This window comes from Homalodisca vitripennis, chromosome 2 (assembly GCF_021130785.1).
Source record: "Homalodisca vitripennis isolate AUS2020 chromosome 2, UT_GWSS_2.1, whole genome shotgun sequence".
NCBI classification, from domain to species: Eukaryota; Metazoa; Arthropoda; class Insecta; order Hemiptera; family Cicadellidae; genus Homalodisca; species Homalodisca vitripennis.
In genome coordinates, this window is record NC_060208.1 from 80308647 (window position 1) to 80369805 (window position 61159).

The following is a 61159-nucleotide window of genomic DNA, read 5'->3' on the forward strand; positions in this document are numbered from 1 at the left end:
TTTCTACTTTTAGGTTTTGACAGTTTGTATAAAATCAAAACATAACAGTAGATTTTACTGATATTAATATTTCACTAAAGTTTATTTTACATTTATTGAAATATATTTTGAACGGTAAATATTACTTTAAATGAAAATTCTAAGTTACTTGGAAAAATCTTACCCACTCTATAAATATAATAAGTGAAAAGTAACTTACGAGATTACGAAACGCTCCTTGTCATAAATGAACCAAAACTATTGTACCATTCAAAATAATATTCAATATAATAAGTGAAAAAACCAAGGAGATTACGAAGGACGCTCCTTGTCATAAATGAACCAAAACTATTGTACCATTCAAAATAATATTCAATACAGTAAGTGAAAAGTAACTTACGAGATTACGAAGTACGCTCATTGTCATAAATGAACCAAAACTATTGTACCATTCAAAATAATATTCAATACACTAAGTGAAAAGTAACTTACGAGATTACGAAGTACGTTCCTTGTCATAAATGAACCAAAACTATTGTACCATTCAAAATAATATTCAATACAATAAGTGAAAAGTAACTTACGAGATTACGAAGTACGCTCATTGTCATAAATGAACCAAAACTATTGTACCATTCAAAATAATATTCAATACAATAAGTGAAAAGTAACTTACGAGATTACGAAGTACGTTCCTTGTCATAAATGCACCTAAACTATTGTACCATTCAAAATAATATTCAATACAATAAGTGAAAAGTAACTTACGAGATTACGAAGTACGCTCATTGTCATAAATGAACCAAAACTATTGTACCATTCAAAATAATATTCAATACAATAAGTGAAAAGTAACTTACGAGATTACGAAGTACGCTCCTTGTCATAAATGAACCAAAACTATTGTACCATTCAATATGATATTCAATTGGTTATAATATTGTTGAAAAGCTATATTTGTTCCAAGTATATATACTTAATCAGTGTTTACAAAACCAGTTTCGACAAACGTTCCAGCAACGATATATTATTATGGTGTTTGAGGAATCTTGGGGTCACGATCGGCAAATATGCTGAGTTCTGGCCTCGAACCAATTTGCACAGTGTAAGCAAAGCTTACTTGAAATCTACAGAGTAGTTTTCTTAAGAAATAATTCGACTGTCGCCTACACCATTTCTGTTGAGATCGATTTTGAAAGATATCGTAAAGGTTGAAAAAAATTATAGTATAATTTTGTTCGGGTTACCTACATTTCTTGGCTTGATACACATAAAAACGACCTTCACAAACATAAAAATAGTTATATCACCGTCAGAACGCTAGATAAAGAGACTGAAATTCACCAATTCAAGAGTCTGCAGGTGGCTAGCTGATTCTGATTTAACATTAATTTACCTGTCTAATGTAATATACATATGATCTGAAACAGAAAGTAATAGTTACGTCACTGCGATGTTATACGAGTAAACGTATCATTGTGTGAACAAAAGCATAATATAACCTTATGAATCACATGAGGTTACATCCATTCTGCATATACGTTAGTGTAAGATTTTTAACGCATTTAGTTTGTATCATGTTTATTTGTTACTTCTGAAGTGCATCAAACTTTTAATAATAACGTATACAATTTGATGGATATTATAGTAAAGTAGTAGTTGTATTATAACGTTTTCTTTTATTGTTCATAATTTGCATCATAATAATAGCCATAGACTTGTTAATTAATCGTAAAAATTCTTCGTTTTTTTCTGAAAGCAACTGTTAAGAATTAAAAGACATTTGTATTCACATCAAATTTATCACAAATAATGACAAATCGGATTTATCTACAAGGTATAAATATTGGATTAATTTAAAGATTGGCGCTATGCCTATGTACCCTAAACAATTCAACATGTGACATACATAACACGTATATGATAGTCTAGTCTATCAGTGACTAAACTATATTTTTAAAAATCTTAATTTTTTATACCTACCAACAACATACAACTAAATCGTTAGTTGCAATAGTCCACACAAAAAAGAAATAATCCCTCCAGAAACATGGCACATTACATATACTGCAAAATAAATTAACTTTTCAGAAAGTAGGTATCACAAAATAAAAAGTGAAAACAAATTTATTTTTTTATATTTAAGTTATGCTCAGGAGAATACACCAAGGAATATGCTCTGTAAATTAATTGGTGATATATGACGCTATGTGTACTGTACCTAAAACTAATTTCCTTCCATAGTCGAGTGCTCCGTGAAATCTCTGTGATCCGGAGTTTAGAGAATATCCCAGAATTATTATATCCGGCACAGACCGCCCTTGTGCTAACAAAGAGCTCTGGAGTTTAGAGAATATCCCAGGATTATTATATCCGGAAAATACCACCCTTGTGCTAACAAGGAGTTCTGGACTTTAGAGAATATCCCACAATTATTATATCCGGAAAAGACCGCAATTGTGCTAACAAGGAACTCTGGAGTTTAGAGAATATCCCAGGATTATTATATCCGGAAAAGACCGCCCTTGTGCTAACAAAGAGCTCTGGAGTTTAGAGAATATCCTCGATTATTGTATCCGGAAAAGACCGCAATTGTGCTAACAAGGAACTCTGGAGTTTAGAGAATATCCCAGAATTATTATATCTGGATAAGACCACCCTTGTGCTAACAAGGAACTCTGGAGTTTAGAGAATATCCCAGTATATCTGGATAAGACCACCCTTGTGCTAACAAGGAGCTCTGGAGTTTAGAGAATATCCCAGGATTATTATATCCGGAAAAGACCACCCTTGTGCTAACAAGAAGCTCTGGAGTTTAGAGAATATCCCAGGATTATTATATCCGGAAAAGACCACACTTGTGTTAACAAGAAGCTCTGGAGTTTAGAGAATATCCCAGGATTATTATATCCGGAAAAGACCACACTTGTGTTAACAAGAAGCTCTGGAGTTTAGAGAATATCCCAGGATTATTATATCCGGAAAAGACCACCCTTGTGTTAACAAGGAGACCCCTTGTGTTGTATCCCGTTAGTTTGCGTACACTAGGCTGGTTGGTACAACATAGTTCATTAAAGACAGCAAAAAATCATGTATTCTAACGTGTAATTTCGTCAGTAAAGATGTTCTTTCATTCAATGAGGGAGCGTGGAAAGAGTTCAAATTCATCTACGTAAATGCAGTCGAAACATCAATATACGTTTGTTGATGCTGGCCATTTTCATGAATTATTTTTATACTGATATACATTATTTTTATTTATATGTATGTTGTTGCGGGACCACGCTGATTACCCGATCGACAAGGGACCCTAGGGATCTGGCCGATTACCAGATAGGGTCTTGACACCTAAAGAGTAGGAACTGTCAGGGACAACTGTTTCAACTTGGATTTATTGTTAATTCGCTGATATAGTTTTAAAATTAATAGCTCTTTTACAAATTCACAAATAAAAGTTCTCTACTGGTATCAAACAGAAATTCTCTAAGTATCAAACTATAAAATAGGTAGAGAAAGAGAGAGAGAGAGAGAGAGAGAGAGAGAGGAGGGAGGAGAGAGGGAGAGAGAGAGAGAGAGAGAGAGAGGGAGAGAGAGAGAGAGGAGAGAGAGAGAGAGAGAGAGAGAGAGAGAGAGAGAGAGAGAGAGAGAGAGAGAGAGAGAGAGAGAGAGAGAGAGAGGAGAGAGAGAGAGAGAGAGAGAGAGAGAGAGGAGAGAGAGAGAGAGAGAGAGAGAGAGAGAGAGAGAGAGAGAGAGAGAGAGAGAGAGAGAAGAGAGAGAGAGAGAGAGGAGAGAGAGAGAGAGAGAGAGAGAGAGAGAGAGAGAGAGAGGAGAGAGAGAGAGAGAGAGAGAGAGAGAGAGAGAGAGAGAGAGAGAGAGAGGAGAGAGAGAGAGAGAGAGAGAGAGAGAGAGAGAGAGAGAGAGAGAGGAGAGAGAGAGAGGAGAAGAGAGAGAGAGAGAGAGAGAGAGAGAGAGAGAGAGAGAGAGAGAGAGAGAGAGAGAGAGAGAGAGAGAAGAGAGAGAGAGAGAGAGAGAGAGAGAGAGAGAAGAGAGAGAGAGAGAGAGAGAGAGGAGAGAGAGAGAGAGAGAGAGAGAGAGAGAGAGAGAGAGAGAGGAGAGAGAGAGAGAGAGAGAGAGAGAGAGAGGAGAGAGAGAGAGAGAGAGAGAGAGGAGAGAGAGAGAGAGAGAGAGAGAGAGAGAGAGAGAGAGAGAGAGAGAGAGAGAGAGAGAGAGAACTGTCACGTGTACCGTAGTCTGCAAAGACTGGTCGTGTGTTGCAGTCTGCACAGACACATCAGATCCTCTGAGGGGTTTTATGCTTGGGTCAATCATTACCCATCATTACAATGTCTACATTACTTCATCTAATGTGACCAAAGTTCCTAGATCCATCTAGAAGCTTCTGGGGAACTACTCTTTAATGATCGGCAAACAATAAGTGGTTGCCGCATGTACTAGTAGTTCATGATAATGGCTAGATCAATACAATTAGATGAGTTACGCTTCAGCTCCCATGCATTTCTTTCACTTTGAATGTAGGTCTAACTCTAAAATAAAATATTAATATACTAAATAAAACAAGAATATAATAACTAAATATTACTAATACACAACCATTTTATGAATAAAGTGTGATATATATGGACTATTTTAAAAATGTGTTATTTTTATAAGCCTTAATTGTTATAACCACATTACTCTTGTTTTAAGAAATTAATGCGCATATCACTCACTGTATACAGATAATTTAGATTTAAACTAAGTGCAAACAGTAATTTTGTAAATTAATGAAACCAGAAGAACACGTTAGTTTTTACTGTAATAAAATGAAACGATTAATTACAGCCCTAAAGCAAAATAGTACAATAAGTTGAAAACTGAAATTTAGTGTGGCATGAACTTCGGATGTCCGGTTGCTTCACAGATTTAATCATCCTCGTTAAATATCACTTGGTCTTGAATAAATGTAAACTAGTACTATGTGTTAGCCTGGCACGCCACATCTTCTTGAATCATTCTAAATCCTCGTATGGATCCAAATTGTTACCACAAAACGGTTTAATTAAAAAAAAAACTTTCCGTGTGAGAGCCTGGAACCATATCATCTTTACGGATATTCTACATCATGCAAACATCTCTTCCTGGTATTCTCCTTATGATTTTATAGATATGTCATTACTTTAAACAATAGTCCCCTGTCTTTGTTAAAGTCTATTTGTATACTCGTACAATATTTTTCTCTCGTCACTTGAATTGCGGAGGAAACGGTAATGACGGCATCTTGGCATATTTTTGTTTATATTCGCCTGAGTCATCATTTACCACCCCGCAGCTGTGACGAAACAATACAACTCCGTCATCTTTGTTTATCAACAGCTGATTCTGATAACGCACTACACTCCTCCCCCACCCCAACACATATTTCCCAGCGCCTCCTGAGTTACACCGACTGCCTGACAGCGGCAGCCAGGGCTCACTCACTCTCCTACTACTCGACACAGGTCTTTCATCGTGTTACAGATCGGTGATGTCCTCTGCTCTTGTGCTGAGTGTATTTAGTAAGATTTGCCATCAAGAGAAAAACTTGGAGGTTGTAAGTATAGTATAATACTTTTTCAAAATCCGGAAAATTTTAATTGGTTATATAATTCCGACATTTTTACTCAGCATTTTTTAAGTATGGAAATACAGGACATATCCTTTCAATATTAATTACATACATTAAATTAAAGAAGGTCTTCCTTCTTTTGTCAGGCAAAGTTAGAACTGAGGTGTACTCTCTTTTATCATTTGCTAGTTATTCTTCAATTTCAACTACATCCATACAGACACAATTTTGTGTGATTCGCTGTCTTGTCTCAAAGAGGAGGTTTTTAAAATATACTCATGAAAGCCAACATTTATATTTTGGTTCATTACAGTGCTATCTCTTATAATTTAAAGTGGAGAAAGTACTAAAAGGTAGGCTACACAAATTAAATAACCTCAGTATTTGTTGGACAGAGTGAAATAGTTTGGTCTTTGTCATTGATCAATATTTCAGATCAAAACTGTTAAACATATTTTGTAGTATAATTATTAAAACTTCAACAATGTCATAATATCTAAATCAACTAATGGATAAGCCATAAATAAATGTGAACTGTATGCTACTTATTTTGCCTACATGGGATTGTATCTAGATTAAGAGATCACCATTTGGCTGCCAAGCAATTTAGATGTGGGAATAGCCAAGTGAGCTCTAGAGTGTGTCACCAACTGACATAGAGCCATTTACCTTATGGTTACTTACAGTAGTAGGCTACTGGGAGGCAAAATGTGATTTTACAGTATTGTTTTAAAATTATATGTATTATATTTTTTTATTTTAAAATTAAGATAATGCTCTAATTTTTGTTGTTTTGTAGGTTATAATGTGCACAAATATCTTATTTATAAGAGAATAAATATTTATATATTTACAAAAATAAATATGTTTTCTCAAATTTTAAAGTTATTCAAAATTACAAAACCTTGTCAAAATTACATTTTAATAAAAACATTAAACAATATTCAAATTCAGCCTCTTACTTAGTGCATCTTAAACAAAATTTTATTTGATTATGCATACAAATAAACATTGTACTCGTATATAAATATAGGTGATATATAATGAACTAAATTAAAATGTAAACCTGGATTACCAAATTTATATGTTTTCAAGATATGCCTTGAACAAATGACACAGCTATTTTGTAGCATAATTAGTAATAATTAATTAATTATTCATATCAGTATATAGATGTATTACACAAAATACTAAATTAAAACTAAGCAAAAAGCAAATATGAGTTAATTTTAGCAAAATACAGATAAAATAGACCATTACTTTCAGACATGAGAATACTTCCAGAAATAATTATAGTGCTGTTAATTATGGTCACTATTATAAATATATTATTACTAAAAAACTCACTAGAAACAATTCATATTAATAAAATGGGTTCATTCTTAACTGTGAATCACTATAAATACAATCTTGTAAGTTTGAAAGGAAGAAAAATACATTTAATTCCATCCTAAAAAAATAAATCAATAAAATTCATATATATGTGTAGAAAAGATCCTCACATGGGTCAAAACCTTGTAGCGAGAAACGAGTGTGACAGTCCATGACCAGTTTATTAATTTATTTATTGATGTAACTTCTATTAATGTAAATTTATTAATTATTTGTTTGTTCCTGTTAGTTTTAAAATTAGCATTTGTGTTGTGGAGCACAGTTTAGGTGCAGATGGATATAATGCCAACGATTTTAAATTGTACAACAGAATAAATAATTATTTGTTTCGTTAGCTTATCAAATAGAGTGCAGTTTATAAAAATGTAATGCAAGTTTTGCGTACACTATGAAAAATTCACAAAGAATCTATTAGAACAAACAGAAAAGCTGATCTAATTGACCAAATGGTTAATTATTTCAAATTCTTATTTACTTTAAAATTTAAAAAAAAAATTGTAATTATCAAATTATTTTTTTTTAATTACAAAATTGATATAGTAATGATTGTAATTAACTTTTTGAAATTAAAATGCTAAATAAAATGACAAATGCATCTCTACAAAATGTTTTGTTTAAAATAATTTTAAAATTAGAATTTTAACTCAGGAGAAAATATAAGTGAAACTTTAAAAAAATCATGTGTAGACTAATTTAAACTGAATTCTAATTTTAGATCTAATTCATAAATTTCATATGAAACCTCTTAATTATTAACATTTTTACAATTTAAAATAGAATAAAAGGTATAAAGAACTATTTAGTTGTTCTAAAATTATGTTTTTTAGAAGGGGAGATCATTTCTTGTTTAATATGCATTACAACATTTAGATTGCAATTGCTTTGTCAATAGCCCATTATATTTTAAAAATTAGTATTAAATACATCTTTCATAAACTTTTTGATCATAAGTTTTTTGATACCATCAAAATGATCTAAAACCACCTTTAGAATATTTCTGACCATCTAAGCTGTCATTATCACCATAAATTTTACCAATGTAGGAGCTAATTAAAATTTTTGAATTGAATGCCCCTGTCACCGACTTTTTATGGATCTCTTTAGTTGGACATGGACTCCGGATTCCAAGAGTCACGTCTATGGCAGTCTTATATTTCAAATGCTGCACTAAGCAAAGGTGAAATGGAACTAAATCAACCCTCTCACCATAGTTTATGTGAGAGCTTTTTAGTTTTTAAACAAATCCGGCCATATAGGTTGTTAACTATTGTTATTGATTGATCAGCTGTCCTTGTGCTTAATGTTTTACAGAAACAAAATTTGTTTTATGATAATTGATTAAAATAGGATTAAAAATATAAAATTATATTTTTAATATATATATATTTTTTTTAAACATTCGGTAAACTAGATTTTGGTGTTAAAAGAGTTAATCATCTACAAATAAGCTTATATAATTCAATCTGTTTCGATGTTTTTTTCAATGCAGCAATTTTTCTGAAAATATTGGATTGGATTAAAGGATATTTATGAACCATTTTTAAATTAAAGAGGGCCATATCCCGGTAGTTCCACTACAATTTTGTTAGGATTGCTTTAGTATATAAACAGTAAATCATTTTGGGATTCACTTAATATATAAGACCTTATGTTAATAAAAGACAAGGTAGATTGCATGGATTTAGTTTCCTTTAAATAACTCAGCAGAATAATGTTTTGTGTGTTTGGCTTATGAATGACATCCCTATTGGAGGCAATGTGATATCTGTCCTGGAGTAATAGGACAGGCAGGGATGGGTCTATTTACCCTGCATGTGGTTCTGTTTAGGGAGGGTGTCAAATCTAAAGAAATATTAACGTATAAACACTTTCAAAATTGACTTTATTTTACAGTTACATCTGTAAAAAGAAATCAAAATTGTTCTATAGTATCACTAATCTAACTGATTGCGAAAACCTCCTGCTTTATAGGTATTACTTTTCCATTGAGAATTGAAAATTAGACTCGCTGTGCTCTCTTTCCACCTACACCCTGTCCACGATTTTAAAGTTGAGTGAATCCAAAATCCGACAAATACAATCTAGCTACCTGTTGCTGTGTAATTGTAAGGGCTCTAGGATTTCGGGCAGAACCCCTCCTCCCTCAATTTACTTGAGAAAAATTTAAAGAACTAAATAAGGTCTCATTAGATTGATTTAGGCATGATAAGTTTATATTAGTTACTTCCATCCCACCCTTCAAGACCACATAGAACTGTGTTCCTATTAGTAGCAATGCTGTGCAGCATGATGGCCATGCATGTCTTGATATATCATGATACTTAAAAACTTAACTTATCTAATATTTTTTTAGAATTTTCATTATTAAATTTCTTTTCATAACAACAATGTAACTTGCAAATGTCATGGAAATTTGTAGAATTAAAATTCAGTTTAACACTTTTACTGTATCATGAAATTACAATCACTTACAGTATCATCCGGTCTCACAGACCTGAGGGAGGTTTTTTGCTGTTTTTGGGCTATTCTTGTTTTTTAGTTCAGATATAAACACAAAATATATTTACAACTATTCCCTGTTGATAACAAAACTACAATTAATATTTTTTAATTTTTATAATTGCAAAAAATTATAAAATTTAATAATTTGGGGAATTTAGGATGGAAAATAATATTCTAGAATACTGGTATAGTATAAAGCTGTATTTACAAGTACCAGAAATACACATACATTTTTACCAAAGCAATTAAAACTTAAAAAGGCATAAGTACATACAAAAAAAGAATCCACAGATTTTAGATATTCTGAACACATGAAATTCACAACTTTCTGCTGCACTCCAAACAGATGGGTGTCCGCATTTGATACATTTGTAATTGGTTTTTCTTTCCTTAGCAGCTGGGCACTTGGAACATGTCTTCTGTTTTTCCAGTTTGTCACTAGGAACACATTCATTAGGATTTGCAACTTCTGTTCATGTGAGGCTTTATAAGTTTTAAGGTCAGACGTTTTATGAATTCAAATCTTGTAATGAGTGGATTGTTACCTAAGGCTCTTGCTCTAAGGATGTTGAGGTGTTCTGCGCTGCTTAGGTGGCTCCTTTCTGCACCATACGCTACCATATTTCCCCCCAAAAAAGTCATCTTCAGATTCCTGAACCAAATAATTTTCGACACTATAGTGGATGTCATCTTCATCTTCCAGTTGGGGTTCATCAACAGCAAAACTATCATCATTTTCACTTTGATTTAGTTCGTTATCAGACACTACATAGTTTGGATCTTCATCCGAATCGTCAACAGGTTCATTGTCACTATCATCCCCTTCAACGTTATGTAGGAGTTGTAAATGTCGCTCGTTAAATCTTCCTTAGTTCACTCTTAAAATTTCTGAGTCACTAGTTATACAAATAAGTTATAATATAATAACTATATAATATAACATAAAGTTACCGTATAATACCGGTATAATATTAATATAACAAGTTATACAAACAAGTTATAATAAAACATAAAACTAATATATACAAACACGTAATAACTATTCACACTTTAACCGTATCACCCGGTATGACAGACCGGTAGAATAGTTACAGTAACCGTATCGTCCGGTACAGTAGACCGTAGCGCTCACAAAGTAACTGGACTGATTCAAGGTCAAACGCCCTAGACAAACTAAAACCAATCAAAAACGGCTAAGGAGAGACCGGTTGACAGCTACTGAGCGTGGAGGGGGCAACCGAACACCAGTAGTGCCAATTTCAGAAACATGAAATTCCCCTCCGGTCTCACAGACCGGTGATACGGTAAAAGTGTTAAATCAGAAATTATTTATTGCCTATAATGTTTGATATTACCGATAGGATGTTCAAGCTTTGGAAGTATTCTCAGGAATAACTGTCATTGATAAACAATTAAGGAAAGTATGTTCGTCAAATTATCCATCACTAAATAGTACATAGGGACAATGCTTCATAGCTTCATGAATTATTTTGTTCAGTACCTACATATTATGGTTGGAGATGCTGTTATGTTTCTGTATAGTTTTGGGGTACTATAAAAATTGTTATCATTAATATCATCATATTTTAAAAAAAATCATTGTCAGCCCACCTCTTTAACATAGCATATGAATTAATGGACTAGCTTTCCATACTCAAATCCTAAATACCCCTCTGTGTATTTCCATACGCTATCAATTCCCCTCCCTCACTTTCCACTCATAACAAATATTACTGAGTAAGCTCGTAAGAAGTTTGAAAAGTGGTCATTACAGAATTGATATGATATTACAAAAACTAAAAAAAGACATACTGTATGTAAGATGAAGGTGTGGTCTGAAAGGTAGGAAGTATGGGTTGATGGAGTGGATTTTGACCACCAATATAAGGTATTGTGCAGTTGAAGTTTTTATGTAGGGGTACCCCTGGAGAGAGAATGGCACAGAGATTGGATTTTTTCAAATAATATTAAATTACCTGAGAGATGCTGTGAGAAATTTCCTTGTTTACCTCAAAATCCCAGGTGACGCTTCACTAGCAGAATTTTGACATATACAGAATAACAAAACAGAAAAAGTTGATGAGAATGTAGTTTTCTTACAATGAACATCACTTAGCTATTGGACGCTAGGGAACATTTTGCTGTCCTTGCTGTGGTTCCGAATGATGTACCTAATGTAGGCATTGTGGAATTGTAGCAAAACAAGATAGAGTGCAGAGATCATAGTTTTTAATTAAATGTAGTTTACAACAGAGATAAAAGCAAACTTTCTCTGTTTATGCCAGGGCTCCAGATGATGTTTCTCTTTGTGTCCTAGCTTTGCTCTGGATGGAATAGATTGCTTTTAAAGTGTAGTTCACCTCCAATGACCATGACATATCTCAAAAACAATAGACGACATTTCGCTGTAATGCTGAGGTTCTGAATGATGTCTCTACTGCAGGTAATGTGGAGTCTATCGTAGAGTGGTGATATATAATAGAATTACAATAAAATAGAATGTAGAGAGTTAAAACTCACATATACTGTAGGTAATAGGATTTTTTCTGCCATTTGGCATCGTTCAATGGTAACAAGAAACCATTAACATAACTCACATAATGTACTTTGTGAATAAAGATTTTTTCAATTTAATTCAATGTGCTTAATAAAACAGAACTGGAAGTCTAGGAGATGGGAAAAGAAAACAACATCACAGTACCTGGAGCTGTAGGAAATGTTTGACTCAGCAGAGCCATGATAATGGCAAATGAGGAAATGGGATGGGCCTTTGTATTATGACTAAAAAACTATAATATGACTCCACATTGGTTGATTACTCTTGGCCACTAGCCATTGTTCTTTCCATCCCCTGACCTCAGTGTTTGCCATCAGTTTGGTGGCCCACTTCACTTCTGGTGAAAAAAAATCATCCCTGTAGTGCTAATTTTAACCTTTTCTATGTATAATACGTACATATGTATTGACCTACTTACACAAATTAAAATTAAGTGAATGTTTTTGAGATAGTGTGCATAGAACTGGATTACATGTTTGTTGTTGTTCTTTAACTTATATGTGTCACAAGGCGGCTCTGGTATGATTTGTTTATTTTAACCTCGAGTGTAGAGTTATGTATTAGGTTAGTTATTTGCTTGAGTAAGATATAAAATGTTTGAACTGATATTGTATTGTAAGTGATTTCTTGGATCACTGAACAATGTTAAATTTTCGAATAAATCTTTTACCTATACAATCAATTAAACAATCCTTACATATTTTAAACATAATTTTAATTAGAGATAATATTACAAATTTCCCTGTTAATGTCAGAGTTCCACATGATATTCCTATAAAAGTCTTACAAAACATTACATAGAGCAACAAGATGAGACGAGTAATGTAGGTGTAGGTTTTCTTACAGTGAATGTCACAAACATCAAGAATGCTAATAAAAAGTATGTTTATATTACTCCAAAACTATACAGAAATATGACAGCATCTTCAACCATAATATGTACTGAACAAAGTTCTGGAAGCTATGAACTGTATACTCTGTAGCAATGGATAATGTAATGAACATATTTCATGCTAAAGTTCAGAGTTATGTTCCTAATGAGTATTATGTGAAATAATAATAATAATAATAATAATAAATTAGTTTATTTGTCGTAAAACATGTTACATGCATTGACAAAGTCTAATTCAGCTACAGACTAAGTAGCATTGTCTCTAAATAATATTTAATAAGTATAATACATAAATATTATATATATAACAATATAAGACATTAATTGTCTAGTTGATAATTATACTAGTTATATTATGAGTTTATCTTAAAACAATCATTAAAAGTCTATTTTGTTAATAGAAAAAAACTCATCAATATTATATAAAGGGTTTTTTAATAGCCATTCATAAAGTTTATTTTTATAAATTTTAAGAGGGTATTTTTCTATCAAATGTATAAAATCCTGGAGCTGTGAGAGAGAATAGAGTGCAGAGATTGGGATTCATGAACTTAACATGGGAGCCAGTTAACAGTGTTATCTAGGAATTTTGTATTAAGATCCTGTAGGAAAACACCAGCTTCTAAAGACACATTTGCTAAAAAAGAAAGAGGTCTGACCAAGAGTTCACCATTGGCTTTTAATATTTTAGTAGATATTCCATTTCTGCCCAATGAGTTACTAGGTTGAAGCGATTTTATGACTTTTAATACTTCATCTTCATCAGTGAGTGTCAAGTACAAAGAGGAAACTGCATTCTGAAGTGTTCCGCAAGTACCTCCAGAGGAGGGCTTCGATGAGTTAAGTCGTATGCCAACTTTCATGTTACGATGGTACAAACCTTTGAATAATATACAGTATTATTACAGGAATAATAGTGAACACAGGATTAGCATAATTTATAGCTAATTCAAACTGAAGTCATACAATGTTTGGTAAGTTCTTTGGATAGTCTCAAACAATAGAAAGTTTCAGGATAGCAGCCATTTACAATTGTACAAAATTTCGGTTCTGGGATATTTTACAACACAAATTAGAATTGAGACAATATTTTTAAGCAATTTAAAGCTACTGTAATTCTTAATATTCTTTCCATAAATGCGGTCATTCAAAATTGTAAAAGTATAGAAGAAAATTCAAACTTTATAATAATTTGAGGTAACAGCACATGTGAAATATATCTTTCTTCCAACTAAACCAGAAGGGATATTTTATCTCTTCACGTAGTTTAAAAAATTGTATTATGGCTGTCGTTATAACAATTCTCAATATATTCAATTAATATGGTAAAATAATTCATAGTTATTACTTAATCATCTTGAAACATACAAAGATTAAAATAAGCATATAAATTATTTGTTTCAAACTGACTATTGACTATGGTCGATGGAAGATTTGAAAGGATAATAGGTTTTGATGCTTTTAACTTTTTATTTGTCTAGACATTAATTTAAACTTAATGTTCTATAGAATGCATGTTCATAACATTACATTTTGTCATGATTTTGTATAATGTAGATAGCAACTATTTTGAAACTTTCTATTGGTCGAAGGACTTTTAATGGTCGAGAACTTATACGAGTAATGAATTGTAACTTATCTGTGTATATTGTCCTAGTACAAATTTTAGTTTGAATCTGATAGATATTATGACATTTCACCACTATTTCCACAATATTACTCAATCAATCAATCATATTGCTTTTAAACAATTTTACATTGCACTTGAAAACGTCAATAAATAAAGTTTACTATTCTAAGATTCCTTCATTGTACGCATACATACATTAAATTACTTTCTCTCTCTCATTCATACATGCCTTCAATATTGGTAATAAGTTAGGAAAATTAGTGGTCGAAGCGGCTTAACATGAACTTATCTACAGAGTAAAACACTTCAGACACTAAAAGGTCCTTTAATCGAGCTTTAAACAGGGTTGTGCTTTTGACATTTTTTATGCTCTCGGGGAGATTAAGTGTAATAAAACTTGTCAATTATTACATAATATTAATGTGTATTAATAAAGTGGAATATTGTGTCTGTCTTGGTAAATAATTGAATTAAAACTGTTAATTAATCTGACTCCAGCTTTTGAAGGAAGTTGTTCAAGTGCCAGTATTCTATGATGTTGCATCCTAGATGTAATTACTGTATATTATTCAACATTGCACAGTTTTAATTCAATTATTTACCAAGACAGACACAATATTCCACTTTATTAATACACATTAATGTTATGTAATAATTGACAAGTTTTATTACACTTAACACTTTTCGATAACTCTTACGTTTTTTAAGTTGACGGCCATTCACAATTTGGAAAATGAATGGTTATTTCTAAGTTTTTATTCATGTTTTATTTTTAAAGTTCTAAAATGATTTCTAGCAACATTTTGCTATCTCACATTGTTTTGCCAAACGAAGTTTTTGTTTACAAAAGTGTTACACTTGTACGTTCAACCTCATAAAATTAATATATAACAAGACAAGTGTATATTTATTGATACATAAATACACTTCAGAATTTTATGAATGCAGCAATAACAATTAATTAATGTATTGAGTATGAAAATATTTGTTATGAATTTCTAAAAGAATGCATGCAAAACATAAAATAGTATCCTACTTTAGAAACTACTGGATCTAGGGTTCAGGAGGAAATGGGCCAGTGGGCTGCTTATTGCAAGAAATGGTAGAAAACGGGAAATAATGTTGGTCATGGGATCTAGCAGTCAGAGTTTGCGATTTTGACACAAGCACAACTTTAAATTATTTATGTTTTATACTTTAGTAACATTGAAGTAACTTTTGTACTATTATATTCATTAATGAATAGTATTATGAATTCACTATTTAGTTGATAATACTGCAATCAGTATTCATATAACACTCATGGATAATTTTTAAATACAGAATCAGCATTTTAGTATAGCTGTACTATTGTATAACAATAAAATCAGCAATTTAGTATAGCTGTACTAATATAAAACAATCTTATGTTGTCACTCTGTATGTTTGTGTGTGTGTTTCACTCAAAATAAAAACTGCTGAACCGATTGAACTAAAATTTTACATGGACATTCTTAAGGTCCCTGGTTAACACACAGGCCTATTCCTATTTTGAAAATCCCTCCGTGCTACGCCCCTCTGGTCTTGAAAACTCCTTTAACACTCCATTATCCATTATATTTATGGATTTGGCTTAATCAGCAAATAGTAAATATGTTTTTAATCACCTGTCAAAGCCAACAATAATATGTATAATAATTTACGCAAATTTAATCACGTGAAAATAAAAATGATAGTAAATGTTTGCTGTTATTCATTTGTAAATTTGTAAAAGTCAGTTACACTTACTTGGATGTTACGTGCAGAAGCTTTTCTTTGTCTGAGTTTGTTTTTATTGAGATTTTAATCAACTAGAGTAAGATGCCATTATTTATTACATAATAAGTCAAGTGTGTTCACTAAAAAACTAAGGACCTTGACTTCAGACACCCTTTCCTCTCCACACTGGCCTACAATAGTTCAATTGTTACTGAAATCATTGGAGCTAAAATGCGGGAAATTCCAGGGGGACTTGAATGAAATTTGGCACATAGGTGATCTTAAATGCATTGCAGTAAAAATATGTTATTAACTGAAAGATCCTATTAAGTATAGTCATCTGTTCTGTGATAACATTATGTTTTGACAGAATAAAATATATATATATATATATATATATATATGTATATATATATATATATATATATATATATATATATATATATATATATATATATACTTTTTTAGGATAGGACAGCAAAAAGAAACACAATTTTAAACTAGAACACACAATTGCAACTTTTAATATCACACAAAAGTATAAAATATAATATGAAGGTAACACATAAAGTAGGGATTACACATTCAGTAAATTCAATTTTGGTTCACTGATTTAGATATCGTAGAAACAGTAAACAATTTACTTAAAATAAGATAAAATAGGAACAGAACAAAATCAACCCAAAATTTGAATACATATTATAAAACAGTACAATATTAACCTAAAAGAAAAAGTTGAACATGTTTGTTTTCTTAGCTTTGATGTATAAAATAAGATGAAGTTTGTTAGTATCACTAAAATTTGATAACAGCTGGTCTGATTTGGCTAATTTTAAATATTTGTAGAAGCTCAAGGAAGGCTTAAAAGAGAAAAACATTGGAAAGGTTTCTTGAAATATTTAATAAATCTGGAGAGTACTTATAATAGGGGAGTTGACCTCCAAATTTTTAATTTTTTCGATTTTTTTGTCTTGTCATATTTGAGTAGCTTAACTCTTCTGGTTTATGGCAATATATAACACTATATATGTTTTATTTAGTTTAGGCCATGAAAAAATGTGTTAACACATGCTTGCATAATGTTATAAATAAATTTACTGTCGCGCCGCCCAGCTCTGAGCTACAGAACGTTTTACAGTACTTATAGTTTTGATTATTTTAGCTATGGTCTTTGTATTTAGAGGTATTTGGAAATACTGCCAGAAGTTGTGATGATGCAAATAAAACACCATTTCACAGATCTATCGAATCCGTTGCTCTTAGGAAAGTGTTTGTTCGAGTTGATACTCTGAAATTCGATGTTTATGAAGCAGTGTCCAGCTACAACAAGGGAAATGTGTCCAAGTGTCTTGTGTTTAAAGTGGTAGGCCTATAACCGGGCCAGAATTGCGTCACGGTACTAAAGAAAAGTGACGCGGTATGAATTCAAAAAGCTGAAAAAGCCGTCAACGAAATAGCAAAGAAATGCCGAAAAGACACTACATTGAAAAGGATGCTATTAGAGGAAGGTGAGGAAGAAGGTGAAGACCCTAACAACCCATCCTATGCTCCAGGACAGTACTAAAATGTAAAATTTCTACAAACTTCAATTACATTTATTTTCATTAGCGATTTTGAAAATTATGTGTTTTTTTCCCTTCAGGTACATTTTTTTCGGAAAGTATAATAGATAGAGGCCTGAAACTTTTTACACATACTTTTGAATATACATTGAGTATTTAGATGAGAGATTATTAACAAAGTACTATTAAAACCCTATTTAAAAAAATAAAAAAACTGAAACTTTTAAAAGTTATGAAAGCTTTTTTTTTAAAAAAATCATAAAACGGTTGCCAAGCAATTTAGAACAAAACAAGCGCATACAAGTGTGTACTAAATACCGTGAAATAAGTATACAAAGTTTCAGCCTTGTATCTCTGCAGGGTTTTGTGTAAAGTGTACCTAAGTTAACATTGAGAAGTATAGGAGAGTGACTCCCCTGTTATAATACACGTAATCCAAATGTAACAGACCATAAACAGTTGTTGACACTTTCAGCTGAAGTCCACCAAAGTGGAAAAAAACATTGGTTTACATCTAAATTTTAGAAAATACTAAATAATTACACAGTGCTTGATCATTAGTGTTAAGCGGATTGCAAAGACAAGGTTACTATCTCATTTTTATTTTAGATTACACCAGTGACGAATAACCATCTAACGCATTGAAAATAATATTTAAATAGTGTTCTAAAACCCACCTTGATGAACCAATATTTGGATGTTCTACACATAAGGTTATCGAATCTGATTGTCTCCCTTAATAATTTTATTGCATTTAAAGGAAAAACAAAGGGATGGCACACTCCTCCCTTCATATCAGAAGCAGAATACAAGCGATGAACAGATGCATTGTGAATTAAGCTCTAAGCTTATGTATGCACATATTTTCTTGATCGGGGTGAAAATCAATATTTATGGCATTTAACCAAAATTTATTATATCATAAGTTTGTTAACTGAAAAGCTAAGGACTTAAAAATAGTTCAATTTTTAATGAAATCATTAGAGCTTTTCTCTGAAATGCTGAAAATATCATGAAATATTGGAGAGAAAGTTGGGAAATTTCAGAGGCACTTGAATGAAATTTGGTACATAGGTTTATTTTGAATGCTATTATTCGTTTGTAAAAGTTAGTTACACTTTTCAAATTTCATGTTACGTGCAGAAGCTTTTCTTTTTCTGGTTTGTTTTTATTGGGATTTTTAATTTATTACAGTAAAATGCCATAATGTATCACATAATAAGTGTGTTAACTGAAAAGCAAAGGACTTTGTCTTTAGTGTACTATTAGATTTAGGATTTCTCCACACAGGCTTAAAAAGATTAATTATTGTTACTGGTCATTAGAGCTACGTAATAGATATTTTGAAATATTGGAGAGAAATTTGATAAATTTCAGATGTACTTATAAAAAAACAGTTTTTTTTTTAAAAAACATCTTTAAATTTAAATCTAAAATGGATCAGGAAATTGGAATATCTTTCAATGACTATAATTTATCTCAGGATTGTGTAGAATGCCATTTAAAAAGAATAAGCTTATGATGTCCCTGTTTTTCAAAGTGAAATTGCTTGTGAAGCCGCGGGTAACTGGCAATCTTTTATAAATATAATGTTACAAATATTATTTGCTTATTTATAAAATTAATGTTTTCTAATAGGATCAGCACCATAATCAGAAATCTTTATTTAGTGTCTTGAAGACACGAATTGGTGTTAATATACACACTACATAAAATCCATACATTTTAGTTACATTCATCTATTTACAACCATGTGAAAGTAAAAATTGTTGCAATTAATAGGAATAAAAACTATGAACGTTGAAGTAACATGTTTAAAATCTTCATTAGTTAAAATAGATTGTTTAAAAGCACTGCAGCAAGTCGTTTCCAAGGGTATTTAACGTCACATCAATTTAAATACATACTTCTATGATTTTTCCAAAAATCACTTTTCATTCTCATTGATTATCTTGGTTTCTTCATAACAAGAAGCTTTTATATCTTTTTTAATCTATATCATGTGTAGCCAGATGAATTATAGCTAAAGAATAGCTTGTATTATAATTAATAGTTTTATTTAACGTTGAGTTTCTGTTAGATGTCTAAGTGAATTGAAATTTTTCACTTAATTCTGTTAATGAATGTTAAACTTTGATATTACATTTTAATTTGTTTTTGACAAAAATGTATTTTTTCAGATTTTGTTTATGCTGTTGAAGAAGTAAAAGAAAATGGCTTAAGCAAGATGTGCAATTACACACCATACAACAATAACGATACTAAACTAGTTGCTTTTTAAAACACACACTGAAGTAAAAAGTAACTTTTACTTCAACAAAAAGTTAAAGAAGAACTAACAAAATGAGTGATCATGAAAAAACAGACAGAAATTTTGGTTCATTGTACAAATCAGAATCAAGAAGAGCGATGCAAAATAATTGCCAAAGTGAGCATTTTAGGTTATGGTCTAACTTTAACAAAACTCGTAGTGGCTCAACTAACACTGGCCCCAAATTATTCAAAGATAAAAATCGTAATCATAAATCAGCGGAGGCTTATGATTCAAGGGTCAATAAGGGTAGAAAACCCAATGTTCAAGAACTAACAAAAATTTTACTTGCCATGGCAAACAAAACATATTGGGGCACTATAACAGATGTAACATATAATTTAATAAATTTTAAACCAGAAGATACTTTGGGTGTTATGGATTTATTTGATGGGCTTAAAAGACTTTGTACCAGAAAAACCCCATTTAGAAATGATATTTTACAATCAGTTGTCAACCAAAAGTTTTTAATATCAGTTCAAACTTTCATGTTAGAAAATATAAAAGATTGCACAAAGACAGAAAAGGGGTGTGAACAAATTAGAAAATTTTTTGAAGATTTCATTCAATTATCCAAATTTGCTGCTGAAGTTTTACCTAGTAGATTTCTGGTTTACCTTAAATGTGCATTAACTTTAACAAGAACTGTTATGGAAAATTTAGAAGAAAAAGTAATGATGAAAAGTGTAAGTTCAGATATTGATAAGCTGTTTATACTGATTGATGAGAAATCTAGAAGAGAAAAATCTACAAATCAAGATGTTTCTGCTGATGAATACAATGAGTTAAAATTGATAAGTATCCTTCCCACAAGAAGGGATCTGTTTGAAGAACCTCCAGAACTTAAGAAAAATATTATAGAAGGTGCTTATGCTGGTGTGGATCATTACATAACAGTTCAGTTCAAACTTTTACGTGAAGATTTTATTGCTCCACTTCGAGATGGTATTACAGAATATTTAACTTTGAGTGACAAGTTTCAACGTAAACAGTCTGGTGTTTACTTTTATCACAATGTAAAAATATTACATGCTTCTATAAGTAGTGGTAAACTAGGTCACGTGATACAACTAGATCAAAAGGTTAACTGGAGAGTGGTTTCTCAATTTTTTATTTTTGGATCATTGCTGTTGTTTACAACAAACAACTTCAACTCCTTTTTCTTAGGGACTGTAATTGAAGTTGATAACAAGAATAAGACTATTATTGTGAAGCTCAATGAAATGCATAATGATGTGTGCAATGATATATATGCAGAAGAGTTTACAGTTGCTGCTTCTAAAGTGTTTTTTGAGCCCTATTTCCATGTTCTGACCTCCCTTAAAAAAATGATAATGGAAGAATTCCCAATGGAAAAATACATTGTTCAAGTCGATCCACTTCCTAAAATACCCATTTATATTGCTGAGCAAAATAAAGCTACTTATCAAATTTTTGATGAACAAGTGAGTATTTTGGAACCTTCTTGGCCAAAAATGTTGAGCTCATTTAATCCATCCCAATATCGTGCATTCCAAGCAGCACTAACTAGTGAATTCGTGGCTATACAAGGACCTCCAGGAACAGGGAAAACCTTCCTTGGCCTTCAAATAGTCACAGCTCTTCTTGACAATGTAAATATCGATTCGCCAATTCTGGTTGTCTGCTTCAAAAATCATGCTTTAGATCAGTTCCTGGAGGGTATCTTGGAGAAAACTAAAGAAATCATTAGGATTGGAGGACGGAGCCAGAGCGAAAAACTTGAGGATTATAACTTAAAAAAACGTCGTGCTCGTTATGGATATAGAGAATTTGCACAGATCCTAGAAAATCTAGCCAAAAACTATTTTTCTAAACAGAATGACATTAAGAGTCTTAAAACAGATGGGATTGTTGCAGTTGAAACTCTCTTGCCATATATTTCATGTACTACAACCAAATGGCAGATGATGAAAACCAATATTGTAGACTGGCTAATGGAGGGACTGTATGTTAAAACTGATGAACCTGGTAATTTGTCTTCACAACAAGGAGTTTTCCAAGGAAAAGATAACAGTAATGAGAAAAGAAGCGAAATCCAAACATATTCTGAGAATGGCATCAATGATATAAATTGGCACATGGAGGAAAACAGGAGAAGGTTAGATGTGATGTATATAGATGATTACTCTAATGAGTACCATGATATTACTAAAATAATCAATGAACATCATGATGGAATGACATCACAACAACCAAACACTTCTAAAGGAATAATTTCCGTGTTTGCACAGAGTATTTATGATTTGCAGACTCAGTCTGAAATATACAAAAACAGAATAAAAATAATAAGTGAATGCATTGCTGGATTTGGAGGAGAGGATTTAATATATAAAGAAGAGCAAACAATGATAATGGAAGCATATAGGGACAACATGGATGATTTGAAAGCAAGAATTCAATATTTGAAAAGAATGCTTCCTAGAAACACCAGAATGACTGAAGAACAAAAAGTGGAGTTGTATAAGATAAGTCAGCTCAGCGTGTGGTCACTGACTCCACAACAGAGATGGATGTTGTACCACTCCTGGGTAGATAGTGTAATTCAAGGTATCAAGAATGAGATGCGCCAGTTAGAGGAGTCAATACAACATCTAGAGCAACAATTGGATGAAAAAAGAAATGAAGTAGACCTGGAAGTTCTAAAAGAAGCCAAAGTCGTTGGATTGACTACTACAGCAGCAGCTAAACTGAGACCTATGTTGAACAAACTTGGAGCAAAAATTGGTAAGTATTTCAGCAAATGTTTATTAAAAAAGTATTAGTTTAAGAACAAAAATAACAATATTGCTTGTTGGTCTGGACATTTCGACAAATGCCTAAAATCAAAGGATGGATACCTTAGACCAACATGGTAGTAACTATTTATACAGTTTTGGGCACACTTATTTTTGATATATATGTTGCATCAATCTACAACGTTTTGGTGTGATCATATTGTCAAATTGATTCTTTCATTATGTCATTCATTCTCTTGTGGTCATAAAACATCACATTAATTCTTACACATAATAACACGTATATTTTTAGAAGGGAAATTAAATACTTCATACAACACTGAGTTTTAATCCTAAAATTTAAGCTGCCGGTTTTGATAACTTCTTGGCTAGAAACAGGGGTCCTTTATTATTAGGGTGTACAGTCAATATGTAGACTGCAGTGACTCACTCAGACCATCACAGTGTTGTACCATGTAATAAGATGCATCCACCATATTGTTTTAAACAGGGTAGGATAGCAATGACCAGGCTATGGAAAAGAGGGGCAGATAAAAAAATTTTAAAATTCCTGAATTTTAATGATGGTAAAGTGGTGTTTTATTAGTGTGTAGTCTGACAGCACCATCCACCACTCCACTTCTACAAGCACCGCAATCGTTCCAATAAAGTATTCTTATGAATAACTTTCTCCACAACGTATTAGGTTGGTTTCATCTTACTTTTTGTAATGATTTTCAGGTCAGAATCGTCACCATGTCTTACATTGTTTGTACATACCTTAACTTATGTTTCAAGATTTAGATTTTACACCTGAAGAAAATAGCGGATACCGCAGATATGAGTTCTTGTATTTCTGTTATTGTAATATTCTATTGCTTGTTATTACCACAAGACTCTTAAAAATACTCGTACCAAAATAAATAAATAAATGTATTTATTTTCTCATTCTTTTCGAAAGGTGCCTTCTTTAGTGTTTTTATCTCATTGATTGTTGATCACATAATTATTTTTATGTATCTGACTGTTGGTTTTAAGTGGATCAAAACAAGAAATATGATTGGGATAGATTGACAATTTTTTTCAACCTCTCAATACTCAATGACAAAAATTTATTGATTGTTGTTGTTGTTTCTGTCTAGGAGTTTTAAGTATAATGATGTGCATTAATTTAGGTGGACATTTTGAGCACCTCCTATATTAATAAACCAAATAACAAAATGGTTCATTAATATAAGATGTACAGTACAAGTAACATGCAATAACAGTACAAGTAGGTTAGTTACAAGCATGTGCTGAAACATTGAGAACGTTTCCAGGAATGAGCAGCTAACTGTGAATTGGAGATAAAGATGGGGAAGTGAATAAAACACAATAAGAGTGTCCATAGAACTTCTTCTGTGTTCAGTCTGATCTTTTGTGCAACACATTTAACTGTTTGTAAAAACTTGTTTGAAAATAATCATAACAATGAAAATATTTTCTAGGATATAAATAATAATATTCATACCCCATATTTTGCACAATTCTACAATGATGAATGTATATCCTTTGGCCTTTTGCTAGAGGATAAACAAGCCAGAGTTATGTGTCGTTTTGATATTATTTTAACACAGATGTAATTAATAACAATTTCATATCTTAAATGCTTGGTTTTTTACACAAAAACTAGTAAGTTCAAAGTTTATTTTCGGTCATTTGTACAATTTTAATTACACCAAATTGAGACATTAATTAAGGTTTTAGGGTCATAGTGTAATTTAAAAAAAACAAAGTAATTTTACATAAAATATTTAAAATCAGTCCGTGTTCTTTTAGACATTAACGGACTTAGGTAAAAACTATAGGCTAAATAGGTTAATTGTAAGTGTATCCAAAATATAGGATAGTAATTTTAGTCTCTTATCTGCCATAACCGTTGGTTTAACTTTTCTAATTAAATGTAAACAAAATACATAGAATGTATACAACTGTGGTGTATAAATTCCTATGTTTTGTATAAAAAATTTCCTACATAAAAAAATGGAATTGTGATAAGGTAATTTGTAACAGTGGTGATCGAGGAGGCAGCTGAAGTGTTGGAGTCACACATTGTAACATCTCTCAGCAGTCACTGTCAACATGTAATTCTTATTGGTGAGTCATGCCTTATACAGCCTTAATTGTAGATTCTTTATAAGGGGAAGTTAAATAAGTTGTGCAATAATTTTTTCAATAGATTATTAGAAAGCTGTTGCAATTTCATAAATACTTTATTTTATTTAAAAAAAACTTACTACATACATTCTTGTTATAAGTAATTATTTATGATGACTTAGTTCTGACTTGAAGCAGGTTGCAAAGTGACCTCCATCTTCATAAATACAGTATGCACACTCCCCCTGTATAAGTAATTTATGTCTCTTGCTGATGTGTTATGGGAAGTGTTGTGTAAAATCAAATTTCACATTCAACCAATGTTGTTGGCTTGTTGACTTCAGGTGATCATAAGCAGTTAAGGCCAAATCCTGCCGTCTATGAACTCTGCAAGAAGTTCAACTTTGACATCTCACTTTTTGAGCGGATGGTGAAAAATGGACTAAATTGCTACCAGTTGGATGTCCAGCACCGCATGCGGCCTGAGTTCGCCTCACTGATCGTCCCTGCTGTGTATTCTGATCTTACGAACCATTCGTCCACGGAAGGTCGCCCAAACATTCTAGGCGTCTGCCATAACTTATTCTTCATGGATCATAACCACCCTGAAGAACAGGTATGAAGTCGACTTTGAACTTTACTTCAGTCATTTTATTTAGTATCATCCCTGTCATTACTATAATGGAAGCTAAATCACATTGATACTAAAGTATTAACTCTTTATAATCCATTTATTTGTACAGATATTCTTTTTCTGAAATATTTAAAGTATTGCAATCACGTCAGATGGGATAATACACAAGATAGATCAAAATATTTAAGTTTTTAAGTTGCAATGTTCCGTGTCTTATTTCAATGAACTCGTTGAGTGTGTAAAGAATTATTGATCAGCTAAGCTGTAAGAGAGAACCAAGAGCTGTCTTCGGTTGTGTAGCTTTAACCATGTAGGAGGTTTCTCTTTATATTGGGAGAGATGATGAGCTGGTAGGTAGTAATGTGTGTTGTATCTGGTATTGTTGCCATGGAGGTGTCTATTCTGCATAAGTGGTTGTATATCAGTCAAAAATACAATTTTTATGTAAAGGTTTACTATTGTCCTAAGTAAATGTGTCACTGTCTTGTAGCTTTTTCAAAGACTCACCTGATGAGATAATAAGAATACTTCTTCATGTACATTACATTATATTTCCTAGGCTGGGTGTCTCTGATGTTGAAACAATGCAATGAGTTCCTTTCAAGCTTCTTCGTTGCCAAATTTTTTTGGATCTCTTCAGACGAACATGGCTCCAGATTCTAGGAGTTGAGTCTGTAATAGTGTCAGATTTCAGATGCTGCACTGAGAGGAAGTTGAACTGAGCTAAACTCAACTTTCACATTGAATCAACCCTTCCCACCAGAGAAAATTTTGTTGCTCCACCGTGCTTAGAGATCGTGTTTAAAACATCATAGTGCATTTAATTTGTGCACCTGATGAGATAGTGAGATTGCCTCTTCACCTAAATTACACTACATTTTGTTGTCTGGGTGTCTATTATGTCCATTCATGATAATTATTAATATTAAATAAAGAAATGTAAAGAATACCTTTAAAACAAAACTGTAACTCTTATTTGTTGAATGTTATATATCACCGTATAACAATCTTTTGATAAATATAACATATTTTTCAGTAGAGTATTATAAACTTATTTACACCACTTCTCCCACACTAGACACTTTGTTGTCACCAAAAACTGTTTATTTTTACAAGTCCGTTTTAATGACTGGATGTTTTACTCGTTGTGAGTGGTGTAGTTCAGTTGGTTCATCACCTGTGGTGCCTGGTTTGTTTCTAGTAGTCGAATTTTGTGTCTTCTGAGATCTTGATTTGTACTTAGTGTCTCTTCTATAGCTTCTTAAGTAGTGCAAGTTTGTTAATTAAAACACATCAATACAATTTCCTTAGTTTCTATGTTTTTAAGAATATATTGAAGGTGTGGAGAAGTTTGATAATTCCTTGTAGGAGTAATAGCTGAGTCTAAGTTTCTTTTCTGATATTCCACATCACATTTTCGCAATTGATTTATGTGTAATTTTTATAATGTAACCTCTTTCAACCTCGACAATATGATGGAGTTCTCCCAGGTTTTCCATGACTATGCAATAGACCCAAGAACCTAACAGAGAATAATTTAGTGCCTGCAGCCGTTCTCGCACGCGTAATGAATTTGCTAAGTAGGTTTGAAAAGCTTTGTTTCTATCAGAAGTTTGTGGTCTCAGTAAGTCCAGTCTTTATCGAATATTAGGCTCATAAAATTGTTCCATTGAATTGTTCCATGAAAATTTCCTTCTTCTTGGAGCAACCATGCTATTTATATTGCCCAACCTCAAGATGACAAAACTTGTGAACCCTCACTCGCAGCTAGTGACAGTGGTGTAAAGGAAGAGTGTTCTCATTCCTCGGTGACCATAAATTCTCAAGGTCATCATCGCTCAAACTTAAATATTGCTCTACAGTCCTGGGCACTTTCTTGGTTAAAATTGTCTCCTCTAAAGGTACCACTCAAATGTTCCACGCCGTCTTGGACCTAATTATGGAGCATTCTGCTCAACTGCTAGGCACAACCTGGTCTAAGTCTAATAGTACACTAACTGGACTTAGTCAAAATGTTGCGAACAATAGAGAGCAAACTCTCCACCTTGAGACACTATCAGGGTTCCTGATCACACGTCACCATCCTATGCTTATATTAGACAATCTGACTGATGACCTCCCGCAAGTTCTGTCTCGGCAGAAATGTTGGAGCCCACTAAACACTAAATTCTTGCTGACCCAACATTCCACCTGCCAGGACACATTGATGTCCTCTGCGGTACAGTAGAGTGTCAATAATCCGGATTAATTGAGACCCGACCCCATCCGGATTTTTGAAATGTTCCCATTTTCGAAATGAACCAAAAAAGAGGTAATGACAAAGTAATAATGAAAAGTTATGAGCAATCATTCATAAATCATGTTTTTGTTTATGTGGAGCGGGTAATTAAAACTATTCATTACGTTATAAATGTTTAACTTATAGTAAAAATACATTAGCCATTTCCTGTAAAGTATATATAGGCTATATAAAACTAAAATACTGTATCTATGTATAACTGTGATTAATAAATTACTTAAATTACAAAATATATGAAGATTTTTTAAAATCTGTATATATATAAACAAAATATTTTTCAGCCAGAATTGAATCCGGATTATGGATGGTCCGGATTTTTGACATCAGAATTTTTGACACTCTACTGTACTTTGTTCCCTAAAGTGCTCATCCATGAACATTACTCTAGGTCAACACATGCCTTTTGTAATGGGGCCTTATTTTTGTAATGCTGTGATGGGTTCGGCACCATGTGCATGTGCCGAATAGGTGCTATTCGTCAACTCCGCACTCTTAAACATCTGCTGTGTGGAAAATTAGTTTGTAAGATATCAGAAACCATATAAGAACAAACATTATTGTAATTTGTAACATAGGAGTTTAAAACACTCTTTGGTTTTGGTATACAATGCATAGTAACTGAGATACAACCATTCTCTTTCGAAACTTTGAACGATTTAATTTTTTTTCATTTTGGCAATAGGCAAATTTCTATGAAATGTACTTAAAAGTCCTGTTTTCTCAAGAAAAAAAAACTAAATAAAGATTATTGTTCTATTGAGGTAGTTTCTAAATTTCTTAGAATAACTCTAAATTATGAGTCCACTGTTTAGTTGCCTTATCAAGAGCATCTTTACCCTGAGGAGGTATCCTTGGAAAGATTTGAGGATGGTCCACTCAATTTTGGTTTATGGTCTTCTCATGTGTAATAAATCTCCACACACCAATTTAGTATTTAAAGTTCAGAGAATGTCTATGTGATGAATCAAAGCTTGGTGCTGACATCAAAGCCCATTGTGAGCTTTTGTTTAAATAACTTTATATAATGTTACTTTTTCACTTTTCATTTATAGAAACCTGACATTTTGTAAAAGAATTGAAGAAATACACGGATTGGTCATAAAGTGTGATATGCAGTCATTGCATGAGAAATAAACCTTAAATTGGCATCCATTGTTGTGGACTTACTAAATCCAGCAACACTCCTTCAATCTTTACATTAAGATTATGAACAAGTTGCCAATAACTCTTAAAAATTTAAATAGTAATAAGTTTGAGAGGGCTATTTCTAACATCTATAGTACTTGTGTGTTCTCAGTTTACAAGACTTTAGTTTCTAACTGGATAGAAAGAGACTTATTTTAACATTGTGAAATAGTATAAGTTCAATTTAACATACTTATTCATACGTATTCTGGAATATGTTTGAGTTGTAAATAAAATCTTTAATCTTTTTTCTAATTCCGGGCAGAAAGTTTAATATTAATTTAAATTTTGCATGGAAAACAACATATGATACTTTAAAATTGTGAATTTTAATTATAGTACTACCAAACTGTATGTAAACGAATTACAGTAATGCAAAAAAATATAAAATGTTAACAATTAATTCAGTAACTAGCCAACAATAAAAAAAAACTCTTGTTCTAAAACCATTTTTGACTAGTCAAAGGTATTAAAAATGTTATGTTGCATGATTATTAATAATAATTTGAAATTTCTCCATCAATTTTTTATTTCCTAGAAAAATACACATCAAATGCTATCTTTTGAAATGTTGCTGATTGTGCTGCTGTCTGACTTGTGTCACACTATTTTTAGTAAGAAAATCAGCGTTGTTATTGTGTAGTGATATTGTTTACATACCAACATTGCAAAGAAATTATATTCTTAGGACTGTAGTCAACTTAACTTCCTCAATTATTTAGAGAATGGGGTGTTTCAGATAAATGAAGTAAGCAGAATGAACAAGTTTGAGGCTGACTTTGTGGTGAAGTTTGCCAAGTATCTTCTTCAGCAGGGATACCAACCTGAGGAAATAACAATCTTGGCCACATATGCAGGACAAGTCAGACAGATCATGAAGGTTTGTAAAAACATGGATGTTTGTAGTTTCGGTTGTTTATTCATTGCTAAACAATGATCCTGATTACAAACAAACAAGTGGTACAGGGGAAAATGATCATAGTCAAAGAAAGTAATTTTGGAGATGTAGGATTTTTAAAACTTTCAGTAGATGTACAATGACTTTGGTAAAAGATTATAATAAAATTGTATGTATTCATGTAAATTAAATGTTTAAGGGCAAGGCAGTTTTAGCTTCAGAGTAGAGCTTCACAGAAAAAATCATAACAATGTTATTTCTGGTTGAAAATTAAAATTGTTTTATTCTGTTCACTACTAATTGATCTTTAAGAAAATATATTTTACCACTATAAAAAAATTTAACACGTGTTTTGTATTTTGTATTTTGAATTTTTTTTAAAGTTATATAAGAATCATAATAAATACTAAACTTTATGTTACGTTATGTTCATGCATATATTCACAAATTACATTTAGTTCATAGTCTATATACCAATTTTGAAGTGTCTATCTTTATTAAATGTTGAGATGTGGCTGATATTTTAAAAGTTAACGTTTAAAGGCAAGGCATATGGTCTTACATTACAGTTTTGGTTTAAAAGAATTACATTTTTATCAGCTGTACATGGTATGTCTTACAAGGGTTAACAGAGAAATCACTACTTAAAACAGTTGTAGACACAGGTGGAGAAAGTTGAAAACCATCTATTGAAGTTGTCACAAGGGATATATCACATTCATGAGGCGTTAAGAGTCCAGTAATTATATCTACTGTATTTATTTCTTCGACTACAGAATTGGTTGGGCGATTTCAGTTGTAATGTTGTGGTACAGACTTGTTTTTACATAAAGAGATTTTGCTCAGGATATTTGTTATCATACAAGACAGTTTCTTTTTGCCTTGGTAATTTAAATGCTGACCACGATAAGTGAAATAATCTGTCTTAAGGTTTTCCAAGTAATAATGCTTACATTGTTCATTCTTACTTTGATTTTTCTTATATAATTGTTTGTTATAATCTATTTTATTATGCGTTGGGTCAGTAGAATTTGCATCATATCTATTTGGAATTGTTGTTATGTGTACAGTTCTCTCTTTACTTAGATACTGCGTCTTTTTCTAAATTTGAGTAATTTTCTTTTGTTTATTCTTTCAGTATATTATTAGTTCCAGCAATTATGACCAGAGGACGGTGAAGAGCTCTTTCAGCTTTCTGTGAACTTGGTGGGATGTAGCCCCTGGCATAACCAGACTACTCACTCTTATCTTTCCCTCACTACCACCAGTGCAGTCAGGAAGGCCCCTTCTGTGGCTGTCTGAATAGAATTCAGGATGCATTATTCCTTTACCAACTTAAGTCTTTTTACTTCTTGATGCCGGTTTAGTTATTAATGTTTTTCTTGTGTTTCTTTTCATCACACAGTTTTTTATGTAAGTAATTTCTATCTCGTTATTGTTGGTAATGCCATGCTCTGTGCTGTTTAAAATTTTGTACTTGTTAGTCTTTGGTAATATATTTTGATTCCATTGTAGACATGCAAATTGAAAGTTTATTGGAAGTATTTTGCTTACTTTGCATTGTCCATCACTACAACGCTGTTGGCCGTTAGGTTTGGTACTAACTTTTCATGAACCCAGTTCGAAAAGTGATTCAAGTTCATATCATCATGATATTCTGTCATTTTTAATTTGGGCTTTACAAAATCTTCTTCTCCTCCACCATGAGCAACGAGAATCCTATCTCCCTTCCAACCTCCTCTGGACTGTTCCAGCATTTCTAGTTGCATGATAGCATTGATGTAAGTTGCACTGATATAAACAATACATTTTCCTTCTTCTCGGAACTTTTTCATACGCTCAGGTATTTAATATGCCAGGTAACAATTTCAGACCTCTCGATCAGTATTTTGCGATTGACATTTTTTCCAACAAAATCCAAGATCATATATAGTTTTTCTTAAAATTCATCCCTTCCCCTATGTGTGAGAAATCTTTGCCTAGGTCGCTTTCAAAGCGGCTCTAAATCTATAGTTGGAGTTTTACTGGATGGTGGTTGAATAAGCAACAAGTCTGAAGTGTTATTTTTTTTTAATTTTAGGGGAGAATCTATAATATTTAGTAAACTTTTATTGTATTGGGGTTTCTGCTTGATTTTCCAATTTCTTAGTGCTAGAATATAAGCATAATATTTGTTTTTTTTTCTCCTGTGAAATCTTATGTTTTTGTTCTGCATAGCTTGACAATTCGCCCAATCTCTAGAAAATTCTTTAGAACCATAACAAGTTATGTAGAAAATAAAAGAATTTCCTTTTTTCTCTACATTTTCAATCAATCATTAGTTAAGAGCAGTCAGAGATAAATGCCCACTCACTAATAGCTAGCTACTATACATGCACTGGGATTGACATGTCAAATGATGACAGCAAGTGTTAATTAAACAGCAAACATACTCACTGTTCATTCATAGATCGCATAAACCTGCCACGAGAAGACTGTAATTTAATGATATAGAATTAAATTATATATACACCATTCTAGCTTTTGTTAAAATATTTTTTGTATAAAAGTGATTTTTGATTTTTCAGATAAAAGATAGGTTACCTGGAAAATTAAGGATTTCCACTGTAGACGACTTTCAAGGAGAAGAAAACAAGATCATCATCCTGTCACTAGTTCGTAGCAATAATCACAAAAGTATTGGTTTCCTGAAGATTGAGAACCGAGTTTGTGTTGCCCTCTCACGGGCCAGGGACGGGCTCTTCATCATCGGTAACATGGAGTTGCTTGCAGAAAGCAGTCACATTTGGCCCAAAGTGCGGGACAGACTACTTGAACACAAAGCTTTAGGTTAGTAAAACGCTGTCATTAAAGTTATAGGCCATTTTTGTGTTGCTGTGGCATTGTTTGAGCAAGGAGCAAATATGCAACCCTATATCATTGCTGGCATTCTTTTCAAAAATATTTAATAAAATCAGAAACTAAAACTTGTAGATATTTGTTTTAAACATTTTAAAACCTTTTATTTATTTTTTTACATTTTTGCATTTTTATAAGTTTTTTTACATTTTTTTAAATATTTATTTACTTGGTTGTATTAATATATTGCAGACAACAAACAGGCATTGTATAATTAATTACTCTTTTGTCTCATGCACTACTAGAAGGCTGTACAGAAGTACAATTAGGACATCTATAGATACTAAATATTTATTCACAAAATCTGAAGTTTAATAAAAATATCAATCACTAAAATGGGGTGGGTGTTGAGGAGTGATGAGTTTTACTTTTGTAAAATATTTTTGTAACAGACTATATTCCTTAAATTCCCGTGGGCAAATATACTGCTGGTAAATTTCGTAATTTCAAAAAGGAAAAACTCTTTGGACTTTAAAAATATTTTATGAAATTGTTATGAGTAATGATTGACCGCGGTAGACCATGTGCTTCACATTTTCCTGTTTGGACAAAAGTTTGTCACGACAGGTTTGTGGCTCTGGAGTTTGGCTTGCTTGTGCGAATTTTAAAGTTGAAATTTAAAATAAATTTGTTTTTTTGTTAAGGTTGAAAATTGTTAACGCTCTTGCTACCACTTTGTAACCTGCGGTTACAAATAGTAATGCCGATATGTAATTTTATACAACAATTCGCGTCGACATCGTGTCCCTTCAGGACTGGAAGACTTAATGCTGGCCAAATACTTATTTATTAGTTCGAAAAATAGTTAATTCTACTCCAGAGCTGTTTCCCTAAACTAAATTCCTAATTCAAATCACACCCAGCTTTAATGAGGACCTACGAATAATTGAGAATAATAATCATCGTGTAACTAATTTAGTGCTGGCTGATTCCTGCCGATTCCACATGGCCTGCTAATTTTGAACTGAATAATTGTCAACTACATTGTTAAAACTAATTTTTCCCTCCTAACACCTCACCCCCGGGACTCTACCCCTAATTAAAGTGAATTAGAACATGGTATTAATAAGTTACTACAATCTTAAACGAAGGTACTCATCCGTCCGCGACCTGCATGCCTCAAGAGCTTGTCCCCGACTCCTGACTTTATCGCTATAACCCCCGCCCTTCCTACTTATGACGTCATTTGTACCTTGTCCCTTTTGGACTCACCGTGGCTCCGCCACAAACTTTAACTACAATTTTAGTCAACATCAATTTGGTTTTGTGAGTAGTATATTTATGGCAAACTCTGTACGAGAGTTCTTCCTACTTGTGTAATGTTCTGAATCCTACTGTTTTGCATTTGCACTCCAAATTGTTTAATATATAAAAATGTACACTAGATTGTGGCAGGGAAGGGCATAAAGCTCAGCTCGGTTTAGAAACTTTCAAAGCTTTCAAAGTTACTCGTTATTAAAACAAAATAATGGGAGTGAGAATTTATGTTTATATTTGACCATAACATTTGTAAATTATATTTAAAATGGCAGTTAGTTGAAGACAAGATTTCATTTATAATGTTCAACTCAGTTGAAGGTTTTGTACTTCACACTTTCTTCAAGTACCATCCCAGTCAGTGTAAGAAACTAAACTTGACAACTAGAAAATAAATGATTGAAACCTATTCATTTAGGTTTTTCAACTAAAATAACACATAATAATCTGCCTTCTAGTATTCAATCAGAGCCACATTTAAATACATTTAAAGTCCTTCTGAAGCAGTATTTAATAAAAAGAGCCCTCTATAGCCTGTAAGAGTTTTTTGAGCCATGTATAATACTTGCTTAACTTTCTTTAACTTAATTAGTCACATTTAATATAGTTACATTAGCAAAAAAAAAACTTTGATATTTTGATACACTTAACATATAAATAAATAAGACAATATTAACTAAATAAAAAGCTAACTAACAATTTAAAAATAAATTATCTACAGTTAATACATTATTACCATAGATTAAGACTACTTTTATGTTTGATAACTGGCACTATATTTTGTATTATTCTATAACTCTGTACAATATGTGACACAATAATTGTGACACTATTCTATGTACAATACCTGAACTGTCTTATGAATAAAGAAGTTTTGAATTGAATTGAATAATAAACAGTAATATTTCCTCCAGTTTCCTTACCTCTCATTTTATTTTCCTGTGTCTTTTGCTTCCTCCTGATTTACAGTCATGATATTGATAGTGTTAATAATATTTGTTTTTTACAGGCAATTCACTGAGCTTGTACTGTCAAAACCACCCGGAGACAATCTCTGCTGCTATGAAAGCTACTGCATTTGATGACAAGCCAGAGGGAGGTTGCCAGAGAATGTGCAAGGCAAAGTTGAAGTGTGGCCATTTGTGCAAGTTCCATTGTCACCCCAGAGATACCGACCACAAGGATGAGTATATGTGCAAGGTCAAATGTGAAAGGTCAGTTGATATGCCAAATTATAAACTAAATTTGTATATATTTAGCCAAAATAAGTATTTTGATAGTAATTTCTACATAATTTGCCTATTTGATTAGTAATACTCTTGATTATGGAAATGTCTGAGAAGACAAACTATCCAACGTTGTAAGCTGCCTCCATTTGAAATCCCTTGATGTATGTATTATACAGCGGCTAAACAATAGAAGCACGAGCATTGAGCTATGCATGCAGCTTAGAACTGTTATCTCACAGCAGAGTGATGTTATAACACCCGCGTACGCGTGCCCACACACACACACACACACACACACACACACACACACACACACACACACACTTGCCATAGCTGCCTGTCACAACACCTATCTTGATTCTGAGCCTGAGTGTTGGACAAGTCTGTGAAGTTGAAATAGCCTACTCAAAATAACTTACAGCTTATATCTTACTCAAAATTGATTAGATCTCATGAACAATTGATTACTACAGCAATGATAAGTAATTAATATTTGCAATTGTAATATGAAGCATTTTACAGCCCTGATTCAATAGGCCATGCTACCATAAAAAGTAGCATACCCAAATAAAAAACATGATTATCCATTTTTAAATTAATATCATACTAAAAAGGACTATTTAATATAGTGACCCATTATCATAAACACTTCCTTATTTAATTGAGATAAAACACCAGTAAGATCTGAAAGTTTCTTGACATTTTGAATAGTAAACATATTTTATTGTAATAAAGTCATTCAAAGAAAATTGAAGTTACTCAATATAAAAATAAATCGATTAACAATAACAAACTGTCTTGGAATATGTCAGTATAACTTTTATACAAGGCGTGTTCAAAAAGTTAATACCGTTAAAAATACAAGTAAAATAATTTTTTCAACACAATTTTATTTTTACATGAAAGCCCAAACCTTAAACTATTTTTGACATAGTTTCCACCGATGTTCAAACACTTGTCATAGTGGTGTCAATTTGTCTATACCCTTCCCATAGAAGGTTCCCGTCAATAAATGTAGCCACGACTCCATGGCAGTTTTCACTTCATTGTCGGTTTCAAAGCATTGGCCGCCTAGCTCGTGTTTCATGTACAGGAACAAGTGGTAGTCAGACGGTGTCAAGTCCGGGCTGTATGGCAGGTGATCAAACTACTCCCAACGAAATTGTTGAACCATTGTTTGACTCACCAGCGGTATGGAGCCAGTCATTGTCATAGAGCAACACAATTCCGTTACTGAGCATTTCTCTCCATTTATTTTGAATAGCCCGCCTTTGTTTTTTTAAGATTTCACAATACCTTGCCACATTAATGGTTTCACCTCTTGGGAGAAAATCAATCAGCAAAACACCTTTCAGATTCCAAAAGACAGTGTACATGCATTTTTGTGCAGACATTGTCGTCTTGAATTTTTGTTTCTATGGGGATTGTATGTGTCTCCACTCCATTGACTGCTGTTTGAATTCTGGTGTGACATGACAGACCCAAGTTTTATAACTTGTCACGATTTTGTTTAAAAACTCCTCACAATCATCACTGTACCGTGTGAGAAAAGTCAAAGCACTTCTGAGGCTCTTTGTTTTGTGCACGTCAGTGAGCATAATTGAAACCCATTGGGAACACATCCTGCAATAACCCAAGCGGTCTGTAACAATTTTGTGCAAAAGTGTGTGAAATTTGTTGGAAATCGTTAGATAGCATTGTCATATTGAAATGTCTCTTCTCTTTGATTTTTTCATCAACTGCCCTTACCAGATCATAGGTGACGAAAAAAGGCCGACCACTCTTATTCTCATTATGCACATTTGTTCGACCGCCATTGAATATTCTAACCCACTTTCTTACCGTTCCTTCACTCATCACGTCTTCCCCATAAACATCTTGTTGTTGACGATGACTTTCAGCTGGTTTCACACTCCTTGTTTTCAAAAATCTCATTACAGAACGAATTTCACAATCGGCGGGATCACTAATTGCCTTAAACATTTTAAATGTTCAGAGAAAAATGAAAACACAATGTAAAAAGACTAAAATGGCTTGAGTCGATAGCGAGTGAACAAGGATGACTAGTACACATGCACGGATCACTGATTACAGTGCTACGGTGGCAGTAGAATGAAACGGTACTTACTTTCTGAACACACCTCGTAGAATGTTATATGGTTCATATAGTCCTTAGGCACATTGGGAAGACTAGGAAAATAATTTAGAATATTTGCCTTGAGGAGCTTTTTAAATGTGGTTATGCTATTTTTTTATAGTAAAAACAATATTTTTACTATTATTAAAACATTAAAATTCATGAAATTTAGTCTAATTTTCTATCAGTTTTAAAATTTAAAAAGTTATAAATGCTTTATTAAGTAATAATACTGGTACTGTGAGTATTCACTTAAGTTGTTCATCAGTTTACCTTAAATATCTTGATACAAAAATATACAACTTTCTAAATTGCAAAAAATAATTAAATTGTAACAAAAAAATTTAAAAACCCATTAATAAATATTTTAGAAACCCATTAATAACTTAGATGGGGACCGCACATTAATTATTTAAAACCTAAACTTAGAAAAATGATATACATGTTTTACCAGTTAGGGTAAATTTTAAATTATAATGAATTAAAAACTGTTTATTTTGCAAATGTTTAGTCTATTTTACAGTATGAAATCATAGCATGGAGAGGAGCGTTCAAAACCATCATTAATCCATTATGTTATTCAGAAATTCGATATATATACAACAAAATATATAGATGTAGTTTTAAGTAGTTTAAAATAAAAAAATGTTTTAATAGATTACATAAACAATTTTTATTTATTAAATTTTTTTGCAAATAACTAAAAATGGAAAAATAATTTTAATGTGGGAAGCTATTTTATTATATTATGCATTTAGAAAGGAAGCGGATTATACATATGGATGTACCGGTATACAGATGATTGTAGGATCCATAAACAATTTCAATACTGTTAAATAAAATTATTTACCAAGAAATATTTACAAAATTTTATTTGAAATTTATTTACAATTTTTCTATTTACAAATGTGCTATTTACAATTTCACTCCTGTGAGATGCAAATTGTCAGTCATTGTAACAACTACACACAATATCTAAGCACGTAACAATTAAAACTACTAATATTTACAACTAACAAAGTAAAATAATGAAGAAGAATCCAGCGTACAATAATTACAATTACACTGAAGCAAAAAGAATAAACAACGAAAGATCGAGTCACATGACATTTACAAAATAAAAATGCATAGACCTCCAAAATAAAAATGATATTCATATTAATTATCTACAAATATACCAGAGAATAAAAAAACATAAAACTTTAATCATTTGACGTCGTATTTATTTAAGAAAACGACGAATATCAAGGAGGCAATAATATTGCCGCCTGGCGCTTTTCGCATATGTCACCGACAGCAATATTTTGCCGCCTGGCACTTTTCAGACACAATCTATGGCGGCAATATATTGCCTCCTGGCCCGGATAGGGTTATACAATACAGTTATTGTTAAATTGATTAGAGTAAAAAATTGTTATAAATATGTGTAATAGCAAAAAAATATAAGTTAAACTTTTTTATTTATTATATACGAGCATGGTTTATATTAGATAAATAATGCAGTTAAAGGTGAATTTTTACATCAAATTTGAATTGTATTATCTGGATAGTAAAGTCTATGTTTAACAGTGATTGCAGAAACAGTTTGAAACAAAAATTTGCTGTTTCTCTTAAGCTTACTCTATGCTTTCAAACTATAAGTGTAAAGAAATTTTAAAAAGTAATTAAATGATAAAAACATATATTTCTTTTGTCGCATTATATATGTTTACAAAGAACAGCTGATTAAATTTGAAAAGGCTCTTTCACTTAATAACATATGTTTGCTGCAATGCATTTCTTACGGGCATTTCTGTAACTTTTAGAGACCAGTGGGGATGAATCCTGAATCGGGAACGGGATAAAAGTATCCTATGTCCTTCTCCCAGTTCTTAGCTACCTCCCTACCAATTTTCAGCCAAATCGGTTCAGCCGTTCTTGACTTATAAATAGTGTAACTAACACGACTTTCTTTTATTTATTATATACAAGTTAACATTATACAAAATTTTAAATATAATGATGGACAATTGCTTTATAATTATAAAACTGTATTAAATACACAATGTGTGCATTAGTTAATTTTGGTTTGTGAAACTTATAATGCAATATAATATATTGTAACATAATATATATTTGCATGGTTTACTAAAAAATAGAGATTATAATATAAAAGACACCACTTAGTGCACTCAGATTGTAATCTATCAAAATTATGAGTTATACGAAGGAAAAAAACCGTCCACACTTGATAATTCTGCACTAAAAGATAGTATTTTGAATGTATACATGACCCAGGATTAATGATTTAGACTAATTTGGCTTTATATCTATAGAATAGTCTGCCGAAGGAACCACATCTGCTTGGACATATGCGGAAAAGCTTGCCCTCCCTGCATGAAGCTTGTAGATCATCAGTTGCAATGTGGCCACGTCATGAAAGCAGCGTGCAGCAGTGACCCTGGCAAGTTAATGTGTAGAGTAGACGTACCCTATGTCATGCCCACCTGTGGCCACGAAAACACAAGATATTGTGGGGAAACTGTCAATGAGGCAAATCAAAGAAAAAGATGCAAAATGATCTGTGGTAAATTACTGCCCTGTTCACATCCTTGTGGGTTCAAGTGCCATGTGGGAATTGAATGTAGAACGGTAAGTGTTTGAAAACCCTTTGTGTTCCTCTATTACCTATATTGTTTTCCTCTGTCGCAATACAGACTTTCTCGAGGATATGATGAAAAAACTCATATGATTACTTCATAAAATAAAGTTTATATTTTGTTTTTATCAGAAAAGAGCTTTATAACATGTGGCAGATAGTAAAGTGATACGAAATTATGATGTTAGAATACCTATGATGTTACTTACTCCTTCCTTTCCTGTTTCCTTCACTCTACTTACTCATTTCATCTATTGTGTTCTAGGACAGGTGTTCATAATTTTAAACTTGTAAAATTGTTTTAAAAATGTTTCCAATTTACGTTCTCACTATTGAATAGGGTTCAATGAAATGTTTAATACTCTACATTTAATACTCTATTATTGATCCTTTCTAATACATTTATTTAGATAGGGGATTGGGGCTGGAGCTGAATTAAACTTAAGGTTCTCTGTGATAAATTACAAAAAAAAAAACAAACAATTTACCAAGTTTTAGTAAAAGGTAGGATAGGAAGAGCAAGCATATCTTTCCTGTACTCTTACATCTCCTTGTTCATAACGTATAGAAATTGAAATGAACACTAAAGTAGAATATTTCGTTCCTACTATTAAAATTAATCAACAGAGGAGGAATTCTTTGTTTGAAGTTTATTTTTGATGATGGAAGGATTGTGAAGTAAACAGGAATTTTCCGGACATTTGTCATTGTTCAGTGAAACAAAAAATCAGTAACACTACGTTTCGAGATCTGCAATCTGATCTCTTCTTCAGGTAAATAACTAACCTAATATATAATTACAAACTAGGTTAAAATAAACAAATCATACCAATGTGTTGTGACACGCCTAAATCAAGAATCACAACCATCATGTTGTGTGTCAACTTCACTAATTCTAAAACATGCACCTTATAAAAAACTATAGAAAACACTAATCATTAAAACTGAACTACAGAATACAGGTCGCAATACGTCTGCATTCGTCTACCAACCACCTACGACTGACCAGAGGTGGTTTTTTGATGCCAAAAATATCAAACGGATTAGATATTTGTAATTAACCAATGCTGAGTCACAGCATGGTTTTAAGAAGTTCATCTAGCATGAACCAACAACAATAATAATAATAAAAAAGGGCCCATTCCTGTCCCCCTTCCTTTTTATTGCCCCCTTTTTGTTTCTGCCGTGACGATCGCCATTTGCTATTGGTCACTTTTCTTTGTATCTGTATTATGTTAATTTTAAGTGTGTTTAAATGATGTAATTTATTAAACATTATAAAGTGTTAAGTACCAAGTAAATAAATATCAAGTTTGTTAAAAATTTCATTGATGGGATATTTTTAGATCAAACTTTTATCAACTGTTTAATTTTGCTATCAAACTTGATCAAACCTTTGACTTGCTGATATAGTTTATTTTTCAAAGTTGATTAGTTTTTAATTTTATTTCATAAGGCTTGCTTGAAGAGTTTCTTGGGGATCACTGTATCAAACACATGTGAATCAGGTTTTTTTTATCATAATGCTTAGAATGTAATGGAGTTCTTCTTTATAATTTTGAATCATTACATTATGTATAAATAAGATAAGTAATTGTACAAAGTTGCCTAGTTTACTTGAAAAACAATATTTTCATCCCAACTTATAAAAAGTAGGCATATATTTTTTTACTTTAGAATGGAATTATCATTACTAATTGCGTGATTTCTTTGCTTTTCCAGGATTGTATGGTTAAGGTGGAGACATTTCTGGATTGTGGGCATTTGGCTAGCACAGAATGCAAAAACATATTCCCTGAGGCCAAAAAAGTGGCTTTGAAATGCTCTCGAATGAGAGAAAAAACACTGACCTGTGGCCATATCAAAGAAATACCTTGTTCTTTGTATAACGAAACAAATCTGCCTGGCTTTGAGTTCTCAGACATGGTGGATTATAATGCTTCGACGCAGTGCTATCAACCTTCTGGAGATTTGTTTTTGTGTGAGATGAAGTGCTCGAGGGTTCTCCCTTGTGGGCACAAGTGCCAGAAGTTGTGCTGTGAGTTGTGCAAGTGTACTGAACTTGTAAGTACTTTTTCTTGCATTTATTTAATTTGATATAATATTTAACAAATCAAAATATGACAAGTATTTTTAAACATCTTTCACATGAGAAACTCTACAGTAAAACTTATAGAATCCAGATTTATAGGAAATAAGTTGTTAGAGCTAGTAGCAAGTAATGAAAAACTCAAAGTAGATAAAAAATAGCACAAACTAGTAATTTAAATGTTTAAGTTGTCATTTAATAAAGCTCACTGTGAAGGAACGCCTTTTGTTATTTTCTATAATGTTTAACATTATGGCTCAAACCAACTGGTTTTGGATTTTTAATGCCATTTAAATAGAGCTCGGTAAATGTTTAAATTCCAGATGAATTAATTATAATATATAGTAAAGTAAACATAGCACTTTCATAACCTAGCAAAAGAGCAGCTACTAAATAAAACATTTGTAAAGCTACAAACAGTACCGGTCAAATTAATTAGAATACGAGGTAAATGACTACGATTCTTAAATGAAACACAATTTATTGACCACAAAAAATACAAACAGCTCCCTAATAATTAATATGTCCTTTGTGTTTTATAATCTCTTCACATAGTTTTGGGATCGATTCTATGAGTTATTTTGCATTTATTTTTTATCATCATGGAACCATATTTTGATTACAGCGGAAATCATGGATGTTTTTGTTGTACAATCTTCTTTAGCAATCCTTTTTTTATAAATAATCCATAGATTTTTGATTGGGTTTAAATCAGGTGAATTACCAGGCCATTCCAGAACTTTTACTTCGTTCTCAGAAAAAAATTCCTTGCATTTTTTTTAGATGAATGGCATGGAGCCAAGTCTTGTAGAAAAATCCCACTGGCTTCTGGTAACATTTACAAAAGCAGTGGGACAACTCTTCCTTTTAATAAAGTAATATATTTGTCTGAGTTCATCATACCTTCAACTGGAACTAATGGTCCTGGACCATTATAGGACATACAGCCCCAAAACGTTTTTTTTAGTTAGATGTTTGGATTGTTGAAGGATGTGAGCTGATGTCTCAGCTTCATCCCCACTTCTACGGACAAAGTTAACTTTGTGTCCCTGAACAAAAAAAAATGTGTTTCATCAGTGAAAAGGACTTTTTCCACTGTTTAACAGAGAACTTATTGTAGGTTGTAGCACTGCAAGCGGTTCTTCTTCATTGCCACAGTAAGAAGCTGCTTTTTCTTTGGTCAGTAATATTTTCACCCTACTTCTGCCAACCTTCTTTTAAAAGTACCACTTTTTTAATTTCTCATGCTAAATCTATAGCCGACAACCGGGGGGTTGATCTTACTGTTGCTAATTAATTGGCGATCAGTTTGAGGTGTGGTTTTTCTTTTATGACCACAATTTCCTATTCTGTTAGCAGAAAAGGAGCCAGTCTCATTAAATTGCTTAAGAATTCGGTTAACAGTAGCTGGGCCTACCTTACATTCTTCAGCTATCTTCTCTGAGACATACTTCCATACTGATGTAGATAGCGTAATAATCTTGCTACGTTTTATAGCTGTGGTGTATATCAATTGAGTTATTGTAAAACTAAAATAAGTTTGTTAAACAAACACACAAACTTGCAACAATAATAAAAACTATGAATACTTCACTGAAAATTTGTACAACACAAAGAATCAGATGTGCACTAATTGTTTATGAGATTAGGTTGTAGTAAAACAAAATAAAAGTACTATAGCAGTGATGCCAAATTTCGCATGATGAAAAGAGTGAAATTCCATGTGTGTTCCAATTGATTTGAGCGGTACTGTAGCTGTACAACCAAGAGTAATTATGAGTTGATATGTATTTACACTGTGTAATGTCTAGTGTAAGATATATATATATATATATATATATATATATATATATATATATATATATATATATATTCTTAATCAGCATAAACATAAGGAATCTTTTATGTTTTACAACATTTACGATTATTCTAATAAAGTGGATCTTTTCATAGCAGTATTTTGAGGCCATGAAGACGGAGAGTGATGACACCAATGAGGAAATCAAATCATTTAATGCATTGAGAAACTAAATATTGGTATTAAATTAAGTTTGACAAAAATCTTTGCATGTGAGCATGGAAGGCACTCGAAATTAGCTTCTCTAGGATTTAGGTTAGTCTACACAAAAAAAAATTATTAGTAAAAAGTGTGACTAATTTTGTTAAATGTATTTTGCATAGTGATTGTAGTATGTGTTCGTATATAGCCTATTATTATATTTACATACCATTAAATTATTTACTATATTTTCTCTTATTTATGTGTATGTAGAAAAAGGTGCAATTGGGTGGGGGAGGAGGGAAAACTATTTGCAGATTTCGTGGAAAGTTTAGTATCATCTAAGTCTAATAAAACTAGTTAAAAATCACTTAATTTCGTGCATTGGGTACCACATCAGTTAACTCTTTAAGCACTGACAAAATTTGGCCTGGATACAAATTGCATGCATTTAAAGATTTAAAAAATATGGTCTATGCCAAAGTTTACTTTATTTTATATTTATTGTAAGAAGGTATAATAAACAGAAACATTTCTTTTTTTAAAAATAAAGCTCTACTGGTATTGGTTGCCACATTCTAAACATGCATATATCTGCATTTCGCACCATGTATCGTCAGATGAAACTACAATCAAAGAATAGCACTGGATATTAATTTATTTTGGTGCATTGCAAAATTACAGTGTGCTTAAAAAGTCAATAAATTGACACTTTTCTATACATTTGCAGCATTTTTGCAACTTACAGAATAAACAAAAAATGAAAATATGGATATTGCTGTATACAGTGATTAGCACAATTCTGATGTTACAGACAAATAGGTACACCGCTCTTAATGGTTAATGTAAAATTTGCTTTTTTTGAGTATGTTAATCTGACTTCCAAGCTGGAGTTTAGTGCAAACCAGTTTAGAACGAGCACAAGAGGAGAGCTCAAGTGAAAGCACCTGTAAAATGAAGATGTTTTTTTGCATGTAGCCTGTTTTACACATGCAATTGTTTTGTATGTGCCCTGTTCATTGTTTGTTGCTTCCCTCTTTTTAGTAGCATCTGACATCTTGATTCTGTTTAACCCTAGATTAGTAAGGCTCAGATAACTTACATTACTGATAAGGCTTCTCATGTGAGATTACTTTAAAAATTAATTTTTATTAATTTGTTATAAATGTAAATATTATAACATTTGTTATTTACAAAAATGAGCTTTATCAGTTACAAAACTTTTAAATGTGATGCTAGGCACCAAGTTTATTAACGCATGTTACATTGTGCATTCCTTGCATAATTGTCCTTGATGCTCCAAACACATCACTCAAGAAAAACGCTTGCAGAAGTGGGTTGTCATCAGAGTGTTTTTTGAAGGACAGAAGCTGCAAAATTTGTGCGCTGTTGGTTGGGGATTGAATGAGCTGCTGGTTCTTCTGCTTGAATTATCACAATGGTTTGCTAAAGAGGTTTGTTTAAGTTGGGCATTTGCAAATGACGTTGCGTCCAAGGCCGAAGAAGCTCATAGCTTAGTTCCTTTGCAATCTGTCTTCTTGTAAAAGAACCTATCTCCTATTTGGTACCCTGTTATGCACATAGATGTTGTAGTAATTAACCAAAATGATATTGATCATTCCATAAAAGATGCAGAGAGAACACTTATTTCTGGCTTGTTGTTTCCCTGGTTAATCCTGGATTGATCAATAAATCGTGGATAAAAGCAAAACATAAAGCACTAACACATGTCTGGAAACATGTAATTTAAAAAGAACACTATATCATTTCGTCACTGTGAAGATGTAATTGAAACATCCAAAGTATGATTCGGATCTAAAACTTTCAATGAATTAAGTAAGAATTTGTCAACCGGACAACAATATAAATGTAAAACTTAAGTACACGATAAGGATTTGCTGGAGCGACTACTCCACCATAGAATGTGCTCAGACAATATCAGTAGTGTCTATACCCTCAACTCACACACCCGGATCCATAGGTGTATCTAAGATGACATAGTGAGGGGGGTTACCACTAAAAATTTTCCGTACTTCCCAGTCAAGCTGGGAACACATTATTTTGTGCTCTACATAATCAACTGTAATGTAAGCGAATATTTATCCTTTTGGAGACCGCCTGATAACACAAACAAATTTCAATAAAATGACGCTGTATTAGTGAGAATAACAAAGGCTTGGAAAAATTGCTATATCTTAACAACTAAAAGACACATCCTCCACCTTGAACCTAGAATTTACAGATTCTAATATTGGTTTCCAGGATACATATACATTACATATATTTTACGTGAAAATATAGGCATGTCTTTGTATTACTTAAATAATATGTACCATTTTAAATTTAAAGGTTTTTAAATTTCAAACCAAATTATTCCTGATAAAACATATTGTCATACAATTCGACATGCAGTTTTAATGAGTATGTATTTACTGCGTATACAACTACACAAATTTTGAGACATGAAATTAGTAATTTTATTGTGTGTTTTTTTACCACGGCTGAGTGGTTGATGTCAACTACATGCATTGCGCGTAGACGTAGCAAACGCTCGGCGATGAACGATTATAGACAAATACAAAATATGAACTTCAAGTTAAAAATTATTTACAAAGCATGATGTTACTTGGTTACCTCGGTTGTGTAATGTTGGATTTTATATACTAAGTGTAATAGAAACACGTTATAGCTATGTTCGATTCGTACACATTACAACGAGTAATCAGAGAACATATTTGTTAATCTTTTACATAACTAATTAGCCTTTTATTTAGCAGTTTCTTAGAAGCAAGTACACTGAATTTTTAAAAATAAAACTGATAATTTTTAGTATGAAAAGTATCGAGAAACATTGCAACATGAAAATTGGAATAAAGTACAGTAGTCCCTCTATATTCCGGCCCTGTGTCAGTCCAGCACTGCACCACTCCGGTCCCCCAGTAGTCCCCTGTCAATTTGTGATCCTGATGCTTCATCTCTATATAAGCAACATTGATTTCTATGACAATGCATGTCACTCCATTAGATTTGGTTGAACATTAGCTAAAATTTGGTTATTGTTCTAATGGGTAAACATAACAGATGTCATAAGTAAAAATTATAGAATAAATAAATTTGTTAACTCACTGAGTAGAATCTTATGACATTTTAACATGTAATGTAGAACCAAACATATGTAACCGAATAAAATGAGTTATTGACTTGAAATTTTGCAACCAACCTCAGCGAAGCCTGTTACATGACAGATGTTAACTGAACTTCCTATCTTGTTATATTTAACTTTACCAGTGCTCCAAATAACCATGGAAGTATATTTACTAGCATTTATTCCTACTACAAAACACTGTTTTAAAATTATTTTTTCAACTGATTGTAACAAAGTACTTCATCCCAACTTATAACAACAGTGTATTTAACAGCATTGTTCTTCTGTTTTTGAATAGTGTACTTATGTTTTTTTTTCCTGAGGGAAAAGGACAGTTTGTCCCCGCACTTAGTTCTAAAAGGACCTTTGCACCTCCCTTACTTTAATTTTGTGTCCTCAAAGCCCGAGGCTTTTGCGAAAACCGGTCAGATTTGAGGGCTCCTGTTCTCTGATGTCCTGCTCCTGTAGTAATACTTATAGTAGAGGAAGTTTGTGAGATATTTTGGTGATTTTATTTTTTTGCTTATTGTGTTGTTCATTGCGTACTATGATTTTATTTGTGGTTTGAAATATTGGAATCAGCATTTTATTTCTCTTTTATTACTATATTTTTTTGTGAACCAGCAGTTGAGCCTTACGAACAAAACTTTCTAAAGGATTTTAGTGATTTGAAACTTGGTCCGGACCAGGTGTACAATGCTGACGAAAGAGCGATCCATGAATACACCCTGTATTTTACTAACAATCTCATTGAGACATGTTACATTAACCCTTTGAACGCCGATATAAATTTAGCATTTCTTTAGATTACGCTCATTTAAGGTGAAAAAATGAAAATGAAAATTCCTTAAAGCAAATTTTTTTATTCATTCCTAATGATAATAACACACAAAAAATACATTTTACAATAATTTAATACTTGCATTAAAATAATCACATTTTTTTTCATAACAATCTAATTTATCAATAAAAATCAAATTCAGGTTACAGAGTAATCAAATATATGTGATGAAAAATATGAAAACATCATCATTATCGTCACTATCAGTATAATTGTTTAAAAGAATATCACTAATATCATCTTCATCTACATCATTATAAGCACTAGAATACGTAGCATTCAAAACTTTAGCAACAAAATCATCATAATCAGAATCGTCTGGGTGATGAGCCATAATTACACAACAGAAAAGAAACAATAAAAACTTGATTATAACAATTATAACACCGAAAACATGGTAACAGTAACTTTTTATAACTGTTTGTATAAGGAATGACAACGCAAGAACACTTCCCAAAGGCACAATGCGTGCCCCTCTGACAGTCTGTAATGGCGGATAGTATCGTCATCGGCGTACAGACGGGAATGGGAGAACAGCTGCCGGCAACAAAACAATTTATTGTTTACCTACTGCGGCCAGCTGACAGCTGCAACTGGATTATTTGGTCAAGCCAGTACATTACTTAGTATTGTGGCTTATATATTGAGCTTATAAACTTCAAAACAGTAATAAAATATATTTTTATCGATCAGCAGATTATTTCGTCTTTGGCGTTATAAGACCTAACAACATCACGGATTATTCCGTCTACGGTGTGCTAAGGGTTAAATGAGCTATAGATTTGAAATGTTGAACTATAGATTTCAGCAGAGCCTGTTATGACCCTAGGTGTTGCATACTCCCACCTTGTTTATTTTGCTGTATTCTCATTGTAATAAAGCTTACCCATAAGACTAATGTAAAAATATCCACTAACAATCAGCCAAATCCCAATGCATGAAGTGATATGCACTAACATCAAATGCAATGTTCCTCATATATAAATGAAGCAAAATATTGTTTACAGGTCATTTCGTTTTCGAGATATTGTGAGTACATACAGATAGACAGAGAGAAAAGAAACTTTCTACCCTATGAGTATAGGCTTCGCTGAAGCTCAGCGAAAATAAAATGGAGGGTACTAGAAAAAGTGTTTTAGTTGACAATAGTCAGTATTGAGTAAGATTTGCTAGGATTATTTTATGGTGTTTTACTATAAGTGTAAGACATTTTGTGCCAGTACAATTTATTTCACCAGACATAAAATTCTATCTAAAATCGCAGACAATTCATCTTTTGATTAAATAAGAAAAGTATATTTTTAGATTATTTTAGTATGTTTAGATATAATTTAGATGTTTGTATTTTTCTGTTACAGTTGCAGAAGAAATTATCATGTGGTCACACAGTACAGTACCGATGTGGTACAAAGAAGAAGAACATAACCTGTGACCAACCCTGCGAACTTTTACTAACTTGTGGTCACAAATGTTCTTCCACCTGTGGTCAGAAATGTAGTGTGAAGTGTAACATCCTTGTCGAATTCACATCTGAACTTCAGTGTGGTCACAATACAGTTGTTGCTCCATGTTATCTCAAAAATACTGGTTGGTATATCTTTTAATGATTTTTGCCACTTTATAAGATTCAGATTCAGAAATTCTTTATTCATAATCGTCAAGATTAGAATACATGTCAATTATTAAAGTGTAGAAAAGTCAATACAGTATAGATAACAAACGAAAACAAATATCTTCTTCATATAGAGTTAGTTACTAGTTAATAACTAGTTCTTATTTTATGTTCAGTGAAAACTACTAGAAAAAGTACCGGTATATTTAAAGAGATTTTTATAATTATATTTTTTAAATTTTGATGTTGACTCAAAACACGTTTATTGCTGAAATAACTGAAATGTGCAGATTTTCTATAGTTGAAATAAAGCGTACTTAGGTGTTAATCTACACATCTAACTGAAGGGCACTTTTTTAACCAACATAGATTTTGAAAACCAATATTGTATGTTTTTTTTTTTTTATTGGAGCAAGAAGGCAAATTCAACTGTGGCACCGCAAATACATTAGTCTGGAAGTGAATTTCAACTGATGGAATAATCATTTTTATGCCTCTGTCCATTGATAAAAAGGCCGTTAACATAGGTTTTCTCAGTCATACGTATGTACAATCGTATATGTTCTTCATCTGACAATAAGGCAAAGTCAACTTATGACACTAGAAATATCTAAGACCGGAAGTAATTTACAAGGGGCAAAAGTGGATGGTTTTTTAATGAAATAGTTTTTCGAGACATTTATATTAATATTTTTCCTTGATTGTGGCATTAAAGCAGGCAAACTCAACTTTGGTGTCAGAAATGTAATTGATTTGAACCAGAAATATAAGCTGCTATACACGCCAAGCCTAAAATATAAACCTATAAAAAATTTTATTTAGTTTTTAATCTTTTAACCATATGTACTAAAATGAGTAATTACCTGCTTACTTCTATTTGAAAAAAGCCATAGGGCTCCATTATATGACATAATAAAAGTCATTACTACAAATTTCCTTCGATTTTGTGAAGCCGCAGAACTGAAACTGCTAGTGATATAATATATATTAATATAGCCTGTTATTGAACTTTGTTATTACACTAACAACTGTGTGGTTCTTGCAGCTCAAGATGATCCTGCTCTTTACAAATCTTACCTTTCTGGATATTGCAAGGCAGCGTGTGGAGTTTTGTTGACTTGTGGTCACCAGTGTCCTGGTATTTGCAGCAATTGTTCAAAAACAGGCATACACGCTGAATGTAACCAACCCTGCCAGAGGATTCTCCCTTGCAGTCACCCGTAAGTGTGTTCTTTCACTGTAAACCTGCACTGGTTTGTAATAGAAAATTTAAACTGTAGTGTCTGATTTTGTATTGTTATAACAATAAAAATGTTATTTTATGCTGTTTTATATTTTTGCAATTTAGTGGATTTAAAGCTTAGATAAAATTTAAAATGTTTATACAATAAAATCTGTCATCTGGCTTAATGTGGTCACATGGTAGGTTGGATATCATTAAAACCAGATATGGAATTGTTATATGAAGAACATTAATTATTTATAACCAATCCCCACCTATGTTGCAGTTTAATTTTTGTTGCCACTACTCAGTTTTGAAAGTGTTAAAATAATGACTGCCCAGTTACTGATTTATGATACAGCAAATGTTTATTCCCTTTTAACTTTATAACTAAATCAATGCAATTGATATTTTTTAGTTATTGTGGTTACATATGTAAAATAAAACTCAAAATTAAAAAAGTTTTAAATAAAATAATTATCTTCGAAAAGTGAAATTTTTTGTATGATGTTGAGATTTAAAATTTAGATCTTGACTTAAAGAAATAAAAGTAACTATACCACCAATTACATTATGTCCCAATGCACATTAGAAGGCTGACACAACAACAGTGTATCACACAAGATCATTGTTTCTAAAAATAGCATTGTCATTGTAAGGGCAAAAACAAAGCCCCATCCCTCTTTTCCACTCCTGCTGCACTGAACAACACGCGAAGAAAGTGATCAAGCTCTTTCCCATGTCATATTCCTTGCTCACCAAGTTCACAGTTACAAAACGTTTTATCACCAGACTGGATATCGGAGATACCAAATATAGCAGAGCTGGGTACTGTGTATCGCAGGATTTACTGTTTTTACTAGATAGGGGTGATGAGTTCAAAAACGTTTTATCACCAGACTGGATATCGGAGATACCAAATATAGCAGAGCTGGGTACTGTGTATCGCAGGATTTACTGTTTTTACTAGATAGGGGTGATGAGTTCAAAAACATTTTATCACCAGACTGGATATCGGAGATACCAAATATAGCAGAGCTGGGTACTGTGTATCGCAGGATTTACTGTTTTTACTAGATAGGGGTGATGAGTTCAAAAACATTTTATCACCAGACTGGATATCGGAGATACCAAATATAGCAGAGCTGGGTACTGTGTATCGCAGGATTTACTGTTTTTACTAGATAGGGGTGATGAGTTCAAAATTATTTTATCACCAGACTGGATATCGGAGATACCAAATATAGCAGAGCTGGGTACTGTGTATCGCAGGATTTACTGTTTTTACTAGATAGGGGTGATGAGTTCAAAAACATTTTATCACCAGACTGGATATCGGAGATACCAAATATAGCAGAGCTGGGTACTGTGTATCGCAGGATTTACTGTTTTTACTAGATAGGGGTGATGAGTTCAAAAACATTTTATCACCAGACTGGATATCGGAGATACCAAATATAGCAGAGCTGGGTACTGTGTATTGCAGGATTTACTGTTTTTACTAGATAGGGGTGATGAGTTCAAAAACGTTGTATCACCAGACTGGATATCGGAGATACCAAATATAGCAGAGCTGGGTACTGTGTATCGCAGGATTTACTGTTTTTACTAGATAGGGGTGATGAGTTCAAAAACATTTTATCACCAGACTGGATATCGGAGATACCAAATATAGCAGAGCTGGGTACTGTGTATCGCAGGATTTACTGTTTTTACTAGATAGGGGTGATGAGTTCAAAAACATTTTATCACCAGACTGGATATCGGAGATACCAAATATAGCACAGCTGGGTACTGTGTATTGCAGGATTTACTGTTTTTACTAGATAGGGGTGATGAGTTCAAAAACATTTTATCACCAGACTGGATATCGGAGATACCAAATATAGCAGAGCTGGGTACTGTGTATCGCAGGATTTACTGTTTTTACTAGATAGGGGTGATGAGTTCAAAAACATTTTATCACCAGACTGGATATCGGAGATACCAAATATAGCACAGCTGGGTACTGTGTATTGCAGGATTTACTGTTTTTACTAGATAGGGGTGATGAGTTCAAAAACATTTTATCACCAGACTGGATATCGGAGATACCAAATATAGCAGAGCTGGGTACTGTGTATCGCAGGATTTACTGTTTTTACTAGATAGGGGTGATGAGTTCAAAAACATTTTATCACCAGACCGGATATCGGGGATACCAAATATAGCAGAGCTGGGTACTGTGTATTGCAGGATTTACTGTTTTTACTAGATAGGGGTGATGAGTTCAAAAACATTTTATCACCAGACTGGATATCGGAGATACCAAATATAGCAGAGCTGGGTACTGTGTATCGCAGGATTTACTGTTTTTACTAGATAGGGGTGATGAGTTCAAAAACATTTTCCAATGAACATGAATAATTGTATTTGATGTTGCCGAGGTCATAGACCAATGAGATTTGTAATATTCTCATTTAATATTGGAGTTACTAGTGAATGAAAATATATCTATAAAATTATATCTGAAAACCAATTTGGCTTCAGAGGTGATCTGACCGTCAATGACGTATTTCTCAGACTGACCCATAAGCTGCATGATAATCTTAACATAAAACAAGCGCTCTCTAATGGTATTTATTGAATTTAGCTAAGGCTTTTGATTCTTTAGACAGGGACATTTTAATTAAAAAACTAGAGTTTGTTGGTATTAAAGGTAAGAGCCTAAGTTGGTTTAAAAGCTATCTTTCTAACAGACAGCAGGTGGTATCTATAAACGGGGCAGAAAAGTGATCTAAAGAATATTGATTTCGGAGTTATTCAAGGAAGTACCTTAGGACCTCTTTTGTTTTTAATTTATATAAATAATTTAAGCAAAAGTTGAACTAGATAACTGTAGTATTTACTTATATGCTGATGATACTGCGCTAGTTTTTGAAGGGGAATAATTGGGATGAAACTTACCTAAATGCAGAGAGAGGACTCCGTGTTGTTAAAACAGTGGTTTGACCAAAAAACCGTTTCTGACGGTTAATGTATCAAAAACTAAACACATGGCTGTTTCACTTCGGGCTATCAGTGACCCAGTGGATATGGTTTTAACGTTACATACATGTGTTCAGGGCACTGGAGTTCCATGTAGATGCAAGCCCTTAGAAGAGGTGAGGGAATATAAATATTTAGGGGTTATTTTTGACAATAGGCTAAGTTGGAGGAGACATGTTCAATATATTAATAGCAGGTTGCGCAAGTGTATTTTTATGTTTTCTAACTTATCTCGTATTCTAAATTTTTCCCAAATTTAAAACTGTTTATTATGCTTACGTTCAATCAATTATACAATACGGAATAATTTCTTGGGGAGGGGCCTTTCTTTCAAAAATTCAACCAATTATCAAATAACTCAAAAAATCTATAATTAAAGCCGCGTTAAAGAAACCAATCCGATATCCTTCAGATTTGTTGTACTCTGAGTTTAAAGTGCTTGATGTCCAGACAACTTTATGTAAAACAACTAATGTTATACGCTTTTAAAAACAAATTTCAGTTTTTAGAATCAGTAAACCATAGGTATTCTACACGTTTTTCAAAGTAGTATAGGTATATACACACCAAAAATCTACAAAACAATCAACACAACAAACTCATATTATATAGCTCACGTACTCTTCCAAAATATTCCTGATGAGCTAAGAAATATTGAAAATATTAGTTTTCAACTGTATAAAAACAAAGTATGCAAATGGTTAGTAGAAACAGGAAGGGAAAATACTAGTGCCATATCTACGTCTGTATACAATTTTTAACAATAGCTGAGTCGTTTTCCTTTTCTTTAAAAGACCTTGAATGTTTAAGTTTGATTGATTTAACTAACAAAACACCGTAAAAAAAAAAAGAAAATTGTTGGTTTGTGTGGATATGCGTGAGTGTGCTAGCATGTGTGGGGTTTTATACAAAGGATAAATAAAAAAAAGGAATTTAGTTAGTATTGCACGAGTGGTGTGTGTGTGTGTGTGTGTGTGTGTGTGTGTTGTGTGTGTGTGTGTGTGTTGTGCGTGTGTGTGTGTGCGTGTGTGTGTACGGTGCGTGTGTATTTGAATGAGTTGTTTTTGCAAGGGGGAGGGGTGTTAGGAGAATAAATGAGTGTGTGAGTCAATCCAATATTGCTTAGAGTATGTACAATTAGTCTATATTGATCAATTTCAATATTTCTTTCCTTGATTGTATTAAATACTATATTCGGTTGAGACACACTCTAATCTATAGTAATGAATTATTAATTTTAATTTATTTTGTATTCAATTTCAGTAACTTTTGTTTATTTGTATTTTATATATATATTGTTTATTGATTTCAACTCAGCCCTCACACACAGGCTTAGCCCATGTGAGGGCTCTCTCTCTTCACATAACTTAGAAAATATTTGTGTTATATTTTTAAGTTCATTTATTTTACATATTCACAAAATGTAATTAGTGATGTTTTGAGAGAAATAAAGCTATTCTATTCTATTCTATTCTAAATTGCAATGGATCCAATGTTTGCAGATGTACACACATGTGCAAGGAGAAGTGCCCTCCGTGCTACAGCGCCTGCATCTATCGCTGTAGTCATGGAAGCTGTAAACGAGTCTGTGGTGAGCCATGCCCTCCGTGTCAGGTACTTCTACTTAAACGTTCTTAGACAGGATGATTATATTAACACATAAGATCTTTATTATTAAGATCTATATTTACAATGAAATAGGCATTGTCAATACACTTTTTGGTATAAAACATATGCTAATATAGAAACAAACCATTATGTAAAACCACAAAACAGATTTAACAGACTCAAAAACATTTACCCTACAGTTGAAAAAAACATGTTTTAAAATTAAACCCCAATGATTTAAAATTGAATATTGACATCCATAATTTAAAAACTTGTCAATTGAATGAAATGGATTATTAAAAGGCACAAATACAAATTTTTTTAAATTAGTTATGGGAGTAATGTGAGCAATTTCGGGAAGCTTGTTAAAAAATCTTACACAATTTATCATATTGGATGTTCCAAATTTGGTCAGTCGATATTGAGGGATGTCAAGCTTATTTTTATTTCTGGTGTTGTGTGTATGAAATTGATTTCTATTGAAAAAGTTTCTGAGGTTTGCTTTAGTGTATAATATAATATGGTAAATGTAAAGATTAGTTATGGTAAGTATTTGTAACTGTAAAATAGGCATTTGCAATGATCTAATGGTGCAACATGACGAATGTTCTAATAACCCTTTTTTAAAAGATCTGAGACTGCTACAGAATGACTCCATAATATCAAGCCATAAGCAATATGTGATTGGAATTATTCAAAATATGCTGTGCTAAGGCACTCAGTAGATATTATAGAACTTAATTTCCGAAACAGACAAGCAAGTCTCAAAAGTTTTTTGCTTAAACCGTTAACATGATCATTCCAACTCAATTTCGTGTCACTACAAATTCCCAGTAATTTGACCGATTGGTGATCGTTTTGAGAAAGGCTAAGTATATTTTGCGTTTTACTTTCATTGCACAGAAGTGTATTAGTTGTGAACCATTTCTGAGCATTACTATGAGCTGCAGCCATTGTAGCCATTAAACTTTCCAGATTATTATGATCGTCAGTATAGATGACAGAATTCGCACAAACATTTTTTTATAAATAGTTAATTATTACAAGGAAAAAAGAAGGGTCCAAGGACAGAACCTTGCAGAACGCCTAAGGAATTAACTTATCAGTCCTAAAATGCTAATAATCTTCCTTGACGATCGTAACACATCATTTTCTTGTTTCTCTAGTTAAGTGTTACTATAAGTTTTAAATACGAGATACAATATTACTGTGACTTTGTAGACTTGAATCTGTTCACTGGATGACATGCTGTATATAAACTAGAACCACAGTTACATTATTTACATTGTTAATAAAAAACCAATTGCTCTTAAATCAACATCGGGCTGCTTCACCTTATATTTTACCTACTGCATTCCACCAGGGGCCTGATGCAAAACCATTTTTTATATTTTTTTGTTTATGAGGGAAGAGTTTTAAAACCTTGCTCTGAGTCCTCATTAGTCTTTAACACTGCATTTATGTGTCTTAGTGTTAAATGTAATTGTTTTGTAATGGTATATCATAACTACTTTTCATAACCATTGCTATACCTTTTCTAATTTATTTGAGCAGTTTTATATTTTAAATATTCAAAAATATTTTTCTTATTACTGTAAGAGTGTTCAGAACGAATAAATTCATAAAAAATTGAAACTTGGTGGTCATATTTTGACCCATCACCTGTTTTGAGTAGAATCAGCTGACTGATTAATGCATTCTAGGAGCCATGTCCTTGCCAGTGTGTCCACAATCGATGCACCCGGCCTTGTTTCTCTTTCTGCGACCGTAAGCCCTGCAACCAGTGCTGTCCAGAGCTGCTAGCCTGTGGCCACCCTTGTTGTGGCTTCTGTGGTGAACTTTGTCCTGACCTTTGCACTCAATGTGATCCTGAAGCAGCATCAGTTCTCAACAAAAATCCGCATATCAGGTGGGTCCAAATAATATGTCTTATAATTAAACTCAAAGATCCTTGATTTAAACATTTTTTGCAGTGGCATTATTACAAATATAGATTTGATATAAAAAAGGTTTATTTGAACCAACTTGACAACTTCTGGAGCATATTCCAGACTTTTAAATAACAATTCGTTATTCCAATGTTTTTCAGAACCAATCCCTAAAGAGATATGTCTCAAAAAGTAATAATATCAACAGTTTTGAAAATGTCCAGTTTATAAATTTGCTATTGATGAGCAACTATATTTTTAATGGCTGCTACAATATTTAGATGAACAATGTGGTTAAATTTTGAGTTATAAGCTCCATATAGTTGTGATTGTAACAGTAAAGGATTCAACTCAAGGAGAAGCTCAGTACTTCTCTTTGTCTTAACCAAGAGTCAAAGGGATTATGTTAGGATGTTTTTATCTTCAAATTTTATTTTAATCAGTGACGTTAATCACAACAAAATATACTAGAAAACACCTTTCTCAACTTGATAGGGTAAACAAATATCTGAAATACTATTGCTAAAATAATTATCGGAGATTTGATAATTTTCTTTAAATGTTTACATACTTGAGTGGATTAAAATGATTTTGTAATGAACAGATTTTATTTTGATAGATTATTAAAATTGTTATGTTGAGGTGGATAAGGAGTAAAACAATGCCGAAATAATAAAGTTATATCAATCTCAATAACTCATGCTGCAAAAGAAATAATGTGCAAATAAACAGTTGATAAATTTAAGAAAAGTATCTGTATCTATGCCCATAAAGCTGGTTGACAGTTACATGAACCTAGTTGTTAACTTGCAGTCATAACAACTCCAAGTACTCAAGTACAAGTTTACTGACCACTGCGCTGATGTAAAGTGAATGGTATGACGTACATTTGATTATTATTCATATAATTTTATGCTACAAAACTAATATTAACAGTGAGATAACATTGTTAATTTATATTACCATCGCACCACTATGTTAACTTACACCCATGTTTTAAAAATAACAGCTGTATTAATGACACTTAATAGATAACTCACTATCCTCAGTTTTATGTTGTATATGCTGAAGAGCAATAATATAAATTTAACAAGTACTAATAAATTTATTTTTTTAATTGCACTAATAATTTTTAATCTATATAAATTTAAAATAATGATTAAAATGATCTATAGAGTAGAACAATATTCTTCTAATTGCATGCTGGTCTAATATAGTTTGGGATATGACCGCTAGATACCAGCAGTCACGGCTCAGCTCGGTAAAGTCGAGCAAGTCTTCAGAGTATTATGAACAGGAGTGGGTTAAACAGTTGAAATTAATTAATTTTAATTTGATAGTAAAATAAAACTGTACATTTAAAAGTGCTGTTTTTTCTTGTTAAATTAATGTATTGCATCTGAAATTCCAGATTTGTCAAGCTGGAAGACTGTGGGCATGTTGTGGAAGCACCACACTTGGACATATTATTTGCACACAGTACTTTGGTATGTCCTCTGAAGTGTCCGATTAAGACCTGTCAACAGCCAGTGTTGACTACAAAACGGTACAAGTACCAAATTCAACAAATATTCAAAAACTCATTGAACCTAAAAAAGGAACTTATAAAAATAGAAAACATAACGAATGTACGAGAAGAAAGAGTTAAATGTACTGAACCTCCCAACTGGAATCGTCAACAAAGAAATGAGGGCTCAATAAAGTTGAGCCGAAGCAAATATGGTCACAGTAGATACAGATTCTGATAGATAAGATGCGGTGATAAATATATCAATTAATTTAATTATTTTCTTACAAGTAATGTTAGTTGTTAGCTTGTCACAATCTAGTTTATTTTAAGCAATAATTCTGAACCGATTTTAAGTTCAGTTGACTACCGTAACTCTATGGAATTTTGTATTTTATAATATAAATGTTTTAAACAATTTTATTCAACATTTTAAATGTAATTAGCATATTTTGTATTTTAATGAATTGAAATAAATAAACTGGATCAATAGCTGTTTTAACTTCATTTGTATGCCTTACATCCTTACATTGTATGCCATTTATATTACCTGTAAAAAATATTTTTATAACATAAAAACATTATTTTCAAAACAAAGTTTCTTTACTTTTATGACATAAGTTGATTTAATATATTTCTTTAAAGTTTAAGATTTGTACAGTAGTTCTGTGAACAAGATTTATAATAGAGAAAATCTCAAGATATCAATTCAATGACTAACTCAAAGTTAGGTCCACAAAACAATGATTAGGATCTAGGGAGTCAAAAAGTTAAGGATTTATTTAGTTAACACGGTGACTGCGAAAGACACATAGTGCACCATGGCTGTTACGAATAGTTGTCTCTTCAAATTAAAATAATTATTGTGCTTTATCTTTTAAAATATTTTTTTAAATATGCACTTTATAAGAAACACGAATTAACATTAATTTAATAAGTTATATCTTTAAAATGAGACATGTACCATAATTCTATAACCAAAAATAAAGTTATAAAAGTGTATGAGTTTAACCCTTTCAGTGCTAGACCTTCTCTTGGTGACATTGCAATAAGTGCCAAGGAATGTATCACAAACAGCCAGGCCAAACCTTCTTTTTGTGATTACAATAACTTACTTACTCCCAGGGCCATTTATATCGGAGGTGATATTTAGCCGCACCAACAAAGCTCCTCCATCTTGAACGGTCCTCTGCATCTTCCTCTGAAGCGCCCATCTTCTCCATATCAGCCTTCACCTGGTTCCACCATCTCACTTTTGGTCTCCCCCGGGGCCGTCTTCCTTCTGGGTTACCGTACATTACCCTCTTCAGTTTGCATTCCTCTTCTCTTCTCAAAACATGGCCTGCCCAACGGAGTCTTCTGCACTTTATTTCTCCTATTACATCCGTACTATTGTAGAGCTCCCTGATTTCTCTATTATGTTTTCTTCTCCATACCCCTTGTTCATATGATGGCCCATAAATTTTACGTAAAATACTATTCTCGAAAACTAGAAGCTTTTTCCTCCACGTTTCGGATCCGTACAAAAGCACTGGACATATAATTGTTTTGTATATTCTAGTTTTAGTTTTGTGAGAGAGAGATTTGGTTGAAAGTATCCTATTGTATGCATATACACATCTATTTGCTGAGTTGATCCTATTTTGTATCTCTGGTTCATCTGTGTTTTTATTGAGTACAATAGCATTATACATTTTTTAATATTTGGCCAAAAACACTTTTTTTTAATTTCTTTCATGAAAACAAATCATATATTAGTACTAAAGTATAACATAATAATGCTGAATTATTTTTTTTTTATTTTCGCTCCAAAAAATGCACAGTTTAAAATTCCTTGCACAGTAGATGGTGTTACAGTTCTCACCCACATGTACGGAAATCTTAAAAGATGTACTAAACTATCTTGAAAAATAAACTTTTTACATTCAAGTACACGGTAAGTTTGTTAGAATATTTCTTGTTATGATT

General features: G+C 32.3%; 1 protein-coding gene across 1 annotated transcript; it reads left to right on the top strand.

Moving 5' to 3' along the window:
- Positions 1-5438: 5438 nt before the first annotated feature.
- On the top strand, positions 5439-59683 carry LOC124354242 (NFX1-type zinc finger-containing protein 1-like). The gene is made up of 14 exons (XM_046804553.1): positions 5439-5569; positions 20037-22912; positions 24955-25038; positions 25383-25654; positions 29896-30036; positions 32622-32883; positions 35219-35423; positions 39891-40206; positions 41936-42277; positions 49646-49874; positions 50945-51119; positions 55651-55762; positions 57460-57665; positions 59096-59683. The coding sequence occupies exons 2-14, from the start codon at positions 20200-20202 to the stop codon at positions 59427-59429; spliced, it is 5391 nt and encodes a 1796-aa protein (XP_046660509.1). The 5' UTR covers positions 5439-5569; positions 20037-20199; the 3' UTR covers positions 59430-59683.
- The last annotated feature ends 1476 nt before the right edge of the window (positions 59684-61159 follow it).

Coding starts and splice junctions, on each gene's coding strand:
- LOC124354242 (XM_046804553.1), top strand. CDS start 20,200: ATGAGTGATCATGAAAAAACAGACAGAAATTTTGGTTCATTGTACAAA. Junction 51,120..55,650: donor ATTCTCCCTTGCAGTCACCC/GTAAGTGTGTTC, acceptor CAATGTTTGCAG/ATGTACACACATGTGCAAGG. Junction 57,666..59,095: donor AACAAAAATCCGCATATCAG/GTGGGTCCAAAT, acceptor CTGAAATTCCAG/ATTTGTCAAGCTGGAAGACT.